The sequence below is a fragment of the Ylistrum balloti genome, unplaced genomic scaffold, assembly GCF_031769215.1.
Source record: "Ylistrum balloti isolate Yb309-2 unplaced genomic scaffold, AGI_CSIRO_Ybal_v1 Utg371640, whole genome shotgun sequence".
Lineage (NCBI taxonomy): Eukaryota > Metazoa > Mollusca > Bivalvia > Pectinida > Pectinidae > Ylistrum > Ylistrum balloti.
Window position 1 is genome coordinate 34,874 of NW_026782834.1, and position 72,089 is coordinate 106,962.

Sequence of the window (72,089 nt, forward strand, 5' to 3'; positions counted from 1 at the left end):
TATGATTCAAGTTTATGTAACAGACCCTCATGCCAGACCCTATCAAATGCCTTACTTATATCACAAAAAATAAATCTTAATTCTTTGTTATTATCTAAGTTACTTATTATTGTGTGATATATGGAAAGCAGTTGATTAACAGTTGAGTCATTAGGCATAAAACCAGATTGGTGTTTTGATATAATTTCTGATTCATAAAGATGATTAAACAGATACTTAAAAATATTTTTTCTATAATTTTACTAAAACATGAGGTTACAGAGATAGGTCTATAGTTAGAAACATTATTTTCAGTACCTTTTCCTTTGTAGATAGCACTAACATTAGCAGATTTCCAAAGAGAGGGGATAGTACCAGTCTCAAGAGTTTTGTTACATAGTATAGTAAGAGGAAGATAAATAGAAGGAGCAAGCATTTTAATGATTTTAGGAGAAAGATTATCTGGGCCTGGTGGTTTCTTATCGCTAAGGGCAAAAAGTTGATCTTTTACATCTTGTTCAGAAATAACAATATTGTCAAGGACGAGATGAGTGTAAGATAAAACTGGAGGTAGAGGCTCAAGATCTACAGAGGAGGTAGAGATAGAAGTAAAATAGGTATTCAAACATTCAGCTTTTGCAAAAGGATGACTAATATATGAACCATTATCATTTAAAGGTGGTAGAGAAACTGATTTATTATTAGTTTTGAATACTGAATTGGCAATCTTCCACCACTTACTTGGGGGAAGGGTTTTATCGCTTAAACTTTTCTCTAGATTTTCATAATAAGTTTTCTTTGCTTTTCTAATTAAGTCAATTACTTCATTTCTTTTTAATCTATAAGTTTCCCAGTGATGTTGAGATGAACTAGATCGAGCTTTTTTATGAATATGGTTACGCTGTCTCATTTTCAATTTAATCTCTCTATTCATCCAGGGTTTATCATTGGGACGGATAGTAATCTATTTAACCGGAACAAAACGACAAATCAAATCCTTTATACAATCAGTAAGATAATGGTTCAGCTCTTCCACAGATAAAGTACTAGATACTGTATTCCAATCAATTGATGCCAACTCAGTATTCATACTCTCAATATCAGCTTCTTGAAAAATATATATTTCACTGATATAAGATTTACACTTAAATGTTGAATAAAGAACATCAAAAGATATGACTGAGTGGTCACTACAAATTGGAGGATAAACAGAAGTGTTTTGGATAATGTTAGTATTATTTGTTAGAACAACATCCAGTAAAGTGGAAGTAGTTGGTGTTATTCTTGTAGGTTCAGTTACCAAATTAGTAAGGTTATGTTTCAATAGTAAATGATTAAGGTGAGGATTTTGTTCAATATTCAACATATTTACATTAATGTCACCAGTAATTATTATGTTCATGTTAGTTTCAATAACAGTTTCAAACATATTGTCAAGTTTGGACCAATAAGCAATATTTGATTCAGGTCTGTATAAGCAGCCAAGCAAGAAAGTGTGACAGTCAATTTTAATTTCAATCCAAATGATTTCTATATCATTATTTTCTAAGTCTATACGTCTTTTGGAAAGAACAGAATTTTTACAATAAATAATGACACCTCCCCCAGGACCAGTCCTACGGTCACGCCTATGAAAATCTTTAGAATATATATCGATTGATTTTGTTTGGTGACGTCATGGAATCAATTGATTTTGTTTGTTGAGGATATGGTATCAATTGATTTTGTTTGGTGACGTCATGGTATCAATCGATTTTGTTTGGTGACGTCATGGTATCAATTGATTTTGTTTGGTGAGGTTATGGTATCAATTGATTTTGTTTGGTGACGTCATGGTATCAATTGATTTTGTTTAGTGACGTCACGGTAATACTTGGCCTTGTTTGGTGACGTCATGGTATTAATTGAATTTGGTGTCGTCATGGTATTACTTGGCCTTGTTTGGTGGCGTCGAGGTATCAACTGATTTTGTTTGGTGACGTCATGGTATCAATTGATTTTGTTTGGTGACGTCATGGTATCAATTGATTTTGTTTGGCGAGGTTATGGTATCAATTGATTTTGCTTAGTGACGTCACGGTAATACTTGGCCTTGTTTGGTGACGTCATCGTATAAATTGAATTTGGTGTCGTCATGGTATTACTTGGCCTTGTTTGGTGGCGTCGAGGTCTCAATTGATTTTTTTTAGTGAAGTTATGGTATCGATTGATTTTGTTTTATGACGTCACGGAATCAATTGATTTTGTTTGATGACGTCACGGTATCAATTGATTTTGTTTGCTGGCGTTGTGGTTTAGTGATCTGTTGAGTCTATGAGTATTTAACCACTAACCACTGTTTTATCACTGTGTTCACATAAATAAAATCGTCAAAAAGAAAAACATCTTGCTGGAAATCACAAGGTTCTTGTTCATCTACAGTATGTCTCATCACACAAGGACAGAACAAACAACAACATTATGATAAGAAGCAAAGCACATTACATCATTAGCAAATATTAACACGTCACATGATACTTACTAGACACTAGATTGGATATAAGGTATTGTCCATTTAGTGACAGTTCATACTACAGCGACTTCGCCCGAACCATCATTCATATATATGTAAAAAAGTGACAATTGTTGTAACTCCCGACAAGGGAAAACTGAAAATATTTTTTCGCAATTATTTTTTTTATTTAGTTATTTATTATTGTCATATTTATATATATTCTAGAGCTCACAGATAAATCATTTATATCTCAAGAGCAAAAAACCCAAATAAATTTCATTTTTTCTTAAAAAAGTTATTTCAATATTTTACAAATATCACACTTCAAATGAATGAAATTACGTTTTCTTATTTGTTTATATCAGGGACGTATATCATACCTATATGTTTACATCGGTGATTCTAATTTTTGAGGGGTTAAAGATTTTAACGTAACACTAAAAAAAGTGATTAGTTTGATTTCTTTTTGTTCTTGAGATATCAATAATTGTTTACTACAATATTTAACTTGGTTTGGGTCCCAGACCGAGACCGCTTACCGCATACGGACTTTCTACAACGTACAACACTCTTCCGCTGAAAGACCGTAAGGTCGTAATAGTGGACGTAAAACCCAGTAATTAATAATGAGAAAAATCGTTCAAGACATGACAACATCAAAGGACATGTGTGGACACGATCATGGGTACTCCATAGCGCCACAAGCGTAGATCTTCCGATTTCAGCATAGCTATTGACAGGGAAATGTCTACCGAGCCATTTCTACCTATATTTCTGAATTCGTTAGGTTAAGTCCTTGTGGTACCAGGTAAAACCTGAGTGATACTCTATACACTTGGTGGCGCCTATTTTGTCGTCCGCGGTTAGTTCGGGAAAAAGATTTATTATTAATTTTCTAAGGCTCACTAAAGCTTCAAGACGAAACAAACAGTCTTCCTTATGATAACAAAGAATGGTACGAAAACATGACAGTTGGGAAACATTTGTGGTTATATAACAATGCAAGGTTGTCCGCTAAATACAGTTGGGAAACATTTGTGGTTATATAACAATGCAAGGTTGTCCGCTAAATACCAAATCATTCATTCGTACTACAACAGTGATGGTTTCAAAAACAGGAATATGATCACCATCTCAAGTCATAGAAACACAGATTCTGTAGCAAATTATGTCGCTAGTACTGTAGTCCTAAAAGACATGTCAGAGTATCCGAGTCAAAAAAAATGTCAACACTGCACAGAAAACAAAGGGTTGCGGAAGTTCAATGATATGGAAGGTGGTTTGGCTGGTAAAAATGAAATGTCAGTTAACGATTACCCTGATCTCAACATTTCACCTTTGGACTTTCTGGTGTGTGATTAGACCAACAAATGTCTGTGTTCCGGATTCCGCCTGAAAAATTTATTATCTTTATTTCCTCCAAATATGAAGATTTGCAAAGACAACTATATAAACAGCAATAAATTACATAAATTTACACGCGTACACACCAACACGCACATACATATATATACAGTTACAATATGTTTTGATAGTTAATTAGAGGTATTTCACTACTTTCAACACATTTTCAATATATAGGGTTTGGTACTTATATGTACCAGAAAAACAGATTACTGATAATAGTTTTTCAACATTTGACATACATATGAGATAGCGCCTAATCTGAAATGTTCCATTTTCTCTGAAGATAAATCATACTTTAATAGACTGCCTAACAGAGCATTAGTTAATTCGAAATCCGATAAGTTATGTATATGGACACTGAATTGAATATATGACATGTTAATAACATAGCACCATAATTCGTCTCTAATGCATGCATTTGCATCACAATTTAGAACAATATGAGTTATAGAATCATTGTAAAATTTTCCACAAACATGACACAATTCCGTATTGGTAGACCTGCGAGAGGTTACACACCATCTTAAAATACAGTGTATAGATCTAGAGTACTGAGGATATTTTGCAGCAAGTTTCCATAAGCAATGTGCTGCAAAATATCCTCAGTACTCTAGATCTATACACTGTATTTTAAGATGGTGTGTAACCTCTCGCAGGTCTACCAATGTTCCGGATTCCGCCTGAAATAATGTCGATATTCAACAGAAAGCAGAAATGCATAAAGCCAGTTAGGATTAGGATTATTATTATTAGGGAATGGTATATATTAAAGTGTCATAGACACACGTGTCGCTTGTGTGCTTTATCAGATGTACCTGTACAACCATGTGCCGACTTTCTTCCGGACAGTTGGACAGACAGACGAGGTGACATACAGCACTCGGTAGACTCACCTGACCAGTCACGTGACATAATTCTATGCTGATTCGTACACGAGTGAAGTTTTCAACATATGCCATGATACAAATTAAGGAACTAAATAGGTTAGTTGGAGTAACAAATATGAAAACGCTTGTTAGATAAGACTAACAGACATATTTTACAATCATATTTTTTTTACAGATTGTCATGCCGTCATGTTGAAAATTCAGAGAGTACAATATCAAACTAATATGACATATTTGGTATCATGATTTCTAATCTAGCATTTATGACTGGCCTATTGATGTAAAACACAATTACTGAGCAAACTCTAACAAATTGAAAAATATTATGAAATGCTTGCAATTATTTCTAAGATTGAAAGTCTAGATAGTACCAAATTGTGCAATTCAGTAATGAAGTCCAGCAAAAACACCTTACAATGTTGCATTGGATCACCAAATTCAAGGTCTGTATTTACATTTTTATGTGATGTCCGTGATATCAGCGAATGACAAAAAGCTAACAAGTTACATTTTCCCTACTCTACCATAAGCAATGATTGGACAGGGCCTGGTATATTACGCACTTACCGTTAATAGTATTTGGTCACCTTGAAATAAAAGGTCACTGCCAGTGCAAGATACGGACAAAAGGTCGAGTTCCGATAACAGACCTGAAAATGTCTACTTGTTTATTTAATTAGTGTCTAGTACGATTTACCGTACAATGTGTACCCATGTCCATTGTTCTGTGACACTGTAATCAAACTGTCGACTAACCCTATCCTGACACGTGATTTATAGCTTGTGTTGTTTAAAACAACTAACCATATAAGCTCCTAGTTACTTATAGATCTTGACATAAATTTTCATCTAAAACACTAAAGAATTATTTACAATTCTCCAAATTGTAGAATATAAAAAGTGAAATAAAACACAATTTTCCACTATGAAAGTAGCTTAAACGCCATATACATAATGACGGACATCGACGGAAATCAGAATCCATACTCAAATATCGAATCAATTTGATTGTGGTGTCGTTCTATGTGATGATATTCTAACTTCTACTAAATTCACACAAGAATAACTTTTAGGTCATCATTGTAGTATATTATACACGAGATGACGTCTTTACTGGTGGGTCCACGGAGCAGCAGGCGTGTCTCTGGGGAAAATATTCACCAATAGTTTTGGTTTGTATAGTATTTTGTAAAATCAAAAAACGTGAAGAAGGCTAAGAAATAGAATGGATTGGGCGTGTAAATGGTTTATGAAGAGAAAATATCTGGTGTATTGTTTATCTTGCAAACAGAATCATTAAAATGGTCTGCATAGAAAGTACATTAAGGATGTTTCTTATCTAACATATAATATCGTTATGATGGCCCACCAACAGAATATTTATCTTACTTGTAATATCGTTATGACGGCCCACCAACAGAATATTTATCTTACTTGTAATATCGTTATGACGGCCCACCAACAGAATATTTATCTTAAATATAATATTGTTATGACGGCCCACCAACAGAATATTTATCTAACATATAATATCGTTATGATGGCCCACCAACAGAATATTTATCTTACTTGTAATATCGTTATGACGGCCCACCAACAGAATATTTATCTTACTTGTAATATCGTTATGACGGTCCACCAACAAAATATTTATCTAACATATAATATCGTTATGATGGTCCACCAACAGAATATTTATCTTACTTGTAATATCGTTATGACTGCCCACCAACAGAATATTTATCTTACTTGTAATATCGTTATGATGGTCCACCAACAGAATATTTATCTTACTTGTAATATCGTTATGACTGCCCACCAACAGAATATTTATCTTACTTGTAATATCGTTATGACGGTCCACCAACAGAATATTTATCTTACTTGTAATATCGTTATGACGGCCCACCAACAGAATATTTATCTTAAATATAATATTGTTATGACGGCCCACCAACAGAATATTTATCTAACATATAATATCGTTATGATGGCCCACGAACAGAATATTTATCTTACATATAATATCGTCGTTTGTTATCTGTCGTTCCAAGAAAACCGTTAGATTATCAAGAATATGTATGAGATATCAAAATCATATTCTTTAGAGAAAATGTATATGTTTATATCAAATGGGCCTGTAATTACATCCATTTATTTGCATTTATTGAAAATTTCTTAATTATACGCGTTAAGTCTTCCATTAATGCTTAGTGAAAATAAAAATCTTATGTTCAGTTATCTGAAAATCTTCAGTTATAATGAAGACATGTTTGGTAATGAAGAATTCAGTTCCAATAAATCATTTAAAAGAAACCAGCGTTAAGTTATTTTCTGTCTGGTGATAGTTCAATCTTTTTTCAAATCGACCAAAACAAGAAGGAAATTAAATTAAATATAAACTTTTTAGAGTCACGCGGGGGAATAAGTAGGCGTTAACCGCAAAAAAAATCGGGTGTTTATTTGATAATGAACATTATTAATTCATTTAGAGCCACGACAGTTAATGAAGTAAAATGTTGGCAAACTTTAATTTAAGAAATACTTCAAATCGTTATAACAAATCTTTCAAGTTATGTAGAAATAATATAATAATACATTCCACATTATTTTTTTTTTATTTCTCTATATCATACGAAATTTAAAATAATAAGTAACTGAACAGTTCCTTCATCTCAGAAATTATATCTATAAGAAACAATACTTACTAAACGATAGACAACCTGTTTTATCTGCGCATGTCAATATACTAACGTAGAAGACAGCTCGCCTCTGTGGGTAAGAGTCTCGTTGATTTCATACACATACTCGCAAATCCGGACTTTGTCGACCATTGTACGACTTTTATTTTATTAGCTGTGTCAATACATTCGTGTGAGCTGCCTATTGATGAACACGTGTTTTGACATCACAGTGAGTACATGTTTGAAAACGGTATATCGGTCGCATAGAGGTCACCTCATGTCAATTTTAAACTATGCTTTAGTGTCGGTACACCTCTATCTACTTAGTGTGTTGTGTGAACTGTGCTAGTATGTGCTCATGTGCTACACATATTTGTACCGTTAGTGTGATCGTTTGCGGCGTGTGTGCTGATCATAGCCACCAGCCTTCTGCTGTATTCACGATCGAAGGACAACAGACTCGTTATTATTACACTGCAACATCGGACGAACGTAACGTAAGTCGTTTAACAAAGAGCGATAGATTAGTTGTCAAGTATGACGGTTCAGAAATACTTTATTCAGAATTAAATCGCAGTATAACACAGATTTAATTGTCAATTTAATAAACTTCGCTCTTGTTAATTCACCATATACTATAACTGATCCATAAAACAACCATAGATATTTTACTGTCGCATCAGGGCCATAACTCTTATTTTATCAGTTTTCTGCGTACACAAAATGTTTTAGCTATCACACGACAGTGTAGTTGTATATGGGTCACTAGGTTTGTCCTCGCGTCCGTACAAAATACCTGCTGTATATATGCATGTGGTGATATCTACTCTAATCCGGATGATAATCAACCAGATATGAAGGTAGTTACGGTAGAATATTCACGCCATGTTGTAAATCTAGTAAAATTACATTTCTTCCTTCTGGAACATCAGTATCATGATATTAAACTGACATTGCAGAAATCTTTAATGTCTAATTTCTGAGTTTTATAAAATGTTTTTCCAACAAACACCTTTAATGTAATACTTATATCCTTTTTGACATTGTAATATTATGCCTACTGTCATGCAACTCATAAATATTATAGTGTCTCCCATTGCGGCAAACATCAGATTAAATCTCCTTTGTCATAGTGAAATTAGGGAAAATCCACGCAGTCGGGTTTTTCACCACATACCTTTTCACATCCGTTTCGGGAATCGAATCACGAACGCCTAGAGGAAAGGTGAATGTGGTATCACTGTGCCACCCAACCCAAAAGTTTCACGCGATGACAGAAATGATATTAATTATATTGATTATTACCATCTGTGTCAACTGTTTGTGATACTATCGTAATAAACACGTCTTTCATTTTAATCCCACAAGCTGATTATGGTAGGCTGGTCAAATTACGCGTTGCTTGTACGTCATCTGTCTGTCATCTGTCCGTCGTCGGTCCTTAAAAATGCTATGCATAGGTTCTCAAATTTCATACGTAGGTTTCTCTAGGTCTCTAGTTGTGCTCTCTATATTTTGGGACTAGTAAGTAAATAATATGGCGGACATGCGGCCATCTAGGATTTTTACCATGAAACTTTGTTATCGCTGTTTCTTTAGAAGTCCTTGATGGATTTTTCCTGAAACAATATTGCCAATAGGCGGCGATGTAGATTTTCAAAAGGAAAAATTGTTATGGCGATTTCTTAGGAAATTGGGGATCGATTTTTCTCGAATTTATCATGTAACTTACTTTCATTCCCTAGGTGTTCCCTTTTCTATTTTCGGAATGATCAGAAAAACGAAATAATCGACATGCGACCATCTAGTATTTGACCGTATCATCAAGAGCAAAAACAGAGGAAACAGGAAAAAGAAGGGAAAATATCCAGCTTGTAAAGCTTGTAAAACAATGATGTGCGCCAAGATCCCCTCTTAGACCGCTTTTTTTTACACCAAACCTAAACCATGTTTTATTTAATACCAAATTACATACCTATACGACTTGTAATTATCTTTACATTGTTCGGAAAACTGAAACCTAAAACATCGTTTACATTTTTTAAGAGGTCATCATATTCCAGGTGCTCTCATGAATTTATTTTTCATGTGTAATAAGTCTGCCATGAATCGTGATTTGTTACTACTGTTAAACGAGTACTGCAGTAAGTACACGAATAATACAGAATTTTTTTCTGAACAGAATTTATGTAAATATGCGGAATTTGACCTAAATTTCACACTTAAGTAAAAATGTGTTTCATCCTAATCTTTATATGCATTAAAAAAAGAGATGACATATTGTACGCTTGCCCATTTTTGTGTTACGTTACTATTGAATTTTAGTTTGTATAGCATACTATGCAAAGATATGTTTAAACAGCACAGCTATTGTAATTATGATGTGTGACGGTATGTGGTGATTACTTTTTCGATCACCATCACAAGACAAAAACCTGATTATGTGTCACAATTCATCGGAAAAAAACTTTGGATGGGGAAGGACAAGAATCCAAGGGTTTACCCCAACACTGCTTCTTTGTTTAAGATGGTATATATATGGTATGTAAGGCACTGAACATCAACCGTGTTACACTAGTTGTGATATGACGAGTCTTGTCTGCAAATAGCAAGATAGATAAGTTAAGATAATTCGCATACAATTCTAACATCTAACTTCATGTATTGTTCCTTTCGCAAAAATAGAAGCAAATACAGAAAGATCATTTTAGAGCTCTGTATAATTGGAGTAATCTGTCTACTTACAGGAGTGAAAATGGTATGAAGTTCGGTCGTATTTACTTGGATTGAAGATGAGAAGAATTAAATCAGAAGAAGATGTGACAAAGAACCCTGATGATGACGTATGTGATGTGGCTTTCCTCCCATACAAAACTGAGGAGGAAGTTAACAAACCTCAACAAAATCGCGCTTTCACGGAAAAAGTCGTTTACACAGTATTTCTGTGTTCGGCATTTTTCGTTTTTGTAAGTAATCTAGTTAATTATACAGAACGTGTGGCCTCCAGTACTTGGATAAGTGTTAGGTGTTTTTAGTATTTCAACTGACATTGATATATATATTTCCTTGTACTGATGTAGAAAATCTCTGATTTTTAATATCTTCGGTTTTGTATGAATGAAGTTAAAATCTAAATGTTAAATACAAATGTACAAACATCGATGTCGATGGTATATCAGACCTATGAGAGGTTGAAGTGTAAGAGTTACCATAATATGTTACAAAGAACTTGCGAATCGTTAACCAATTATACCTTGTTTAGAAACTCAAACGATTCTGAAGATGTTCACAATTGAACGAGACTTTTATATTATTAAGCGTGATAGCTAATCATCGGCATATATTCCATACAAGACCGTAATTTAGTTCCATGGAGTTATTTACTAAAGATATCTATTGTCACATGTCTTGTGTTACAGGGCTGGACCTATGAACAGATGGGCCCGGCGCTATTGGACCTCCAGTATAACACTGGTGTGACCTTCACCTTGGCCTCCGTGTACATGATGGCAGTCAACATCGCTCATATCGCAGGATCTCTGGGTGTCAGCATGTTGTATGGACGTCTGTCTACCTCTCTCATCCTCGGAGTCAGTATTATGGGCGTTGCGGCGGCTATGGCATTCATTCCTTGGTGCACAGAATTCCTTCCAATGCTGATGGGACACATTGTCCAGGGTCTGTTCGGGGGTTGTGTCGACTCCGGTAAGGGTTCAAAGGTTGCGATGTACATTGAGAAAAAGGTTAATTTTAAATACAGAGGTGGAACAGTTCATACTAGTTGAAACTTTGAGAATTGTGTATAAAGTTTTATTGTGTCTAGTAAGGTAAAATAATTTTTGTGCATTTGGGTAATGATTCGTTACAGCGCAAACTTATTTAGTATCAAAGACTACGGTAATTTTTGGGCCCGGGAAAGGTTTGAGGGTTGTGTAGTTTCGACTTTACACGTGAGTTGTTGTAGAAAAGTGTGGAGTCCTTCAATCCTACTCTTTATTATCATTTGATGTTTTCTTACTAAGTAGCTGCCCGAAGTGCAAGTGAGCTTAAGCAGTGTCAACTTTTTTCTTACAATAGCGTCTTCTCAATAACCAAAAGTAGTACTGATAATAGGCATACAGCATGCTTATATCAATGGCTACCAAGTTTGTTTGAATGAATGGCCTAGACCCATCTTCAAGGTCAATGGGTTCAAATTTATGAAATCTTTCAAACAATTTATTTTAATAACCGAAATACTAGGGTACTGATATTGGGGTTGTCACATGCGGGGATGAAGGGCAACGGAATTTGTTCAAAGAAATGACCTTATGTCCCTGGGGTTAAATATGTTTAAGTCTTCAAACGTCTTCTTTCCAATGTCCAAAAGGCATAGAATACTATTATTGAATTTGTAATATGCTGAGATGAACGACGACCATGTTTGTTGAAATGAATGACTTTGACCTACTTTAAAAAGTTTAGGGGTTAAACTTTGTTAAAATCTTTAAGCAACTTCTTCTCAATAACCAAAAGGTCCAGGATACTGATATTTGGAATGCAGCGTGTGTTGGACGAAGTAATTAGTGACCTTGATCCTTTTTCAAGGTCTTTTTAAGGTCTCTGGGTCAGATGAGCCCAGTTATTCTAAACAAATTCACAATAAACAACAGGCCCATAGTACTGATATTGGGCCTGTGGCACCTTGGGATGAAATGCTACCAAGTTTTTTTTCAAATGAATTATCTTGACTCGTTTTCTAGGCCACGGGGATCAAAATTGTCATGGTCTTCAATATACTTTTTCTGATTAACTGAAAGGCCCAGGTTAATAATATTGAGCTTTTCACGTTCAATGACCTTTACCTACTATCAAGGTTATGTAGGTCAATTATGTTAAGCAATAGGTCCTGGGTCATGGTATTTGTGTAACAACACGTTTGGGAATAGGCTTTCAATTTTGTAGAAATCAATTAAGCTAACCGACAAAGTCTCATGCGTAAGCTGCAAAGCAAGTAGGCGTTTCAGGCCTATTGGACATATTGTTAGTGTATAATTGTCTCTCTGTTTCAGTGGTCCTGGCAGAAATGCTGTCTCTTTGGGGATCCGAATCGGAATCTCCCATGCAAGCTCTCTACTTCAGTTTCGCGTTCGGCGCCATAGTGTCACCTCTCGTTGTCACCCCCTTCTTACAAAGCAAAAACGGAAACGCAACTGAGGACTTTGTTCACCATGGCGACACTGCGCTCGAATCGCATATCGACACTCTTGAAACAATATCAAAACATGAAGAAAATGTTTCTAATGAATCGATACACGGACTTACCTCATCGGTGACAAACATAACTGGTGTTACTCATAATGCATTAGATACTGCTACCCACTTAAGTGAAACAAAAATAGTATCATCATATATTAATTCGACTTGTGTACAGTATGCGAACGTGTCATTAACAAATTGTCATTACGAAGTGTTGCCATCTCAGTATTCCTCAGAACTTTACATTCCTTATAGTATCTCCTCAGGACTCTGTCTACTCGTGTCACTGCCATTCCTGGCATTGTTCATCCTTTCTTTAATCAAGAAATTCAAAGTTTCATATGTCGATGATGAAATTCGCACTACAAAAGCGTTAACAAATAAGCTGAAAATAGTAACACTGCTGGTGACAGGAATTATCTCCGGTATCGACACGGCTATGGAGGACGCATATGGTGATTTTCTTATGGCATTCTGTGTATCACAAATGGGATGGACGAAACAAAATGGCGCCATAGCAACATCGCTTTTTCACGGATCGTTTGCAGTTGGTCGATTTGTTGGTATTTTTCTAGCAATATGCTTCAAACCTTTACAGTTAGTACTATCATACAGTGTTCTTTTAATACTTGTCAATGGAATGTTTATCGTTGGCGGGTTACACGGATGGGAGAAAGTTGTATGGATATGTAGTGTACTAGCTGGTATTGGAATGTCAGTAATCTCGCCTTCTATATTTACGCTTACCGAGGAATCGTTTTTCCCCGTGACAGGGAGAGTAGCATCGTATTACGTCATTACCGCGTGCCTGGGTTCGGCATTCAACTCCTTCCTGATAGGATACCTAATGGATACTTGGTCCTATATGTCTATGTTTTACGTTCTGTGTGTAGAAGGATTTATCATCTTTTTCATGGCATTAATGTGTTACGTTTTACTGCGTATGTTCTATAAAGAAGAAATACAATGTCCGACTATTGAAGATATTGATACAGACGATGGTTTGTAATCTCTGTCAGGAGGATGGATTATAGATGGCATGTAAATTTTTTTTTGTTTTTTGTTTGTTTTTTGATAACGCACGGGTTGATAAAAAAGAAAGATAAAAAAACAAAAAAACTTTTTTTTTTGTATTAGTCGCATTTTATAGTCAAATGGTCAAAGTATGTTACATATTTTAGAATAAAAAGCAGAAGATAATTTACATATACACAAACCTAAGGTACATAAAACGCCTGTAATGACTTTTAACCGATTAAAATAAATATGAAACGATTACTTTGTGCTGTCATTTGTAGACTTAAGTTATAAATTTCCATGAGAAAGTTTCGAAAGCCTATTCAAAATCTAGTATTAATAACATCTCTGAAATATCTTTATCTTCAGCACACTGCATAATATCATAAATTTATCTTGTATTTTCACAAATAGATCAGCCTGAAATAAATCCTGTTTGATCTTCAGTTATTTATTTATCTAACACTGTTTTTATTCTACCTGCTATTGACCCGGAAGCTATCTTATAAACTATATTTAAAAATGATTTGGGTCGCCAGTTTTTAAGTATGGTCTTGGTTTATCTCCCTTGGGAAAACATGTAATGATACCTTGTCACTGAATTACTTATAGTTAGCCTTTGTCATACACACGATCAATAGATCGAACCATAAGTATACCTAGCTGTTTCCAAAAATATTCAAAAATTCTACACTAAAACCATCAGAGTCTGGACTTTTATTGTTTATCATGCCTTTTCATGTTTTTGCAGCTTCTAATATCAGCAACCCTTCTAATTTTTCAGACTGTGTATTATTTAATTTGGGAGCATCACATGCAACAAGATATTTGATTAGATCCACATCATAAATTTATCATAGGTATCGTCATATAACTTTTCATAAAGGGAATGAACTTCCTCTAGTATTTCATCTTGATTGATGATAATCATATTCCGTTTCTCTATCTTTGGTATTATTTTAGACGTAAAGTGCCTATTCTCTAAATTATTAAAAAAAAATATGTAGTTGGTTTTTCCCCTTCTTCTTGCCAATTTGCCCTTGATCTTATAATACTGCCAATAACTTTTCTTAACCTGATTTTCTATAATTCCCATTTTTTCCTATCTAATTCTTCTATGTCCATATTTGCCCTCCCCTCAATTACATCTATTTCTGCCTTCAAGGTATGTTCCTTTTTGTCTTGCCTGTTTCTTTCTCTAAGCTGAGTATGATACACTTTTCTCCCTAATTTCCATTTAAAGTGGTTTTTTTTAAAGCAGCTGATCGTCAATAATGAAAGTAAAATCTAAAACTGGAATGTCTGCTATGTTGTTAATTTCATACACAGGTACAGAATATTAAATCTTTACATCTATAATTGTTTGCATTGCCATTTCAAAAATGTTGTATCATATCAAAAACATGAGTTGAATTTCCATAATCATTTCCTTCGTCTAAATTCATTTTATTTCAAAACAATGATAGGAAAGGAGTAATCAGACCTGTGTTGTAATCAACTAGCTCGTATGTTGAAAATGCATTATTAATTTTTACCTCATCAGAAGTATCTGTAAACTACCTCAAGTCAATGTTCGTGCGACACGAAATTCTAGAAACGGTAGTGTCGGACAACGGCTCTGAATACGTCAACCTATCGTCGCTGCAGTTATCTATGTAAGGGTTTTACGAAGGTGCAGACAAAAGGTGCGACTTTCAGGAGACCTAACAGGACAGCCCATCACATTATGGTACTGATATTGTGTACAGTTGTTCAGGAGAATCTATGGCCAGGCTCAGACAAAATTGTTGCTCGGAGTAAATAAGCCAGATGGCCCGGTTACACCTTCAACAATATCAAACTGGATAGCAAACATTATTAAGGAATCATATAGGCAAAATGGCCGTTTCTGCAACGGAAATGGACATTCCACAAGGCTATATAACCAATATGGGCTCATGGACAAGCATTATTTCTTGTCACCAATATGGTGTAATTTAACCAACACAACAGATGAGATAAACCACAACGGACAATATTTTTACATTTATTGCATTTTACAGTGATAGTTATGCAAAATAAACAGAATGATGTACATGCACGTGATTTTCTCTCACGACTGACTCACGCTCTTACTAATAAAGTATCACAGTGGAAAGGCCTTAAATATATAACAATTACTAAACCCTTCTGTATCCCAAAGAGTTCATATGAGCTCCACCAGTAACTGTTACGATAGTGAACACAATAATGTAGATACAGTTCTCCTAACTTCCCTGTGAAGCATTGAGATGAACTCTGTTCTGTTCCGTAGTGACGAATGCATGAAACCAATTTCACCTGACAGATGTTTAGTCGCTTAATGGCACAGTTCCTCAAACAAGCACAATCAGGCATGTTAACCTCACGGAAGCTTCGTCATGAATATGATCGTCTATGACCATAACACACAGCTGGACCTCCATAGTGTTCATGAAAATGGCGTATAATGGACATGGGCAGGGATATGCAGCTACAAGAAACAAATAGTAATCCCTATAAGAGTATGTCCTGAGCATTATAAACAATAAATAATTATAATATAACTCTATTTATTCAATACGAGCATTTTATACACCATAGCAATACTCATCACTGCATTCGAAATCAGATACGCGCACCTGTTAGCTCAAAACTGCCAATACCCCGCTATGTACATGTTTGTACGCCTATACACATTTAATTGTTCATATACACAACATATACTACTCACAATTTGATAGGGATCACTTTCTTATTTAATGTGTAACGGTATCTATTTTAAGAATATATTTTACAGTTCAATTTATACATATTTCGGCATTATAAAATGAAGATTTAACAACACCAAGCGAAGAATAACAGTATTAATTTGCTTCAATGCTCATTGTACACAGATACCCCGAAAATCGCAAATTACGACAAAAGGGGCGAAAAATTAAGTCCTACGAAACAGTGTCGTTCAGCGAAAAATACAGTGTTAGTATCGAGTATAACGTCCTCGAGCATCAATTACGCTCTGGCAGCGGCGGCGTATGCTTCTGATCAAGTCTCGAATCCGGTTTTGGGGAATACTTGTCCATTCAGCGACGAGAGCTGCTTGAAGTTCCTGAAGCGTTCTAGGTTGGATGTTTCTCGCCGAAACAGCGTTCTGAAGCATGTCCCACACGTGTTCTGTAGGACTGAGATCTGGAGATCGGGCTGGCCAGTCCAGCACCAGCATAAGGCCTGACGTACACGTCCAGGACTTCGTCACAGTACCTCTGTGCAGTCAAACTGCCATTAAGGAACACATGATCGGTCTTGCCTTGCATGCTAATGCCACCCCAAACCATAACAGATCCGACACCGTATCGGTCATGTTGGGAAACGTTAGCGGCATGGAACCTCTCATTTGGTAGTCGCAACACCATGGCACGTCGGTCAGTGAAATCTAAGCAAAATCTAGACTCGTCTGTAAAAAGTACGGGGGACCAGTCATGTAGGTTCCAATTTACATGATCACGAACCCAAGCAAGTATAGCTTGAACATGTCGTAACGTCAAAGGAATTCTCACAGCAGGTCTGCGCGACCTTAAACCAGCATCATGAAGTCTATTTCTCACAGTTTGTGTGGAGATACGAGTTCCGATGGCATTCTGGAAGTCATTACGTAGTGACGTAGCGTTGATGACCTACCAGACTGGATCATACCAATGCCCCTGTCCATATCTGAAGTGCTTAGACGTCTTCTAGCCTGCTGTCGGGGCATTTTGAAACCATTAAAATTCAAAATGTTAAGCAAAAAGCGAGATATTCTGCCACAAACGTATTGATGACAATCTGCACGTAGGAGCCTCGTGCGTGTACACGTGAAGTGTAGACGTTACGGGTGACTGACCACATAAACACCCGATACACATAGACCTCGGTACAGATATAAACCAACAAATATAAGGAATACGTATAATTTTATTTTAAAAGAAAATTTTGCTAATTATTAGGTGTGATCGCTATCAAATTGTGAGTAGTATATCACCGAAATAATTCCAACTAAGCGTGACTGTATTCCACGCTCCTGATCGTCTGCTTGATATCATAAATACGTTTACCCATCAATATATCTGCCCGTGTACCTTCTCGTCGTGTATCACACACGCGCGAATACCTTTTAAAAGTTAGGCGCGAGAAATGGGCTTGTAATTGAAATGATGAAATAACATAAATCATACTTACAACAAATCTACATATACGCTTACAACAGGTATGTTACATATGTACATGTAGTATATCATATAAAATTCACCTTCAACCAGTTATGAGGCAAACTTACCTCCTCTGAACCATTGATGAGCTAGAGATGCGTTCCCTTCTCTTTTCTCAAGGAACAGGAGAATGTCCTCGGCTAGGATGTCCTGAAATTCCCTGAGGAATTTTCATACGAGATATTTTCAAGGAGATATTAGCTGAGGAAAATCTGGGCTTGAGGAAATCTGAAATTGAGATATTTCATACAAGTGGGGCCAGGATATACAGGGAGACCATGAGGGCGAAGTGAGTATCTACGGAATGTGTCATTGTAAAGATCTGAAATGTTCACGTGGAAAATTAGGAGGATCGTAATATACAGCAATAATAAACATATTAAGATAATCTTTATGAAGCATTTAAGAGGTAATTTTCACATCAGTACACAGTAAAGATGCGACATTTTGAATCATTGACTGTTGGCTGAAAGAGCATTAAACAAATTATCAAATACAACGACAACTTGCAGGAAATTTTGATAAAGCAGAATCTGAGCAATGGCCTTACCAACATCACAGACACAGTGTTTGAATTCTTCTTTCTTACAGCTAAAACGTTCTAGGAAGTTTGGTAGTAAGGTTTTGATGTTTGTTAAGGAAACACATATGACAACATCTTTTTTCTGAAGTGGAAATAAATCCCTTATAGTCAAAACATTGATACATCAATGTATTGTGTAACATCCTTTGATGTGATGTAAAGAAAGGTCTACATACAGCTGTAGATATCACTACTGCTGTTGTTGAGACTTTTCAGGAAGTTGTAAATTCCTACTGCTGTATCACTGACAAGAATTAGAGAGGGTTGGTAAACTTTGTAGGAAGTATTTGTCAATGTCTATGAAATTGGGTGAGTTAGTACACAATTATCTTGTCTACAGGTATTAAAGACATTCAAGAAATGTGTACAATATGTGAGTAAAACCAAACTCCACCAGCAGCAGTAAGAACATTTCGAGTGATATTGCTGATGGTACTACCTCTGTTATTCTGTAAGTGATCGTTGGCGGCATAGAAACTGTGGAGGTATCCAGGTCCCAGAATCTTGAGCGATATTCTCCAGGGAAGGAGCAGATTGAACTTGCCCAAGGTGTTTGAAGTATAAATGTGTAAACTAACTTCAAAGAAATTTGACTTTTTTGTCTGATTTTATTTGACAGAATTGCATTGAAATAGATTTTATTAACTCACCATCATTACATTATGGACTGTTAAGTTTGTATGTCAATGTATGTGTCCTTAATCAATTCTGTTGGTAACTCTTTCTTCGTAAGCTTCGGATTATAACATATGTAAATTAGGTTCTCCTTGACCCTCACAGTTTTCTAAAGGTGCACCATGAGCAGGGGAAAGTGGAAAGATTTTTCTTTTCCAATTTTATATGTAGGTTTCTCTTATCTTCATTTGCGAACAAATATTATGAATGTAAAACGAAATTAATTTTATATTTCACTCAAGGAACAGATATATATAAGAGCAGTTTGAAATATTAATATATTTGATAGGCAATTAAACTTACCATAATCTTTAATTTTTGACAGATGACGATAAGGAAGTGATTCCTGTTTGGACTTCCTCCCGGCAGCGTTACTTTTTGTGTCGCCTGCAGAGCTGACGGACACTTAGGGATTACTTTGTCCGTCGTCATGCGTCGTCGTCGTCGTCGTCGTCGTCCGTACGAAAGCTTTCCGGACTTTTTTCTGTAATGCTTTGAGTTATCAAAATGAAATTTGGCTTATGGCTTTTTTGTTGCAAGGGTACAGATTAAGTTCGATTCCCGACTGTCTGTGACCTTTTTTGGCAGAGTTATGCCCCTTTAAACTTAGAAAATTTCTCAGGAATATTGCTTTGCGCAGTTTTCCCTTTATGCTTCAAGTTATAGAAATGAAATTTGGTATTACAACTTTATGGTTGATCGATGCGCATCCAGTTCAATTTCTGGGTGGACCGTGACACTTTATGCAGGCGACACATACAGTTCCGGGGAACTTTTTTCTTGCAGCCACAATATATTACCTCATAAATTGCCCGTCATTTTGATACCGCGACAACTGGTCGAAAATAGTCAATCTCTACCAGTTATTGTTTTGTTGGATATTCGCACCATGCATAGCTACTGCTTCCAGCTTATCAGCATTGCAGTAGGGCAACTAATTGGTCTGTGAGGTGAGTCGTCATCTACAGAACAGTATATTCATGGTATGATCTGGTGTAGTCGGATTGGTCCCGAATTTTGGTCTTGACTGGTGCGTTATGATCTAGTCCCGTTGATCTGGTCATTTTTCTTCTTCTTTTTTTATGGATATAATATTGAGCAAAGAATATCAGTATATTTAGTTTCATGCTGGTAAGGAGCTGCGCTAGTCGGGCAATGTAACAATGAAAGTACTCCATCCAGCTGTGCAGTCATTGTCCACATTACTAGTATCAATTAATGAAAAAAATGATATGGTATGTTTACTCTAATGTGGACATGCCGGCAGCAGGGATAAGTAAACATTTTAATGAAGCATGCATCATCTTATTTCTCAAACATTTTGCTTGTAGGTCCTGATAACATTAAGTATAAATTGAATGAAGCTCATTTAGAATACCAGAATAAGAGTCCAAGTGACATAAATATCTTGCAATTGAAGTTAATGGATGTTGAAAAGAATTCTTGCCAACAACACTGACAGTTATATAAAACAAATTCTAGCGTACAGCTGAAAATATCTATTCATCTACCTCTTTTCTATTATTCACTTAATCCTGGTTCAGATGCTTAGCAATTTTATTGGGTATATATTGCTTGAATGTTAAATATAAATGTATATGTATGAATGTGTGTTGGAAGAGTGAGTGTGCACACAAGAAACGTGTGATTTTGTGTTTGTAATCACATGTACCATTTCGCCCATTTGATGTAATTTTGTTATAAATATCAATTAGATTCAAACAGCCATTTAAGTTTACATTAACCAGATACAGATAAACCAGCTTTTTGATAGAATCATGGCTAAGGTAAGCAATATGATTTCATGTTTTATATCTTTTGTTCGCAGGTGTATCAGTTTGTAAGCTAATAATTGAAACAATATATAATAAATGTTTATATTTTCATAATAATAGTTTAAAAATCAGTTATATTTAACTTCTTTACTGAACACACAATTGAAAACGAGAGTCTAATTGATCAATGTTATTCAGATGTCAAATTGCCACATGACCTTATGATTACGCGCAAAATCTTATATCTACCAAAACACTATTTCTTTTTCTGTTCGGATATAAACTCATATATCACCTGCAGTCTTGACATAAATGGTCCATCGATGCTTTCACTGTTGCATTCTTACCTATCGAATTAGAAAATTAGAGACATTGCCTTTCTTTTAAGATCGTTTTGCATTTTACCAGTACCGATTTATTAAGTTTCGCTAAAGTTCAAACACATGGATTTGTTGCATCAGCCGCACTCGTATGTTGGTGTGTGTTAGCATTAACTGCTTGCTTTGCTGCAAAATTCCTGTGATGTACCAGTGTGTAAAGATATCACAGGTGTAATACACGTTATGTAGACGATGACCGCAATGACTCACAACTGAGTTGAGTAAATTCAATGTTCAATATTATATCAAGTAACATGTTTTATCTTATAATTTTATAACAATGATTTTGATTGATTGATATCCACTTCGCAATACTATATCCATTGGATGAAAATGGAAGAAAAATTACAACAATCAATGATACCAAGTAAAGTGAGCGTACTTAAGATATTTATGAATTAATAATAAAAATAATGAAATTATACCAGACAACAAAATTGGGACCAGACCGATCAGAGCAAACTAGACTAGCCCAATATTTGGGACCACAAAAAGTGGGACCAGACCATACAAAAAATTTGGAATCCAAGAATAATGAGATTAATATAATTTATTATACTATACTGTGTCATGTGTGGTTAACATTATATTAAGAAAATAACACAATATTACAATGCATTATATATTTTATATACTATACTACATACTACGATAACATTCTTATCAAATAATATACCACATCTCATCATAACAATGTCAAAATCATGAAAGTGAAAGTGCTAAAATACAAAGCTGCCAATTACACTTTTTAGAAATTCTTAATATGGCGATTATCAATAAGTGCTTAAAAAGTGATAATGCGTCAACATGTCCAAATAATTTCGTTTGTACTGTTATGTCATATCATCCTTATGTTAGCTAATACCACATGCTATGTAAGTTACATCATATCAAGAAGGATATATATTACTAAATATTATTCAGTTCACAAAGTTTTTTCAGTCATTTTAAACATTGTTGGAGTACATTTGGCCCTATGTTATTATATCTCTTTAGATGTTTTTTCTTTACTGGAAAAGCGCTAGATACAACTACCTAGGGGTTTTCTCATGAAACTTGTACACATACACATGCTAGACATATAAAATACAATTATACTCTTTGTTATTCGATTCGATTCAATTAGTAATTACTTGAATACTCATGATCAGAAAGTACTTCATAACTTCCTGATTACGGATGAAGGATCTTTCTACTTGAAGATCGGCAATAGCTAATCTTATTTCGTGGCAAATATAAAATTTAACTGGTTGGATAAAATTACCTCGTAAGGGAATTCAAATTTAAATCGTGTTGCTTTAAACATTTTTTGACGGAAACAAGTTTCAGTTGTGTATAAATAGATGTACTCAATTTGATGTGTTTAAAAAATATATATATGCTTACGATTCATTTTAAGTTACATTTAATGAAAGGATCCCATCAGGGACATATGTGTATTCAGAATTGAAATTTATTTAGCAATCGACAATATATTGCAATAACTGTTTAAATAGATGTATTTTTACAAGTCTTTGTGACTAAGTTATGCATTGAACATGCTATCTTAACATATGAATTATCTCTGTTCTGTGATTAACTTAGTTCCCAGATGAACCCACATTTGAAAACTAACAAGATATTACCGACCAATTAAAGACGTCGCTCTGCTGGAGGTAAGGGGTAGAAAATAGGATAATTTCATTCATTGACTGTAGGACAGAGAAAAGTCTCGTGTTAAACAGTCGAGAATTTTTCCTCCAGTAGAGATTTCTCTGTCTCACCCTCAAACTAGGAAAAAATCTTATTGGTCTCATATGTAAGAAAGAGTATGGTCTTTTTTAACGAATTTATATTAATCGTAAAGGCATCATCGGTTATATAACAAAGCTCCTTTCAGTATTTAAATTTCGAGATTCATCGAAAATGTTTAAAACTCATTCAGCGGATTGTCTTAACCCCGCCATGCCGAAGCAGATGTTTAAAATATTCAGTTTATAGATAAACTTTTATAACTTAAGAATGCCGAGGTCCCTTTCTTAATAAGGTCTTCGAATTAATGAGAAATAATAACTTGTATACATCAATGCCTTTTATAGATTTCTCCGATTAGATTACAAATCTAAATATCCTGAAACAAAAATGAATGTTGACTTCCTCTTTTGTTTGCTTAGTGTCAGCTTAGATCATATAAGAGGACAGAATAATCCCTTGATTGCAAATAAGTGATACTTAATCCTGCTTTTCTTAATCCTTAATTCATGTTTCGTTAGATAGAATAAAAAATACAATATACAAATAAAAGTACAAAAATAATTCGTGTACGATATAATCTTTGCTCTTGACATCGTGAAGTAAAACGTTTAGTTGACACTAAATATTTATAAGAATCTCCAATTCCGTCTTACAAGAAAAAAAGATATCGTATGGGTCTTCATTGTAAATCAAATATAACTATCTACAAATGCGACAAAATTATTAAGAAAACACTTCCCAATTTCTGCTTTGGCTAATGAATTGATATTACCTGCAAAGCGTGTTTTTAACTGCGATATTATAGTATATTACCAAAGAGGCACATTTCGCAGGTGCGCAGATCTGCGGCTACCTCATTTCATGAAAATTTGTGATAGACAAATTGAAAAATAATCATTCACGAACTTAAATGAATCTAAATTAATCAACCTTCGTAAAAAATTGCGCTATACAAACATCAGGAAAATTTCAAAATATCTATACAATCTAAGCTATCCAGTTATAAACTACCTAAATCATTCATTCTATCAACTCTGTGTAAATAATTATGTCAACTCCATGCACATATTCGATCAGATGGAAAAAAGTCTAAAGCCGAATGATTTCCGAAACTATTTCTTCGACTTCCTCCTCTCCACCAATACTGTTGCCAGTACATTCATTTGTTCGCAAGAATGTATAAACATTCCTCCGAAATGTGACTAAGCGCTTTTCCAAACTGTTTGCTTTGGTTTCTGCCTCCCGAAGTCTGTCGCAAGTCAGTTTCCATTTTCCATCTGCTTCTCTTTCTTTTCTGTTAACCTCTTCAATTCTTTTCTCAGTTTCTTTCAATTTCTTTTCTGCCTCTTTTACCTTTGTATCTGCAAAATCAACCACCTTTTTCTCAGCTAACAATGCATTCTGAGTTGCCTCGTTGAATTTTCTTTCAGCGTCAACTGCTCTCTTTTCTTCACGCGCTATTTTCGTACGCAATTCCTCATCCATTTGCATACACTCTCTATTACACATTCGGATAACTTCTTTTGTTTGCGTTTTGGCATCTTCCATCTTTCTCTCAGAAAGACTCCTCTTTCTGTTAGCCTCTTCCATATTCATATTTGACATGACTTCTTTTAGAGACCTTTCGGCATCTGATGCTCTCCTCTTTTCACTCTCTATATTCTTACGCAGTTCCTCCTCTGTCTGCATACATTCTCTACTACATATTCGGGCCATTTCCTTGGTTTGAGTTTCAACATCACAAAAATGATTTAGTGTTGAAGATTGTTCCTTCTGTTGTTCCTCCTCTTGTTCGTCCTGTGATGTAGCCTGATTCGTGATGTTTGATCTCAAACACTTGCTTTTGGAAGACAATCGCTGTCGTTTAGGTAAGGCATTGTCATCGTCGATTTCGTTATTGCTTCCTTCATTGTGGTGAGTGCTAACAAACGAAAGTTACATCAAATTCAAATATCAAATACTAACAAAGAAGTTAGTTCAGTTACATTAGAGAGTATAATTTCTTTGGTGCAACAACTCATACATGCAAAAACTCAATTCTGCGATTACGGATCTATTTCTTTACATAAGCAGATGAGGGTATCGCTGATTCAGATCAAATATAAATACTGCGTGAAAGAAAAGATGATTACTTATGTAAATATAACGGATCAAAATTAGCTAATATACAAGATTCTAAAAAGCAAGTGGAGTTTTCTTATGTTGTGTATGAATGTACACTTCATCAATATAAGCAGAGAAACGATAAACTAAGTTGAAATGTCGTTTAAATACGTGAATACATAGGAATTGATGAGATAGCATATATATATGATCGCATTTATATTGTCTGCAATCTATTTTTTTTCTGAAAATTTCATTATTGCCTTTATATGATACTTAAAAATTAATATAAAAATTATTTTCGTGTAAGAGAATCGAAACTACGTCCATCATCTCCGTGAAAAGTTGTCATACCTAAAATGTGCCTAAAATTCAAACATTTTTCATGTATTAAAATACATATTTTGCGATATTTTGATATATGCTTTATATCATAATTTTGAGCAGTTTCTACATATTCTAAGAAAATATCATTTAATAGTGTTAACTTTTGTTTTTACGAAATAGTAATGCTGTGGTACACCCATGGTTCTTGACACTAATAATGTCATATCACAGGCCCTTGGGACCTAGCATTTTTTAAACGTATTTCATGGGTTGTTCCTAAAAAACGTTCATTCCTAGTTTTCATACATTTGAAAATAATAAATTAATGTCAAGTACATGTGTATATTCTGAACAGTTTCAATATTTGAATGAGTTAAAACGTTGCGTACAGGTTATAGATATTTGGGGTTTAAAAGTCCACTAGTAGTATCTACCAACTGCAATCTCGAAGGTTAAGCCAAAGACACACAGTTAAGAAAAAGAAAATGTTGAGCCAAGTAATGAATTCAACTGTACATCATTTACTAATGCAGAGGGCTTAAATTTTGAAACCTTGGAGACAAAAAATGTTCCTTATTTTATTGATTGTATTTTTCGGCACGTGCACTTCTCGATCTCTTCTTTTAAAATTATTGTGATCGATTCTGATTTTCCTCACCCGCTTTATAGACTCCAGCAATTTCGCCCTTATCGTTACATATACATTTTTAGAGGATAAAACAAATATATGATGTAGTGTATTCATAACCATACCATAAAATGTATTTAATTCCTAATTTGTTTTGAAGGTGCTATGTACTTTTGTGTCTCTTGTACAATTTTCAACAAACGTGCGTGTTACTTAGAAGAGTAACATACCTTGCAGCAGGAAGCAAAATAGATGACCAGTCCAGAAAATACTACGAATAAAAATTCGCATTTTAGTAATGATGCTACCTTCATGGAGACATACTATTAGCATTGATAAACATATTGACGAACCTAAAATTAGAGTTCAATTTTAGCACTGCTATAAACTTCACATCAATGTAACATCCAGCTTAGACTATTTCAAAACTTAAGTCATTGCTAACGTTCAGTCCAACTTTGTTGTGGTATTCACAAGATGAGTTAAAATAAAGTTAAGGTCAGAGTGTTATTCTCTTGCTTATCTTTCCTACAGTATCTGATGAAACGAACAAATACATAGTGCTATTAGACCTTTAAATCTGAATACTTTTGAGATAACATATTAAGATAATTATATTTCTTACCTCTAAATTCATAGACGTCATGTTCTCATTAGCATTCCGTTTTCTATTGACTTTCTTCCCAGGTTTCCCGTTACTTGTTCCTGGTGTCTGTAAACCATGCAATAAATAAAGCAATGCGGAAGAGAAAAGAACACATGCATTTTAAACGGCGGGATTTTTGTTCTAATTTCTTTCCTGATTAAAGGTTACGCTATACGTACAATGGTCGATATTCATTGGGAAACACATTTTTGTTATTCTCTGTCACTAAAGTTAGTACTAAATTGAATATCATCAAACGTTTGTAAGGTTAAGGTAAGGGTGTTATTCTCTTGCTTATCTTTCTAGCAATATCTGATGTAACGAACAGATATGATAATCTCATTCGAAATAACTGTTCTGATTCGAATAAATACATAGTGCATATAGACCCTTAAATCTGAATACTTTTGAGATAAAAAATTAAGATAATTATATTTCTTACCTCTAAATTCATAGACGTCATGTTCTCATTAGCATTCCGTTTTCTATTGACTTTCTTCCCAGGTTTCCTGTTACTTGTTCCTGGTGTCTGTAAACCATGCAATAAATAAAGCAATGCGGAAGAGAAAAGATGCATTTTAAATGGCGGATTTTTGTTCTAATTTCTCTTTCCTGATTAAAGGTGACATAAAATGGTCGATATTTGTTTGGAAACATTTTCGCTTTATTCTCGGTCACTACAGTTCGTGGTAAATTGAATTTCACCAAATCCTTGTACCATGATTTGATATATGATTGAAAGTCAAACATATATAATCGCCCAGAACCACGGAAAATTTCCTGCGAACAATTTTTGATGGGTATGGCCTTTTTTCATATCACAGTTAAATGAATGAATAGTTTAATGCGTATATTCGGGTAGTATGTCAATGGGAAAACACTAAGTTTCTTTTCTTTCTTTTTCCTCTAGCTTTTGTTTCTTCGCTTATCTCTCATATAAAGTGCTTGATAGAACAAGTTATGATATATTATCTTGTCATTTATTTAATTAGATAAATGCTTGTTTCAATCAAATTAATTCTTTTAAATTTTAGTATTTAACTAAGCTTTGAAATCATTGTTCAACAAATGTAAATGTCTAATGAATCGCTGACCGAGTTATATTCAGAAAGAGTATAGTTGTGGCACATGTCTACTTTATGATAATGACATAGATAACTGATTATTAAGTTGATTTTAATTTGCTTTCAAAAAAAATTGTTGAAGAACCCTCAACCTGCAAATGTAGGACGCATTTGACCATTTATATGTACTAATGATGATGTATGTTGACGATTTTTGTTTTCTAAGAAAAAAAATCATCCGAACAAATGGAATCTTCTGCATTCAAATTTCAATTGTGAATTTGCAACTGAGCACAACCTTCGAAAGAACCAAAATAGTCTCGCCTCTACGTAGTAAAATAGACATCTGCATTTGAGCAAGAAAGTGACCGGAAAGATATGTGAGACACTAAATGGAAACCTACGACCAGTCTTTCATCCAATACTGAATTGTTCCGTGTATCAGGCATATGTGGATTGAACACTGGAGTTATGTCGGGATTTTCAGGTAATGATGGCCTACGCTTTGTTTCTGGTGCCTGTAATATTCATTATTTGTATACTATAAGAACCAAGCCAAAATTCGATAAACGATAAATAAATAGAAAGAGAGTGGAAAGTTAATCATTGTCATCAAAGGAAAGATAACGTGATCTAAATTATCCATGCAGTATCATTAAAGAAAAAGAAAATGATATTTGAGAAGAGCAAAGTCAAACTGTCGTTCAGTAAATTGGGTATGAAGTTTCCGATGAACATTGGTGGTGAATAAATGTTAAAATGTAGTTAAATATACAAATAGCTTTAGGGAAGATGTGTTTAAAGCTAATTGCATAATTCAAAAGAAGATATAAATACGGAATATGCACGTAGATTAGTTAAGGTCTGACCAAGAACAAAGATAACTTTTTCTATATGTTAAAGAGCCTTCAAGAAATATCAACTTCATGCAAACTGTCTTCAAGTTCATAGATAAATATCTTCAATTCGCAAATGTCTGCCAGACCCTTTCTACAATGTACTAAACTCCAAAAGACTAGCGCACCATACATATTCTTACCTCAAATTCTAAACTAAAACTAATTAAAGTAGGTACAATCGCTAGTCCACTGTGTTCAATTTGCTACTCAGAAACAGAAACTGTGAATAACTTAATGTAGGATGTCAGGAAACAGGAAACCTAACCTATTATCAAATAAAATAGCCCTCCACATTCAACATCTGCAATTCTTTTCTTCTCGTTTCCTACATGAAACAGACACTCTATTTTATATCTTGATGTCTCTCCAGTAGCGAGTGACGATTCGTCATCTGAAAGGACTGGGGTGAAGAACGGTGCCGATGACGATCAGACCTCTACTGTTGAGGATCACCAATCTTTACCTATGACAGACTTCAACTTTTCAGGAGGGGAAGAAACGGCATCGGACAATGCCGTAACAAGAGGTCCTGTCAGGATTCGGCCAACACCTGTTCCTAGGACTAAAAGAACGTGTCATCAACCAAAATGGCAGACCTCAGGAGATTATGTCATGCGCCAGTCTCCAGTGCCTTCAGAGTATATGGCATGTGCCATATATTTACAGAATTTAATTGCAGAAGGAAATCTAGAGAAAATACTTGACAGAGTTCTGGATTCTTTACTGTCAATTGTCAGTGGTAATACATGATTGTTTTACTGTTTTATTTTGCAGTTGTTTTATTCATAAATATATTTGCTGGGTTTTTTTTTATTTCATTACAGGTGACCTTTAACCCCAGTACGATGACACGGAGGTCATTCATCTGGGAGGGAGAGTGTGTCACAGGACTGTATTTAATTGATATTTTTATAGATTAAGTTGTGTTTCGTATGTTTGCATTTGTTAATCAATTAATACAATCAAATGCAAATATTAGATGCATTAGGCCAATTATTTGGATATATTTCGGACATGGTCCCGACAACTTAGATTATAAAGTGCTTTATTTGTATCTCCGGCTATTTTATAGTTGCTGTATCAAGTATCTATTTGTGATTACAGCCAGAATCATATTGTAACTGCACGGTGTTGTAACTGCACGGTGTCTGTCATTGTTCTTGGAGCCCCTGCACTATTATGTAGGACGAGTGTGTATTCAGGTTATTTGACCTAGTGTTTGATGTATTTTGCTGTTATGTGCATTTAATAACAGTAAGGAAGCGTAATTTCCTATCTTGTAAATATTCTGTAGAAAGTATTGTCACCGTAATGCTCCATAACGTCGGAATTAAATTATGAAGTATTTCATTGTTATATTAGTAAATAACTAGTTAAATTATCTCTAGTTGTCTCAATTGTATAATCTAAAATTATATTTATGACTAGAATAGTTTGATAGGGTTAATCTGACGGATTTGTCATTTTTATTGCTTTTAATGCTAAATTATTATCACGTTAAAATTGTCTCCCTTGAATGTCCAGGCGATCGTTAGATGTGTACGGTTGATGTGGTAAGTGAATGTTGTATTCATTTGTTGTAGGGTTCTTTTAACAATAATAAGCACTGAATGAACCAACAATCAGCGCGGTAACCCCCGGTAACATTATGATAAAGGTTAATGCCTATTATTTTTCTGATATTTTCCTTTACATTTACATTCATGTAAATGAAACATGTCTGTGCGTAGTTGGATATATGGATCTGTCTGTTCTGTGTAAACATGTAACTGTATGTGTTCCTGTCATTACTAAATGTAGATGTGAATTCAAAATTAAGAATAAAAAACACCACTTTTGGCCACTACTCTCGGGTACCTCTGAGCCGTTTGAATCTAAATAACGGTTCACCTTTGGCCAAAGGAGGTTTTTGCTTATTTTTTTCAAACTGGTCCAGGGAACGTTGAGCAGAGTTCAAAGCTGTCAATTATTTACTTATTATTGACGATGGAATCACAATTTATCACTTGACATCGTTTCAGGTGATCTAAAAGGCCTTATCCATTTGATCCGGTACCTTTTTTGACTCAGTGGTGTTTTCTGTACTCTCTTCGTCAACTTGACTTCTGTCCATGTCGTTTACCAAGGATCCCCGGATTTGTGTCCTTAAAGTCTGTAAAAATGTCATTGGTATAATCATGACAATTTCATTAGAATTCTTTCCCTTCTTCGTTTGCTTGCATACTTTAAAGGCGCTCAAACAGTCTAGAAATCATGTTGATCTTGACATATTCTTTTAAAAAGTTTTAAACGATATTTTTGATATTATTTTATGAAAACCGTCTACAACATGCAGATATCTTTTTGGGTCTGATAAGAAAAAAACGTACTTGATCATCTGAATCGAGTCTGTTTTCCGATCTCGATTGAAATCCTGAGCTCTAAAAGAGAAATGAAAGAGATATTAAGACGATGATTTTAGAGAGAAATTCCTCATGACATCAGGATGTACTTACGTGATCATTTGTTTTTTCCATATATATTTTTCTGAGTTCATAATCCATAACTTTGCTTAAAACTACTTACTCCTTGTTTTGATAGTTGCTTGTTCTTCCTGAAATATCAAAACTCTCTATTAGCCATGAAAACTTCGAAATGATACTGACAAATGTACACAGAGTGTATTGTTTATACAAAAAAGAATGAAGATTATTAATGTTGACTACTGAACTATTGTTTTACCTTAAAGCGACTATAATGTTAAAAAAAACTCTACGATAAAACGATATAAAACGTTCTATTTTCCAATAGTATTTTATACAACTAAAACAGTGCGGTCTTGATCTAATTCATACATTACGTAACCATGATGCTGCGCATACGTATAAGTCTAGAAAGAAGCAATATGGCGGACGCAAATACGGAAATGCGACGAGGACCTAAAAGTTACCTTGCAGAAAGTGTAAGAGGAAGGAGTCAGACCAGAAAAGAATTTATATTAACAGGATATCGATAAATGGCGAAAAATGAAGGGGGATCTTGGACTGAATACGGATTCTTAACAGCAGCCCTATAATTATAACGTATCCACTTGTCATTGATTACATTCCAATATCCAGTGTTTGACGCGTGAATATGTTATGAGCAACACTACTAAAAGTGTTATCTGATAAATTTTGAATGAAAATAGTTGTGTTATTCGCTTGAATTTACTATCGACAACGTGCGTTTGTTGTTGACTGCAAAGTGGGACCCAATTGGGGTATTCGTAAAATATGACGGTACTGGTGTTACTGTGATAATAACGACCGTGGTGATAAACATAACCTTCATAATAAACACATAGACACGTGTTAAATGGTAAACAATACTTATTAATGTTTACAGAGAAAGTATCAATTCCTGTGCATTTCTGCAAAATGAGTTTTTTCTTTTCCGATTGTAACTGCCCTCTTTTGGGCCCAACTATTTTTGCGCCCTCGATTGACATAGATAATTCTCGCACGACAAGCCAAACGAAACGAATTACTAAGATTGGTTTTTAAAATTATACAGTATAACATTATAGAATCCTTTACTGCAAACAAGAATTAGCAAAATCAAGTGTCATACATAAGACATGTGTGTTTGTTTACCTCGTAATCCATTTTCCTTTGCGGCGGATGTAAATTATTTCGTCACGTGACAAGCCATGTGACCCACTCGGTTTTCTTTGTAATCAACCGAGCGTGAACATGTTTATAAACAGGAGTCAAGATAAACAATGTTCCGACGCCGAAAATGTGTTTGACATTATAGGCGCATGTATCGCTTTATTATGGATATGTTTTACGATTCATAAGCCGAATTCTTCATTTCCCGATGTTGAAATCTAAGGTAATAGCCGCTTCAAACTATTTGCCAAATCACTGTTGGTTCAAATTTTTTAAGAACTGCAAGTATGATTCACATAATCGATCTCTCCTTGCAACGTTTACTAATAAATTCATTCTCATCATGTAAATACAATGTATTTAAGATACCAGCACGTTCATAATCTACAATGTTTAAAAAGTGAAATTTACAATTACATACCAGATATCATTTTACATCATATATGTAGGAAATACAACGTATACTGATAAACTCAACCCTCACTTTGTTTTACCACTACATTTTTATTTAAGTTCAAGGCATACGGTCAGCTTTTACACACGCTGTATACTCCCACCTATTAAAAACTGATATATTTTTACGCATATTTTATAAATAACTATCGTGAATTAACTTCATACCAAACCTTTTGGTTAGATATGCCGTCAGCGTAGATCTGCTGTTCATACGTGATATATGTAAATTTCAACAACGTGACCTTTACATGTACCATTTGAATAAATGTAGTATAGCATATATGGACATTCATTGTTTTACAAGTTATATTGTTGAACAAGATAGTAAAGTAATTATTGAGTGTCTATTGTTTAATCAGATTTTCGAAAAAGCCTAAATATACTGAATGTATATTTCTCTGTGTTATTACTCATAGCGTTTCTTTTCTTAAAGTTGTTTAACAATCAATATATCTTTTCCAGTTTTCTAACAAAATATCTGTTTTGTATCTATTTATACACTGACGTTTTATCAAATAATAATAAAAAAAAACCTGTTTGGATAATAAGGGATTTGTGCGGTTTTCCTATGTCGAAAAGCATGGGGTGAAAAAAAGTGCCAACATATCAACAGAAAATTAATCCAAATCTCTTATTCAATATAAAAGTACAAGGAGAATAAGAAAAGTTGTTCGAGAAGAGAAAGCATCTCTTGCTTCATCGAACACTCGCCATGTAATCCTTGGTCAATCAGAGTAAGAAATGTCACGTTCTCAAATGAGATCAAGGTATCCAACAACGGAATCCATAGACAAGCCAACGAGAACCAAATGCATCCAGCTTCTAGTCACATTAAGAAGTAGAATATTTCCCAATGAGATTGTCATAACGACTGTAATATTATGTAGAAAAGACTATTGTGTGCTTGATTCTAAATCAGGTGGGTATGCATGTATATGATAAACATAGTCAATCTATTTCTTCTTTGGAATCAATATATCTGAAAAATGTTTCAGAAGAATATGCTCCAGATTTGTAAAAGATAATTTACAAATTCGCATTCTAGTTTCTTAGAAAAATGACAAAGGGTATTTACTTTTCTTCTCCTGTGAGATCCTCTTTTTCCGGTTCCTCCTCTATGTCACAACGACTGGGATGAAATGAAAAAAAAACAAAACACATTAACATAACTATAACGCACATGGCCTAAACGACCGCGGTGAGATTCTGGATATGTTGTGAAAAGATATCTAGCACCTGCTCGACCACATTGAGTTTCCTTCCATATCGAGACCCATCTCCCCTGTACATGTCAAGTGATCAACAATACTTAGCATTATAATAAAGTTTAAATAACAGTTTGGAAATCTCACTACCTACATAAATGCAGATATATGATAAATGTCATGGTTTCATCTTAAATCCATTGTGTCATCTTTCATTTTTCTAAATTGTGAAAGAAAAATATGCTCACTTGTGTGCGGGGTCGTCGTTTAAGCGACAAAACCATTTTTCGGGGATGTCATCTGTTTCTCCTCCATCGATAATACGCCGCCATTTATCGCAGTTATCACACTGGATATAGAAGTACGGTGCGTTTAGCTCCTCAGACCTACAGGACAATGAAGACCAAATCAGTACTATATATTTAAAATGTTTAAAATCAGTTGTTGCAGGTCTTTATAACTGTTTGAAATGCATGTGCTTTTGTGGAAAGGGATTATACCACTCTATGTCTTCTTCTTGAAGAGTCCGATTCTTAGAAATGTCAATCACTGATGAAATGACATCTCTGATGTTACACAAAGAGAAATGTGAAATATTAAAAACATAATTCATTTCCTGCGTTTCACACGTATGTAAGGTTACATAAATAGAACTATATCTGTGTTTGGAGATGCCATTTTCTTTTTTGTTTGTTCCACCTCCTCGTTTGACATATGATTTTTATGGATTTTATGTGTTTCTTGGTTTCATGTATTTAGTTCTACATTTGTAGAAGTCCTTGGTACGTCTTACGTCTTTCGAAAGGTTTAAGAGGAAAACGGCTTACATGTCGTCAGCAGTTTCCTTTTTATATTTCCAATAGTCTCTCAGCTTTTTTGAAATAGCCTGCAGAAATGAACTGAAAAATGTAATATGTGAACAATATTACAACAAGTTACATATCAATCAAAGAGCAAAAGATACAATATAAATAGATATCCTGCATTATTTGTAAAGACTAAATTATTGATAAATTTTACCTGTCATATGAATTCATAAAAAAATATGTTTGACTAAGGAAGAAATCAATTACATAAAGCGTAACAGTCGCAACGCTTAATGTAATAATTATTTCATTAAGAGTTGTTATTACAACATGAATTGCAACTCACCCATTCAAACGCTCTCTCTACAGGGATACAACACAATTCTGGTAATCAACCATGTCTTATTTTACACTCTGTCTAAGAACCAATGCAGTATAAAACAATGCAATATAGTCGAAATCCTTTAAACGTTATGTCAAACATTTTGTTTTACGAAATGAAATTGAATTACTTGTAGCAATAAATTAGCTTCATTTGGCATCTAAAAAAAATTCTTTCATTGCATACTCTTAACAACAGTAACAGTACATCTTATATAATAAAACCACGACTTTGACCAACTATACGTGTTTATTACTGTACTTGTATTTAGCGTCATCCACAAAGCCCTGCTTGGTGTGTTTGGGAGTAAGCTGGTTGGCCTCCACTACAGCAATCACATCGGTACCACAGTCGTTCTGTTGATATTTACAAAATACAATAACAAAGATTATTAACGTCGGTAAACTAAGGCACGCAAATCAAGCAATCAAATACCACTTTGCTTTCCGATATATTTTACAGCTAACCATGAAGGAGAGCTTGCACATGCATAAACTATGGATCTTCCGAGAACACAACAAATACTACTAGTATTAAAATATCTGTAAAAAAAAATCTGTGATACTGAAGTTAACAAATTAAGATATAGTAACACCATGACTATTTTTCTGTAAGTAGAATCATGAGATTGCTTTGGGTATTACACAAGAGCAGTATTGCTTGCTGTGATGTCAGGTTTAGATAATAAATAACGTCACACATTCACATACTGTTTTCATAGAGAGCCGAAATGTTTTTTGAAAGTTGGCGTGAAAGTGTCCGTTTTCTCCAATATTTGCCTGAATAAACAATTATGTGACGAAGAGCGAGTGAAATTCCTTTCCACTTGACATATATTTATCAAGCTCGTCACAATGCTTTTCAACTGATCTCGCAGAAATTAGAAATTCTATAAGTGTCGCAGTCCCAGCCATATTTTGTACCTATTACCAGTATATATCTACTTTATAAGTTTATAACGACTATTTACATCGATTCTATTTTATAATTGCGTCATTTTTTTCTAATTCTTATTGTATTGTTTTTTCTTGAAATAATTTATCCTTATGAAAGATATGGAAACATTGGATCGGAGTGCATAAAGCGAACAAAAGTAGGGTCAAAAGAGGGGGATTGATGCATTTAAGTGAGCGTAGTGGTTGAGTTATTGTTTGAACTTGTTTTAGTTGAAATGGGTACACCAGCGGAAAATACAGTTTGCGGTAAGTTCATACAGGAGAATACAATACACATTTTGCTAATACGTGAAAAGTTTTTTTTATGTAAATAGATTGGTGTATTTAGTAGTTATCAATTGTCAGAATGAACAACGTGGTTATTAAACGTCTACAATAAACATTTTCGATAAGTTGCAAAAGCAATAGTGTTCGTTTATGATATGAAAGTAAATAAGAAACCTTATATAATTAAGCTATATGTATATATATTTGTGTTATAATAGGAAACAATGCTTAGATATAATCATATTTGCGTCGCTCCAATCCTTAACACATGATGGTTTGGGACAGTTGTGACGCGTGCCATAGATGTACCATAGATACACTAAAAAAGACAAATCTTTATGTAGCCCTGAGTGGGCAAGACAGCTATTCATAAAGACCTGTGTGAGCGAGGCAGCTATGTATATATATATATATATATATGTGTGTGTGTGTGTGTGTGTGTGTGTGTGTGTGTGTGTGTGTGTGTGTAAATGTAAATAACGGTATTGTACGCGTGTGATTGTTTATGGAAGTTTATGTGCATTGTATACTTAGGAGTAATAAAGTTTTGCACAAAGTGTATGTTTGGCGTTTGTGTCATTCTTTATATCAGCAATGCTCAGCAATAGTCGAGCTCTTCAAAGTCACAGATTATATAAGATATTAAAAATGACCGATACTGAGTGCATACAAGGGCTGAATGCCCTGCTCTTCGAACAATTTTTTATTCGTGTTAGTTCATCTCCGTATCTCTCTCGTGTCTTTTTCTTGTTTAATTTACGATAATTAGACGATCATTAAACATAAGACACTTTAAATCAAGTACCTACACAACTATTTCAAAATGTGAAACTGACGGAATAAAAATTATCTTCAATTATATAATTTTGTACAGAGAATTCGAAAACCTCTGAAATCACTAAATCATCTTCATCAAGACGAGGAAATTATACTTGAACAAACACGATTTACATTAACTTTCATTTTTGTATCGTAACAAAAAAATTTAAAAATACAAAAGAACAGAACTCTTGTCTGAAAAAGAATATTGACAAAAAGAAGATTTTGTAAGGAAATCCATATTAATGGCATCTTTCGATTTCAACAACCAATGTCATTCTCTTGTTGTCCTGTTAAAAAGAAACATATTCACTGGAAGTCTAATACCTTATATGAGCAGACTGGCATTCCCATACAGATTATTTATTTTACATACTTTCGAATTAGAACGATCGGCATACCAGGTCTACATGATATAAAAAACAATATGTGAACATAATCATAATCAAAACTTCAGGTCAATCATATTAGGTCAAGATATGAACAAGAGAAAGATTCACAAAGAGACTCATGAAAAGGTAGAATAGGAGAAAACGACTAGGTATGCTGATCTTAATAAAGTCATTAGATATTGTAAACTGTTTACCTGTTTTTGACATCCTATCTTCTTGTAAGCTAATATCAGGCGATTTGTGTGATACAATATTAATCCATAATCGTCACCCAGACGTTTTGAAGTAAACCCAAATGTAATTGGGATGGGGCGTTGCTTTGTAGAGATAAGAAAATGTGAAAATAAAGGCATGAAAGGCTCAAATGGATTTTCATACTCGAGTAATAGTTATATATGATAGTATCGTCACCTGAAATATCCTAATCATTATACGTGAGCCAATCCCTGTAGTATAGCATCAATGTCTGAAGTATCTGTAGTACCGTAGTTTTGTCAGCGGAGATGTTTTTCTTGCTTCTAGTCGTCTTATCATTCAATGTCAATTGGTAGAATAATTTTCTTAATATTTATCTTTGCCTTTTTACATCTTGGACGCATCGAAATTCATAAATAGGTCTACTTTTTCTTAAATTCAATATAAGAAATGCTGTTCTTTAGTGTCTTTTATAGAATCATTTGAATGACAAATAATGTCATATAGTAGCTTTACCTGGTAAATAATTTAAGTTATTCCCTCGAGTAACTTTACATTTGACTACCGTAAAGACGTATGTTCATGTAGTAAAATTGGAAGGATACAGCCCAGCTAGGTTTGTACTTGTCCTTCTGTTTTTTGGTAATGCATTTTTCAATGCATAATGGCCTTAATCTTCTTCCTCTAATCCATATCCAGAGTTTTGGCTTAAGGTACAAAATTTTGCAATATTTCTGAAACACAAGCAAAAATGTAATGTTCAATGCATAATGTCCTTAATCTTCTTCCTCTAATCCATATCTTGAGTTTTTGCTTAAGGTACAAAATTTTGTAATATTCCTGAAACACAACATAAATAAAGAGATGAATACAGATCACAAGTATATTTCACAGCCCCTTGAATTATGATAAATAAAATGTCAGCGTTTATACAATAAAATAAAATACATGCAACCGAAATCTGCTTATGCGTTACAAAGGTGGGGTCTACATGTATGGGAATTTAACATTAGCATCGTCCCCTAATTGGAATTTCAAAATTTGATAACCATAAACAGATATGGATATCAGAAGCTTAGATACGGAAAAGTTAGTCTCGGAATTGATTTCTAATAAAATGGGAGGTCCTTGACTAATACCTTGGTGGGTGTTAAAGTAGTTGTTAAGTAATTTCTTCTAGTGCATTACTATGGGGCAATTTCAATAAAATTATGTCATTAATGTGTGCACATTGTACCAACCAACATCTTGATACCACGTATCACAATATTTCAGGAGAAACGTTTCTTTTATGTTGAAAAATGCAGCCAAAAATCACATAAAAAGCCATTACTTTTGAGAAAAGTACTGTTTTGGACGCTTCAATTTGCATACTTACGAAACCAGTCTATTTTTCATATTTGCTTAAAAGTTGGCCATCTTTTGATATCTTTCGAAAGGAGGATTCTTTGAAAAAATGAAAGCCGGTACATTTGTCATTTTACACGTTTGCTAAGAAACCAAGAAACAATTTGCATCAATTTGGTTAACATTGCTGAACTTGACCTCTGTTCAAGGTCACACAAATGAAATTTGTGAAAATAAAGACATTTTTGTGGAAGTTTCACAATTTGAAGATTTAGTCAGCAGCCTTATACAAATCTTTTGATGAAGGTCAATAAAGTGACCTTATTAGATGGGTTATGTACTGTAATAGTCACGGGTTTTGCCTTTGTCAGTTCCGATCCATAATGTGTGACACGTTGAGAAGCTAATAAGAGATAGAACAGTTGCAGTTTGCAGCACATTACAATACGTTTTAGTACAGCAGAACTGCTCAAGTGATTGCTTGTTTGAACTTGAGTGTTGCATGGACTGGTTTAGTTTGCTCTAGATGCTGAACATGGCCCAAGAAATACAAAATGCACTTAACATGTGCACACATTCAAACGGTTTGCTTGCCCGCTGTACAGACACAATAGTAATTTTTAAATGGGTCATCTTGATAATTTCTGTCAAACGCAATCCAAACATTACATTTTGACTGTGATTTGTGCCTTGAATGGATTTGGCCTCAGAGAAGATTTTCATCGTGCTGATAGACCCAAATTCCAAAGTCTCCAGCAGAAGTCAGTTACTCAGCAATATATCTGTGTGCTACTTTCAACTGGTATGATCCGCAGGTTATTGTTTATAAATATTCCATATCCAGTACTGGAAACTCTATTGAACATGCATCATGTTTCACCCAGTTGGCCTTGTTGCGCTTTGAAAGGTCAGGTCCATCTGCAACCTTTGAGGCCAAGATGTTGGCCAGAGCCAAACTGGATTGCAATCGCTCAACAAGGCCACGGTCCCTGGCGGTCATCGTTGGCAGTAATTGTATCATGCTGTGTCTGACCTGACAGAAGTTAGGAAGGCATGTACACAGCCTTGAACCTCACAGCAGCTCCAAAAAATCCCTAAGCCCCCGGTCAACAATCTCATGTCATCTTCACTGAGCCATAAGGTCAGGTTCTCAATGCTCATGAATTTAATATAGTTGTGCTTCTTTTGCCCACAGTATGAGGATCAAAAATTGGTAATGTGTCTTGGACCAAGGAAATGGAGCACAATGGTCTGGCTTTCAAGGTACTATGAATTGTGTGAGACACATACTGTTTTTTGTTAAACCACGCAAGACACCAAGTTGAGACCAAAAAATATTGGTCTTCAGTTTAACCCAGAAAAGAAACAAAGCATGGAATGTGGAGGAACATTATCCTCTATTGATGTGTCAGGAGCAAATGCTATGGGTTTGCTGCATTTGTTCAATTGTGTAGCCAGTCAATGCTTCGAATTCTTCATTTCTGAGATGGCCTACATCTATGCCTGTGCTGGTTGGAGTACCAGCAGAAAGGAAATGGCTTAGTTCCAAAAGGTCATTGATAACCTGATTAGCTCTTTCTTGAAGATGAAGAGCTAACGGTTCTCTTGATTGCAGATCTAGTGGCAAAGAAGGATGCAGAAAGTCACCAAATACATGGTCATTGCAAACACGAGTATTAGGGGAACACCGTAGAAAATGGAAAAATATCAAGTTTTTCCTGGCACGCTGGGGAATAGTGCATAGCCCAGTGCCCTCTTTTCCACATATGACACATCTTTTATGTGAATTACACCATAAAATAATTTCTCAACAGAGATTATTGGTAGTTGGTTGGATGACATGAAATCAGAGATCATCTGCTCATATCAAAAGGTTCATACAATTCAGACTGCAATGGCCTTTGCTTGAGGTACCGCTTATAGCACTTTCCACATAATATGCTTTCATCTGTTATGCTAATGATCTCAGCAGTCAGCAGCTGGTGCAGCCAATTATACTGGGATGAATATACGTCTTACTTGAACTCGGGCTCCTTGAGATAAATATTTCAACCTGGTTTTGCAACCACGACCTATGCACACGTCTGACAGGATTATTAGTAAACTTGATGGGAGATTTGCAGTAATTTGAATTTAATACAGAATGTCTGACATACGTGTAACTTTGTCTGAGTAATTGTCTATAGATACTTAGCAAAATGGTATGAATACTTTATAGTAATACCTTTATGTGTTTAAGGATATGAACATACTTGCACATTCAGGTGGCAGACAAGGTTATCATTTCTGGCCTCATTTATTAATTAGAATATCTAACTAATTTATATCCATTATTGTTATGTTTAATGATAAACGAAGAAAATTGATCATTCATAATTCTCATGTGGCAAGTATTTGTCATTATGTTAGGCTACCTTTGTCACTCAACATGGTGTTTATACAAGGAGGTCCAGTCTGACTATAAGTAGTTATAAAGACAAATCATTTATGCGGTTGTAGGTTATTTTCATGTATCTACATATGGCGAAAAAATAAGAGATATCTATGTGGGGGCCAAATGTTGACCCCAACTTTCAATTTAAAAAGCGATATTTATATCCATCACAATGCCTTAAAATCATTATCATCATCAACGGAGCCACTTTAAGTAAATAACATCAAAATACAGCCAGTTCCAGTAAGAAGACTATTGGGAACAATTCAAATATCACTTTAAAGACAATGAAATTGTTTTCTGTAATTCAGCAAAACGTTTCTGAAAAATTAGAACGTAACCGGCTAACATAATGTCAAATACCGCCAAATTATAAAGATATTCTTTCTTGAATAAACTCATTCTGTACCGTTGTACTTGTTGCAGCCTCAAATAAAAAGACCATGTTTTTCTTACGTTAAATAATCAATTACCGAGTGAAACACTGTGGATGATCTTAATGTTAAATAAAATATCAGGTATCATACACATGTTTTCACTAAGCTGGAAATGTCGGTTCGACATGAACGCATGTCCCCGCACCCCTGTCGCATACTTACAAGTTCAGCAGAAAAGACGACACAGGTTGTTTCCCATCTCAAAATATTTTATTGTCATGATTTGACTGACAATACGAATAGGGCAACAAGCATAACCTATGAAAGCCCTCTCCTTGCTATTATAAACAAACACATCAGTCAGATAATAAATGAAAAAGAGAAAAGGTTTTGTAAATGAAATAGAAATATCTGAGATATGTTAACAGACACATAAAATCCCTACCTGTTGTGGTGCTAATAATTAGTCCGAAAATCTACCTGAATGGAAAAAAACATATAGCCAAAAATGTAATCTGACATCTTTTTTCATTCACAAAAGGTGTGAAACAAACAAAATTGGTAACATAATGTTTTCTAAGAAAATATTAATAGTTATATACCAGTTCTTGCCTGAGGAATATCATAAAGTCTTTCACAACGAGGAGGATATTGATCATTATTATTATTGACATAAGGTTGACCTGAATCATAAACGTTGGCAAGGAATATGTTGTTATTTTTTAATGAAAGAATTCGATGCATCTTACAACGTTTTACAAGCGGAAGTAAACCTGATTATCTCTATAGAATATAACGACTTGTATCTCGTCTCAAGCTTGTAATCATTCGCATTGTCTCAAGTTGTATCATTTAAGATGCTACTCTCCCTTTCTGTACAATAGTGAATTGAATTGGATAAATTAATGTAATATACATTAATTCAAGCGAATGTCTGTCATGTTTCAATAGATTTTTATCATCATTTTTCAATTTACATAATTAGATCAGTTACTATGACAGCTGAAAAATAGACCAAGGTGATGACGCCTACGTAGATAAGTATAACAAATTTCTTGAAATATAAATGTGGATGTAAAATCAATTTCATAAAGTCCATTCGTCTAAAAAAAAGATGGAATTCAGCATAATTAGATTTTTTTCACCAAACGGAATATTTTCTTATATCATCATCTAGAGACTTAGCGACTTCTTGTCTGTTTTCCTCAGTCAGACTATACAGTGACGTATCGTCAGCAAATAATTTCACATAAGAGACTGGTTCATTACCAATATAATTAATTGACCTGGAACTGATCCGTGGTGTCACCCTCAAAGTAAAGTTTTCTAGTTAGATTTAAATTCATCTATGACCACCTACTGCCTCCTTAGTAAGTAAGATGAAATCCACTTCAACGTGGTAAATATTCAGCATTCTTTGCAGTTAAAGATATGGAATTAATCACTTCAAAAAATCAGCTTTATCAATGGAATTTATTTTAAGATCACTATATATTGCCAAAGGAGATTTAGTTTCACATCTACTCGGAAGATTCATAAATGATCATGCAACTCTCCGCCATTTTTTTAGAATTAGGGATAGGGAAAAGTTTTTCAATCACATAGATTTGTATTTTACATAAGTATTTTTTGCTTCGGCCTGTTGGATTAAGGTAATGTCTTAGTTTCGAATGGTTCCAAATCTGTTTCGGGAGGCCGGGGTGTTAGAAAGTTTTGCTACAGAATGCTGACGATTTCTTTGTTTTCTTTACAGTCTAATTTTATTTGTTATTCAAATTTTATCATTAGGTCTTTTTGTCACGGTTTTATAATGGGTAAAGCGATCGAGATTGATATTATGATATTATGAGTAAACTCCACATTCTCAATAACACCTTTTAATTGGAGATTCCAATCAACTGAACCAAGAAAGTAATTTGCCTCATTAAAATTAGTTTACTGGAAATAAAACAGTGTTTTCTTATACCCACGTTGAAGGGGCTTTAAAATTTAAGTCATTGCTAGCAGTGTAGCGTTTTATTTTCAAGTTTGACCAACTTATTGACAAATGGGTTAAGAGGTTTGTAGATTCATCAATATAAATAAATTCAGCGTGCGTGGTTACTTTAACTCATAGACGTTTACGGTGATCAGACTCAAGATCAAGTCTCCGTTTAAAGAAAATAAGAGTATTCTTATTTCTTACCATCATCAACAGCACTACTATCACCAGCGCAGTAAGTTCAATCTTTCCTGAACATTTTCCATAATTTTCAAATTTTATATCATTATCAGTAACAGAAATGTTAAGATGGGCTTCGGATACACATAAATTTTGCCTATCAATATGTGTAGTGGATATTTTTATTTGTGGATATTGATTTCAGAGAATCACTAGCGATTCCAGAAAAATGTATGGAGTCACTTACCGCTCCACACAAACCCGGATAGTTTAGTGTATTATCCATTACCAAAAACGACAAAGAAACGTGGAGGCTGTATCAAAGTAGGTGTAAATAGGACTTTACTAGGTAGTATACGGTAGATGGACGTGTACATTTTTTTTATATATGTATCTTTTTATTTTTTCAAGCATTTTTTACAAATTATTTTACAGTGTCCTGTTATGCACTCGCGCACACATACAGATCCTCACAACACATCCACGCAACCGTCTTCGTCATCATCATCATCATCATCATCATCATCATCATCATCATCATCATCATCATCATCATCATAAACGGGCACTATCATTAACATCATCATAAACATGCACTATCATCATCGTCCTCATCATCCTCATCATCATCATCATCCTCATCATCATAAACATGCACTTTCATCATCATCATCCTCATCATCATCACCATCATCCTCATCATAAACATGCACTATCATCATCATCATCATAAACATGCACTATCATCATCATCATCATCATCACCATCATCCTCATCATAAACATGCACTATCATCATCATCATCATCATCATCATCATCATCATCATCATCATCATCATCATCATTATCATCATCATCATCATCGTCATCATCATAAACATGCACTATCATCATCATCATCATCATCATCATCATCATCATCATCATCATCATCATCATCATCAACAAATCATTCAACATCATTTTCATCATGAGCCATCATCCTCATCATAATCATCATCATTTTCATTGGCCATCATCCTTGATGTCACAATAATCTTTAGGAATTTTTGATCACCTCCATCATTGATAGTGCTCTTTACTCCTTCATCTCCACGGTTATTTGGCATTAACACCATGTCACTCTCATCCTCAAGAAACAAAAACACTTTCCTTGTCATTCATAAACTCCCCCAGTTTCACATTCATCCTTATTTACAGTTAATACCGTCATTGTCATCATCTCATCACTAGCAAACATAATCATGCAGTATCCTCTTCCTATTGAGATAACTATTGACATCTATATACAATAATAGATCCTTACACACACATACACATCCTTACATACAGAGAGAGAGAGAGAGAGAGAGAGAGAGAGAGAGAGAGAGAGAGAGAGAGAGAGAGAGCGAGAAGAGAGAGAGTAGGAGTTGGGTGTTGTCTGTAATCGTTTATCCCATTTTTTCCAACTATTGTGAAATTTTACCATATTTTCAATTCCTTTGTCCATGTAGGTATATTTTTGAATGTTGTAGTTATCTATAATGATAGATTTTAAAGCTTGTACTGATAAAGTTTGTTGTTAACACCTTGTTCTGTAGATATATTGTTTCATGACAAGCAATACAAGATTATCAGTTTTGTAATATATATTTTTATTATTTCTAAAGCCAAATATGAAAGTTTCTTTTTTGAAAGTAAAAGGAATGAACATAGCATCAAGCAAAAATTCAAAGCTCTGAAGAAAAGATTGTACTTCTTTGCACTCCCATAGCAGATGTACTATTGTTTCTGATTCTGTTTTACAGAAAAAGCAGTGTGGACTATTAGTTAAACCAATTTTAAATAAATATGAATTTGTGGTCAATATGTGTTGATTTATTCTATATTGAAGCCAATGAAGTTTAGAACTTAGTAGCTTGGAAAGGGATCATATATATTCTTTTCCACGTTTTTTCATCTAATTCAAATAAGTCATTCCATTTTCTTTTTCCAGTAGATGTACTTTTGTTTAAAGAAAGGATGTTATAAAAGTCTTTCGAGCCCTTATTATTTTTCAAAAAAATCTCCAAATTAGTGGGTATTAATGGGTAAGACAGATGTTCATTTTCTAACTGTGTCTGGGCAATGTAGTCCTTAATAGAATTTATTATGCCATGATAAGTAATGAAGTTAGTATTAACATTATACTTATTTATAAATTCTTGAAAAGTATAAAATGTACTGAAGTTTGGCAATTTTATTAGATCATTGATTATAACTATTCCTTTTTTGTACCACTCTTTATAGAACACCATTTTCACATTTACTGTTAATTTCTTATTAAACCATATTGGAGATTTTAATATTGATACTCACTTACTTATCAAAGTCTGTTCTTTTTCTTTAAGATATTCCCATAATTTGAATACATCTTTCCAAAATTGGTTATTACATTTCATTTCACATTCACCTATGTATCCTGATCCACAGTTAGCTAAAATGTCTATATCAATGCTTCTGCCAAGGATATGATCCATGTTAATTTTAGTGCCCTGATGAAAGAAAGTATATCTATCATTTTCAGACCCCCTTCTCTATAATCTTTTATGATAATGTCTCTTTTCACTTTGTCTACCTTACTGTTCCAAAGAAAGCTATAGAGTTCTGAGTTTAACGTTTTAATAAATGATAAGTCAGGGTTTGGCAGAGCAATAAAAAGGTGGTTAAATTGAGAAATCAACAGTGATTTTATTACATGTATTTTACCAATAGGAGTAAGCATTCTTTTATTCCAATTATTTAAGAGAGATTTAAGTCTGACTAATTTCTTATCAAAGTTTATTTTGATCATTTTGTGTAAGTCTTTATGGAAATCAATACCTAAAATAGTAATTTTTTTTGTTTTCCCAATTTAAGTTCCATTCGGGACAAAATTTTTCCTCACTATATTTCATATTTCCTATCCAAATTACTTCTGTTTTACTTCTATTTATTTTTAATAGATATATCTGCAAATTGTTTTAATTCCTGGATCCATCAAGTATAACTGATGTATCATCAGCATATTGAGATAATAGTATGGGAGTTTCTTCTATACTGATCCCCCTAATATCAGCGTTATTTCTTATTCGAATTGCTAGCAATTCAGCACATAAAATAAATAAATACGGACTGATGAGGTCGCCTTGTCGGCATCCACGTTTAATACTGAAAAATGATGATAATTTTTCCCCCTGAATAGCACATATGATTTGAACCATTTTCAAAAATATGAACCCAGTTCCTTATATCATTTCCAAAGTTAAAAAATTCAAGCGCTTTATCTATAAAATTCCAACTCACCGAATCAAAGGCTTTTTCAAAATCTACATTAAGTAACATACCAGGAATATCATTTTCTTCTGCATATTGCATAATGTCATATATAATTCTCGTATTTTCCCCTATATATCTACCTGAGATAAAACCTGACTGATCTATATTAATGAGTTTGTCTAGGACTTTTCTTACTCTATTTGCAATTGTACCTGAAGCAATTTTATAAGTTGTATTCAGAAGTGAAATGGGTCTCCAGTTTTTCAAATATTGTCTTGGCTTATCTCCCTTTGGTAAACATGTTATGATTCCTTGTTTTTGAGTATAGATGAATTTTGAATAAGAAAACCATATTGAATTGACCTTACGACAAAATGGCCCATCTGTTTCTAAAAACATTTAAAAAATTCAACTGTAAAACCGTCAGAACCTGGACTTTTATTATTTTTTCATGTTTTTTAGAGTATGAGATGCCTCTTTAAAAGTAATATTACCCTCTAATTTGGCTGTTTCTACAGGATTTAATTTTGGTATATTATCATTGTTAAGGTATTCATGTAAGTTGATGTCATGTAGTTCATTGTCTTCTGAATACAACTTTTCATAAAATTGTTTCACTTCATCTATTGGGTTTTAACATCTATAATATGTTTATTTATTAAATTTAGATAATCCAAATCATGAAGTAGAGAATTATTAAACTTCCATAGGCCTTTGCCTTTCTTAAAATCATTGAATTTTATTGTTATATATGGAATGAAATGATCAGATCGATATCCTGGGTCAATATTAGTTTTTTGTATACAAGATAACAGATTCTCAGACACTAGAAAATAGTCTAATCTTGCCTGTTTTACTGGACTAATTCTCCCCCAAGTATATATTTTACTGTCTGGGTGTTGTTCCCTATATATATCGACAATTCCTAGTTCATTTATTATTTCGGTAACTCTATCTCTTTCTTTGGTATTGTTAACCTTTTTATAATTATGACAATCTAAATCGGGGTTCAAGACCAAATTAAAATCTCCACAGATGATAAATGAGTCGTTATTGAAATCGAGAATGGTGTCCAAAACTTTATCATAAAAACTGGGTGTATCTGAGTTTGGTCCATATATAGTAACAAGTGTAAATCTCCTTTCATCTGAAATTATGTCAAGCGCTAAGAAATTTCCATCTAAACCTTTCTTCTCTTTTAATATCTTTGCTTCAAAATTATTATTGAATAATATTGCTACCCCCCTTGAGTTGGAGTTAAAAGAACTAAAGTAACAAGAAAATCCCCATACTGTCCTGATCATATTTTCTATATCTGCAGTAAAATGAGTGTCTTGTATGCAATAAATGTTAAAATTCATATTTCTTAAATAAGTAAATACATCCTTACGTTTACCTCTATCACTCAACCCCTGACAGTTAGCGGTTAGTATTCTGACTCCTTCCATACAGTATAGGGTATGTATACAACATTGCTGACACTGCTTACCTGTCTAATACATGTAGCTATCTGGCACAAAAGTAAAGATGAGATAAAAGAGGAATATGTGGTATTCAAAGAAAGGGGTAGACAGAAGTAAAACATCATTTGAAATGCGTCAATATTGATGGCGACCACCATCCACGGCACGATACCGGAAGTCTTGTGTCAAGTGTAAACTATATGTGTTTATATGAAATAATATGTATGGTTGACTTACCTCTGCACAGAAAACAGACGTATATAAAATATACTCCAGAGGAAGAAAAGCACATTCAAGGAATAAAGAAAAATAGGAGACACTTTCACCCGAGACATCAGCACATAATTTAAAAAGCAAACCACTACGAATACCTTGACACTGGTCGAAATGACATAAAGCCACTAAAAGTCACAACCGACCAGCAAAACAGTATTCTGCATTTCGCTAAAGTTAATTTCTTCGATTAGTTGAAATTAGCGTCGTTCTCGAGATACTGCTTTGTGAGCCTAGTATCATGGAAAAGTCTTCTTCTTCTTCCGTTCTTCAAAACAACAAAAAGTCTTCCGTCGATGCTGTAAGAATTCTGAACACATTCCCTCTTGAAAGCTTCACTAAGTTTCTGTTGGTTGATTTTTGTCAAGTCCTCCCATACAGTGAAACCAGATCCTTTTAGTGTCCTCCGAGCCCTGATGATCTCATGCTTCTTTCGTCGATGTGTGGATTTAACAATGACGGGTCTCTTTCTTCCGGGGTTAAATCTTCCCAGTCTGTGGGCGATGTCAATATCCTCCGGGCTTAGGGGTACTTTCAGCTGTGAGTTAGCAAAGTCTACTGCTTTCTTTACACAGTCTTCCACAGATTCCTTAGGTGAAGGATCTAGAGACCAGCGATCCGAACAGAGTTTTTTCGACCGTGCTGTTCTAGGTCGTTTAACTGGTTTTCCAAGTTGCTTACGAGGACTTCGGATTCCGTTTCTCTCTGTTCTAGTACACTAACTCTCTCCTTCAAATCTTCATTTTCTATCTCTAATGTACTTATCCTCCATTTATAGTCTAAACATATAGTACTTCAGTGGAAATACATGCATTTAACTGAACGGAACTAAGAATTACAAAGTGAAAAAAAAAATTATTTACAAAAAAGATTTACCATAAGATGGGTTTCGAAAGCATCCATGGAGCAAAGTGTTGTTTTGTCTGGAATGTAATTAAGGAGGGAAACTTTTTAGAAAATAAAGAGTCGGGAGGTGGGTTTTATCTTCATTATTATTTCATATGATGTTTGCTAAATTTTGACGCTGACTTCTCAAGTACTACATATTGATTAGGCAATGGTTTTTGCCTATGTGTCAGTCGCGTTCAGTGTCGTGTATTTGTATTATGAGATTGTTTTCTAAAACAGAATGTTTCTGTCTATCTATCCAATAGTCAGAATTTCTCTCTATGTAAAAACATGAAATTATAACAAAGCAATAGTTATGAATGTCACCTCGATGATAGTTAAAATTTCTTCTAACTGCATTTGTCAAAACAGTTAAATGTTGTGAACTAAATATTTCTAATCATTGTTCCCAACAACTTTACTTTGCAGCAGATTGTCTATACACTTATCATTATAAAACTTGCCGTTTCCGACAATCTCGCGTGAGTTTACTTTTGTGATGGGTTTAAAAAAGATAACTTTTGATTTGGAATATCCTACAGCGAAGCCAAAAACCAACATTGACATGCGTACATGCTCACAAAGGTCAGGAAAACGGGTCAGACGGCATCCGTTCGTTAAGCAAAATAGAGCAACTGACGTAAATTAACACAGACGTAAACTACAAACGACGGTATGGAAACACAGTTGAAGCAACACACAGCATGACTATCTCCAAATCACAATCGCAAAATGTTTGGAAAACTGCTATTTTGTACAATATTCTAACTGCTTCGGCATAAAATCCATATAAAAATGGATTTTTGCCAGGATTTGAACTTTATCTGTAACCCATAGGTTGAAACCATACATCAGATTTACTTATTAGGTCCAACACCGTTTATATAAAAGCTATTCACATTTACCCAAGAAAACATCAGACCAACCTTGGACATAATCCTCTTAATCCTACAAAAGAAAGGGATTATACAGGATTCATTTTATTTTCCATAATTTACTTCACTTCACCTAAGGATGATTCAGACCAAATTGTATCTTGGTATTCCTACAGAAGAAAACAATGATTTTAAAGAATTTGTTACAGGAGAAGATTTTTAGAATTTGCTCTGATTGCCCTTTATGGTCCCGTCACTAGCCCCAGGATAGACCTTTTTCTGTTTACACAAAATTGACCTCTTTACACAGATTTGCTTCACATCAAACTTGGACAAAATCAAATCACTGTTATAGAAGGAAACAGATTATGAAGAATTTTCTTTATCGTCCCTATTTAACCCCATATCTCCGCCCTAGAGGCCCAAGACCTATCGTTTAAACCATATCCAATTTTTCAAACAGGAGGAGTTGGGTGTTAAAGAATTTTCCCTTTTCCCCTTTTATGTAAAATTGTGTCACCTCCACATGAATTAGGACATCTCAAATAATTCCTTCTGGAGAAATAGGATTTTAAAGAACGTGTAAAAAATCCCTCTTCTGGACCCCATCATTTATACAAACTTACCTTCCCCACAGATGTTTGTGACGAAATCCGTTCAGTCGTTTATGATTTCTAGTCCTTCCGACCAGGTAAGCTAAAAAGGAAAGAATGGACAGACAGATGTTCCCCATACCCTCTTCCAATTTCCTCCCCTTGTTCAAAATAACATGCAAAGAGAACGGCTTTATAGGCACCGAGAATAAAATAACTGACCAACCTTCAGTGACACCATATGGACAGGTTTCTTATCGATAGCAACAGAGCTGTCTTCGCTGTCTTTCAAAATTGTCTTGGGGTCTCTGATATCGAATGGGTCACTTTGAAAATCCAATTCCAATAGTTTATCCGACCTTTAAATGGAACAATAGGGCCTATATTGTTCAACTGTTCTGTAGGTTGAAAATTTAATTTAAATATCATACAAATTATTTCTAGTATAGATAGGCAAGTGATCGAAATAACATGATAGTCATTCATCCTAGAATACAAGTTGTCTAACATTATGACACTGGATCTCTTCAACACTCTGCCACGGTATGTGCTCGTTTGCCCTTCAGACAGAAAAGTTAGGAAGAACATGCTTATAGCAAAACTGGTGATAAGATAAAAGTATAATAAACATTTAGATTCAAATTTCTATTTCTTATACCACGTAAAATTAATTCGTCTTTCATTTTTTGAGAAGGAGATTCTTATACACATTATGCTTTAATTCCTAAAAAAATAATGCGCTTCATAAAAACACCAATTTTTGACAATACCTCCTGCTCTTACATATATTATCATCATATATGATATTTACCTTGCTTTCAAATTGTATATTATAATCGTAGTTCCCGACTTTTCGATATCAGCCAATTCTCTCAATAAGTCGTCTTCAGTTTTGAATATTGAATGCTCCAGGATGGCTTTTAAGCTTGCGGCCTGATCAGAACGGATTCTATCTGAGATATGTGAAGGACGAATAGCTGTTTAGAATGATTAAATGACGTATGCAATTAAATTTGAGTGGAATATGTCGCTAGGCTTGTCAAACCCTCAAGTTCACATAAATCAATAATCTGTTTTAATTAATGGTTGGTATATCGTCATTTCTCTGTGAGCGACAAATAGCAACAGACGTGTACAAGGAAAAAATGAAATGCCATGAAAGCCAACCTTTCAGTTACTTTAATCCGTTATTCATATATGCAATATGTTTAGAAATAATGACCCTAAATTCTACTTTTTGAAATGTAACACTGCATTGTGTTAACTGGATTATTCAGATATCATCAAACTGTGTAATAACTAACTGCATGGTACCCCATTACCTATTTTACCTAACAAATCTCCTTTACTTCCGATAAACATGTTTACTGATACTTTGTTTTATTCAGAAAAGGATACGGTGTGGTCGGTCCCATGTGACGATTGGCACCAGTACAGTCTGTGCGTTTATGTTGTGGAGGTATGTTTGTGACAGGAGACCCACACTTATAGTATCTTTATGACGGGTAAACACTAAAGCGTCTTTACCAAGTCGCATCGCGCCAGATTTGAAGCCGTTACCATATCGTCCAACAGCCTGGTGACGTGCATTTGCAAACTGCTCCTTATCAGAAAATCCAAAGCTGTGTAAACCGAAGATATATAATCATTAGATACCGAAATGATAAAGAAAAACGTAAAATATTTTGTACTCAATACACATAGCTGTATATAAAGGAAATGTCACCTTACCTATTTGCTAATTTATTTTAGATACCCATCATCCGTGACAATAAATAACCAATATACCGTGACTGTACAAACGCATGCGTTCTTTTCTATTCAAACTTCCATTCAATTTCTGACTTTCACCAAGATACGCGATCGCCAATACATCTTCAATCAATTAATTATTTTACATGACTTTCTTGATAGAATACAAGCTCATGGGAGATAGCACCTAGCAGCAGGTCGCTACTCACTTTGGAGTTAATAAAACGACAATACTTCGATTAGTTTTACGTCTCCACGCCATGGAAAGCTTTGATGACAGACTGAAATTAGGACGTCTACGGGTAACGTCGCAACGTCAATGTCGGTTCATTAGGTTTGTCAATTTGCGTGAGAGCTTTGACGGCAGCCGAAGCAGAACGAAATACCGTTGGTAATGGGAACCGTCGATTCCAGCCAAAAATGGTTAGAAATGGTCGCCAATGCTTGGTTTCCCTCCGGCATCCGAATGCGATGGTTAACAGCACATTTGCCCAAACGTTTACATATGAGATGTTGGAGTCCCATGCTCTGCACGGATGAACCGCGATTCACGTTATTTCGATCAGATGGCCGTCAACGTGTGTACCAGCGTCGAGAATATCATCTTGCAGAAGCTTATGTTTTGGAGCTCGACGGATTTGGGGTAGGATCGGTTATGGTTTGGAGAGGAATTCCCATTGTTTAAATATTGAGATGAGATCCTGAGACCTCATGTTGCGCCTTTCATTATCAGGCAACATTTGACATTTCGGTATGATAACGCTAGGTCACAAAGTTGCAAGAGTTTGTAGCTATGTTCTTGCAACCCAGTACATCTTCCTTGTTGATTGTCCTCCATATAGCTCCGATATTGTCTCCATTCGAACACTTGTGGAATGAATCATACAGAAGAGTTCGGAATCCTGCAAAATCCTAGACAAACTCCGCCAAACAACCGACGCAAGACATTCCACATGTGTCTGGTAACAGTTGACTACGGATGATTAATGGATGGTTTGGTGCAAACATTACAACTAAAAATTAAGTTTCAATTCCTAATTTCAGCTCTTAGTTTCAGTTCCAGTTCCTAGATTCAGTTCAATAGGCATAACCTTCTAATAATAGAACTAGATGTCAAATATACTGGTAACAGTATACATAGATATATGAGATAGATACACTGTACGTGTCACCATGCTTTACTGGTAACAGTATACATACATATATGCGATAGTTACACTGTACATGTCAGCATGCTTTACTGGTAACATATATTGTAACAAAACAGTGCTCGACAAATTGTTTTGAATAATAAAGGAGCACGTATTTAAAGTATATAGATATGTTTAGATATTTAACTTATATATATGATTAGGTAGTAGAATTGTGCAAATTTGTATCTCTAAGTTAATTAAGTTATATTTACACTTCGTGTGTCCAGCGATGTGTATTTCCCGAGTATGTTTACTTACCAAGCTAATATCACCCTTCAAGTATTTATTATGTATATATACTGTTACTAATAAAGTATGGTGACATGTTCAGTGTAACTATGGGATATATATATATATATACTATAACCAGTAAAGTATGCTGACACGTACAGTGTAACTATCGCATATGGGCAAGAATTCTATATGTTTTAATATCATTTCTGACATGCTTTATGATTGATATTTTTTGTGTCCATGTTACATGCAATATATGTGTAACTACTTTATTACTGAAATGGTGAGAAGGTTGCAAAATTATCGATAGAATTTTCTTTATACGACAGTAACACATTGAAAAAAACGACTTTTCTTGTTTTCCAAGAACATAATTCTGATTATATTTATCTCTTAATAATTGCATGTAACATTGACAGAACAATAAGAGGAAACCTGTTTTCATAGAATTTCTGAAATACGTGATAAATTTGAAATATGCAATTTTTCAAGTCGAGAGGATGGACAATGTTTTGAGATATACAAACCTAATACTAAACTTTAAACAGGCCAAATAACCATCAATCTCAGTTTGGGAATAGTGTCTATGTTACATGCTCTAAATTCATTAATTCTGTTTGTTCTTAACTGAAGTAAGTTTCAAAATGATTTTTTGTTACACATAGAAAGACACCATTAACAGTTATACCTCAAACAAAATTTGTAGGCTTATGAATATTTTTATTTTTTTCTAGCAATGTCACACTTGGGGTTACATTAGCTAATTCTTGCCCAGCTTATTCAGCAAAACATGTTACTCTTTGTTCTAACTTTGTTTAATGGGTCTCACGTAAACAAGAACAATTGTGTCTGGTATTCGGTGACTTAATGGTTCATCTGGAAACAACATACTAAAATAGTACCTCATCATATTATGTAAAGTCTCCGGGGTCATGCCGTCTCCGTCATCTTCAAAGGTGAGACAGACTTAGTCCTCAATCAGGCGTTGGTCTATCCGCAGCTTTCTTGCTTTCACGTCAGGGTCATAAGCATTGTCTGAAAATAAAATGGTAAATCTCGAAAAGCTGTGAAAAACAGTACATAGATAATTTTATGGAACTCGAAACATCAACTTTAATAAATGACATGAGAAAGATTACATGAAGCCATCGTCCAATCTGAAACTGTAGCCTTCAGTAATTTACATATATTATGATTAATAATACTGTAATTTGAATAACAATTCAACTCTGATGTAATTGACGCATAATAAAGACATCTTCCCCTAAAGATGTTTCTTACAAAATGTTGTCAAAATCAATTAATATACATATTTGTATTATTATGGCTACAGTGGCAGAGATTTGGATACCTACCGATTAATTCAGCAACCGCACTGAACGCCCAAGTATGGCTAGTTGAATTTGCGTGAAGGAAGGCAGGGTTGACCTGAAACACAATAATTTTGTATTACATATAGATAATTTTTGTTTTAAAAAACTTTGTTAGACTTTATACTAGAAATGTATCCACCACATATCATGATTATAGGCCATTAGATAATAAAATAAGTTGACTGTTTTGACTCCTAAGGCGAGATATTGAATATGGGTCCAAGTCATTTCTTTTTTCCCATTCTATTGGGCTTCATCAAATAAATTTACCTGTCAACGTTCATGATTATAAGCCTTTGATAAATCATTCCTTTTGTTTGTTTATTTGCAGGGTTTTTTGCCAAGTGAACACGAGCCGGGGTCTCCTTGAAGTAGCTGGTGGATACCACACTGAACAACATACGGGATGGCCGTCGCAGGTCATTTACAGCAATTATGGTAAAGTGCCATGCCCGTGGAAACAACTACAACGGTACAGATAGGCCCATTTTCTAGCATCATGAGAAACAGAAACCGAGACGGGTGAGAAATATCGAACCACACACTATTGGTTTTTCAGATGAAGTAATTATAAGCAAAATTGACGTCACACGTCACGTCAAGGCACAAAGTCATCTGTCTCAAGGTTGGGGTAACAAAAACTAAAACTGTCTAAGGTCCTTAGCAGTAGTTCATATCTTTAACGCCAATTTGTCTAATTATTATCTGAACAGAGATAGCAAGTGGTAGTCCCCGAGATCTGCCAGGCCTGCATGCCACGTTTGAATTCGTACGAATACTGGCCCGGTTCAGAGTATACACATGTACTTGACGCTGTTCTAAAACTATCTGAAACATGAAAATCACGCAATACGTTTAATTAAGGAGCTGCTGCACCACTCAGTCTAGATTCTGACTTTTCTTTTGATTTTCCTAAGTCGCCTTCTTTGCTTCAAAATTTTTGCCTTGATCATCACTGACGAGTCCTTGAAGAACGAAACAGTTGTATGATGCAGTTTAAAGCGGCTATTACCTTAGATTTCATGTTGATGTTCAACGTATTTAAATCGTTTCCTGGCTTTAGTGTGTACATACAAGAATAATGTATGAGGAGTGACGAATATACCCCAGGTAGAGATTTATTTTATACTTAATCTGGGTAATAACAGAAAGATTATATACAGTGCCAACATTTTAAATCCCCTACAAGGCAATTTGTGTTGATAAGGATTTAGATAGTTTCAGTGGGGTCTTCCCTGGGGGTCTTCCCCGAACACCAACTCTGGATATGACAACATGTTTACATAGGGGGTCAACTGTGATGGTAGTGGATGATAGGCTGTTTTAGAATTGTAGTACAGGTAACTTGCACAGGTAAATTCTGATAACTGTTCAGAAAACAGGTAAATCAGATGATTAAGTTCTGATTCTGATAACTGTTCAGAAAACTGAAAACTGTTAATAACTGTAAAATAAAGGAATCAAATATCTGTGTTAAATCTGTTTAAATCCCAAGCTATTCAATGGGAAATGTATTAAAGCCAAGTTCATTTTTATCATATTTCAATCTGCACTTTGAAAGATCAATATCTCAATCATTGCTTGATTTATTACTGTACTTTTGTCACATATATATATTGTCAAATCATAACTTTTGTCATATATATATTAGTTAATCTTGTATTTTCTCTCAGTTTTTGTGTAAAAATTGTAACTTTTGACAAATATTAGTTAATCTAGTATTTTCTCTCAGTTTTTGTGTAAATTGTAACTTTTGTCAAATATTAGTTAATCTTGTATTTTCTCTCAGTTTTTGTGTAAATTAGTTAATCTTGTATTTTTTCTCAGTTTTTATGTAAATTGTGTTTAATTTAATCTTGTATTTTCTCTCAGTTTTTATGATTGTGTTGAGTATTATTATCTTTGTTGTTTGATACAAGGACAGTATGGCTAATGCTCAGATCAACGTTAAGTTCATCACCAACAGAAGAGGCGGACAGAACCTTTCACATAATGGATTCGTCTTCAGACAGATTCGAAAGAACGGCAGCAGGACATTCTGGAGATGTTCGACCTCAGGCTGCTCAGCATCACTCTCGACAATCGACAACATACCAGCTAACTTCGGAAGAAATCCACACACCCACGCCTCAGACCCAGCCAGTGTTGTAGCCAAACAGATCATGAACCAGATCATTGATATGTAAGTATCCTATTTACAAGGACAAGTTGACATTCTTAGTTGAAACAGACTATAACTTTAACATCAAAGGATTCCCTTTATAAACACCCTCCTTTCAAGTTGGCAGAGTTGGTGTTCGGGGAATGAGCCCTTCCCTGAACACCAACTCTGCAGGACTGTTGTACAGGTAACTTGTACAGGTAAATCAGGTAATTAAGTTCTGATAACTGTTCAGAAAACTGCAACCGTAAAATAAAGGAATCAACTGTATTCGTTAAGACTCTTCCAATTCCAAGCTGTTCAACGGGAAATGTATAAAAGCCCAGTACATTTGGGGCAATTATCATATTTCAGTCTGTACTTCGAAACATCAATTTCTCATAGCTTGATTTATTACTTAACCTTTGTCACACATATGTTAATTAATCTTGTACTCATTTTCAGTTTAGTGTAAATTATAACTTTTATCATATTCATTAGTTACTCTTGTACTTTTTTTCAGCTTAGTGTAAAGTGTGTTTAATTTGAGTGATATTATTATCTTTGTGGTTTGATACAAGTAAAGTATGGCTAACGCTCAGATCAACGTTAAGTAAAGTGTGTTTAATTTGAGTGATATAATTATCTTTGTGGTTTGATACAAGGACAGTATGGCTAACGCTCAGATCAACGTTAAGTAAAGTGTGTTTAATTTGAGTGATATAATTATCTGTGATTTGATACAAGGACAGTATGGCTAACGCTCAGATCAACGTTAAGTTCATCACCAACAGAAGAGGCGGACATAATGGATTCATCTACAGACAGATTCGAAGGAACAGCAACTGAACATTCTGGAGACTGAAGAAGAAGGTACTGCATGCCCACCCCAACATCTACACCATCATCCAGTCGCTTAAGGACAGACAGAACATGAATGACATCAGCCGGATTCAGAGAGATGAAGGAGGCACCATTCAACCCAGGAAGAAGAAATACGCCAACATTTGCAGACGCCTGGCCACCTTGAAGGACCGTTATCAGACTGGGACGATCGACCTGATGACCTATGCTGATTCAGCATCCGGGCTTCTTCATCTTGGATAGAGTGCTTTGTGTTTTCTAGTAGAGACATATCTATTACTTGACTATCAAAGGTTGCAAAAGGACATAATATCTAGATAAAGTGGATAATGTATCGTCATTAATAAACATAACAGTGCAAATTCAGCTTCATTTAGGGGTTTACTGTAAGTTTATTTTAGTGCTAAAATGTGCATATTGATTCACTATTACATGTATAAATATAAATTCAATTTAATTGCTGACATCAGTATATCATTGTGACTTAATGAATATTGTTTATTAATTAAACATAATCTTACATGATAATCATTAAATAATGAATAATAATATTGAATATTAATATCTAATAACTATTTTATATTACTTTTATATGCTAAAAACTGTTTTACAATTAATTAAGACAAATAGAAACTTTATCTATTTCATTATTGATATGTAAGTATCCTATTTACAAAACAAGCTGACGTTCCGAGTTGAAACAGACTATAATTTTAGCTTCAAAAGATTCCCTATATAAACACCTTCCTTTCAAGTTGGCAGAGTTGGTGTTCTGGGAATGAGCCATTTCAACATGTAAATTTACATGTAAAACGTCATCTATCATTTTACATGCATCTTTATTTTTCAAAAGGTTTATGTTCATGATAGTTCTTTCTAGATATAGATATTTAAAGATATGTTTAAACAATATTCACGTTTTAATTAATTTTTCTTTATAACCTTATTAAGTATGAAGAGAATTATTTCATATATCTTGTGAAATGTTTGAATCTCTTGAACTTTTTTTATTTTCTTTAGTGTAATATTATGGTAATTTTGTTAAAAAAACAAATATTTATCACATTTTAGAATATTGACTATTTTCACATATACATTGTACCTTATATTTGTGTACACATTTACTGATGGGCCCTTAGGCCAATAGTTGATAAAATTGAATGAAACTTTACTGACTATTAATCATTTCTCATTGATAAATTAGTAAATTTGATACAAATTACTAGAAACATGATATTTTTTAACCAATAATGACATTGTTTTCATAACATACAAGCTCATCATCCAATCTTTAGGAGAACTTTTTTATGAAGTAGCAGGTGTATTTAATGTCTTATTGCTTAATTATCATTTTGTTGCTACGATGAGTTTGTGTTCCCCATTAAGAGGGTTGAGGGACCTGACAACTAAATGAGGGGAGTATCCAAGCACATCTGACTGATGCTCAGATTAACTTAAGTTTGTTGAAAACAGACTCGATGTATAGGGCTAAGCTAACTTGAGGTGAAAGATATATCAAATATCATTAACAAGAAGGCCATGGCCCTCAACAGCCATCTAACAATCCACGAATGGATGGACAAACCACAGAATTTGCTGAGGGTGGGCCGACAAAGTTGATGAATTCAAAATTTGAACATTCCTTTAAGTATTAAAAACTCACAAATGGTAGGTTCTCTTCATGAAAAACAGTTGCACAATCATATTACCAAATGGCTACTGTGGTCACTATGTAGAAGTTTTGATCAGATTGAAAAATAACAACAAATCCTCTCTTTCTTTTCTTTAAAGAAAAAATAAAATTTCAAATATTTTTCTGATTTGTGTGATTGACCCATGAGAAGTTCAGACTACTTGTGCGAAGTTGGATTTTGGGACCAAAGTTTAAAAATTAGATTTGGTCAGGACAATTTCAGGATCACTTCATGCATGTTTGATATAACTGCCACTCCCTGAAACTTTCAAGCCAAATTTGGTTGAAATCCACTCTGGCATTAAAAAGGAGTAGTGTTTTGGATCAAAATATTGTCTAACTTTCCCTTTAGGAGCTTGGCTCCCTGGCCAAAAGTTCCTCAAAGTCCAGTTAAGAGTCAAATCAACTTTAAGATTGAAGAAATGATTCTCAACCCACAATGAAGTTTCAGGCTAAATTTAGGTGAAATCCATTCAAGCATTAAAGTCGCTTTTTGAAGCAAAATATTGACCAACTTTTTCCATTTTTGGTCCTGCCCGTCAGTCTCTAGGAGCCAAATCAAGTTTCTGAATTTAAGAATTAATTTCTCACCCCTAGCACTAAGGAAGAGTAATGTTTTGAAACAAAGAAGTGTCTAGGTACCCATTTTGGGTCCGTAAGGGCTGAATCAACTTACTAAATTTAAGAAGTGATTTCCCACCCCTATTGAAGTTTCAGAACAAATTTGGTTGTAATCTGCTGAGGCATTAAGCAGTAGTGCAGGGGGAAATGCGAGACCCCCGGGGTCATGAAATTTACAATTTTGGTAAAGCATTTGCAGCCTTATCATCTATGAAGACTACTTGATTCTACTCTACCTGGAATGTGAGAACAAGAGTTTTGGAAATTTCAGTCAATTCGACCCATTTTTGCCCCAGCCAAACAGTCTGTGAGGGTCAGCTGAGATCAAAATATGCATCTCATTTAACTCTCATTTTAAACTTATAATTCTATCCTGGTTTAAACTATTTCTAATAGAAAATAATCAAATAATATTCAAAAATGTAATTTTCCTATATAGTTTATAGTTAACATTACCCCTCACAAGGGGGAAATCTGGGGTCATGAAATTTACAGGCCACAGGGGGTTTGGGGCTACATAATCTACAATTTTGCTGCATCTTAAGCCATGAAAGATTTTTGCAAAAATTTCCTTGAGACTTTGTCTCAGGTGACCTGAAAACCACTCTTTCTGAGGGCCTATACAGGAAATGAACCTGTGTCTTCAGTGTTATCATTCCACGGCTCTACCTATTGAGCCAGAGAATCATGCTCCATCTGCTGAGTGACTGACAGCATATTTAACACAATGTACATGTCACACAGACTCGTTCCTTTTACATTTATACAAACATATGCAGGACATTTGCTTCAGTAGACCTTTGAATGTGTTCTGGATTCCCAGAAATGATTTGGACTCTTAGCTTTGAAGGAAAATGTTGTTTTCACCTATCATTCGTCTCTTTCGATTTGTGATCTGACTTCTGTAAAGTCCAAATTTCAAGAGTAAACTGAATGTCTTGATATAACTATATAATATAAAACAAGTTTTATTTGTATTTATTTTATTGGTACATAAACAATACATGTATCACTAGATATATTCATATTATCACAACTCATTCAGTGACAATAATTTTAGTCAGTGCTCAAATAACGTTTTTTTTTTTAAAATAAAAGAAAGGTTCGAAAAGCATTTGAATCATAGTAAGTTATAACAATGTCAACACACAAGCAATGTTTAATACCAAGAAAAACACAAATGAATGGAACAGTTAATTTACAGATCACAAACATCCAAAACTGCTTGGGAATTTCGATCCAAATACTTTTTGATATTCTTCGAGATATTTAAGATATCAACTGTATTTGTATGCCTTCAGGATAATTTCTTCAAATTACAATGATGTAAAGAGCTTAACCCTATAACAGCTTACTCTATCATATTAGGGTACTCCTACTTAAACCCTATAACAGCTTACTCTATCATATTAGGGTACTCCTACTTAAACCCTATAACAGCTTACTCTATCATATCATGGTACTCCTACTTAAACCCTATAACAGCTTACTCTATCATATCATGGTACTCCTACTTAAACCCTATAATAGCTTACTCTATCATCTTATGGTACTCCTACTTAAACCCTATAACAGCTTACTCTATCATATCATGGTACTCCTACTTAAACCCTATAACAGCTTACTCTATCATATCATGGTACTCCTACTTAAACCCTATAACAGCTTACTCTATCATATCATGGTACTCCTACTTAAACCCTATAATAGCTTACTCTATCACCTTATGGTACTTCTACTGAAAAAAGAAACTTTCATCACTTGTAATAATATTCCAGGTTTGATGATTGTTGCTTCCCCAGTCCAAACGTGTGGTTTTACAGTTTCTTCTGGGTGTGCTGACAATTGATCACCAGGGTGTGTGCATACAGTTTACTTGTTGGACACTTACAACAACACACAAATGCTTATAGGAAATAATGACAGTTATAAATCACTGATCTACAGATGTTTAGTCTGCTTGATTCCACTCAAACACAAAAGCTATAACTTTTTGACAGTCCCGACTGTTGGTGGTTATGTATGCTGAAGCTTAAGCCTCAACCTTCTCCTTCTTCTGTCTGTAGTTACTGAGGGCTGCCTTGATAGCATCTTCAGCCAACACTGAAACAGAAACCAGCAAGTCATAAGACATGGTACATATAAATTTTTATTTTCAGTTGCAAAAGATTTTTCTAAATTGACATTCTTTTTTCTAATATTCCTAAAAAGAATACTAAAGATGCACACAAATTTCAGTTGCATCTATACTAATGAGAGTAAGAAAATGACATTAAAATATTATGATTATTGTTGATTTTGAATAAGTTATACATGTTCAAACATTTCTTGTCATAACATTAAAATGTATTGAGTTTTGCTTCCATTTTACTTTATGTCTGAAATCTAACTGTTCATTTTTACATTGTTCTTTTGCATGCCAATAATTTAATGCAATGAGTCAATTTCATTCTAACAAAAATATTAGGGGCTAGGTTCACATAAATGAACATGTTTATTATAAAAATATATATGAATTTTAACCATGGAAATATCATTGTATTGAAGATTTCTGAAACTTCATAAGAATCATCATTCTATAACTACTGCCATCTCTCAGCATTGTCCTGTTAATGAAGAAATATCACTTGGTATGTTTAAGTTTCTATTTTTCTTCAATCAACTGTAGCAGATGCAAGAAATATCTCTCATCAATAAATATCATTACACCTGATGTATCATATTTCATGATAATTCTGAGAAACCCATTCCTCAAGGATATTAAGGAAATTAAAACACTAACTTGAACAATGTAACTTGACTGGGGGAAGGCAGAGCTCCTTTGCAATATCTGTATTTTTTATCTTGACGGCCTCATCCACCTGTTTTAACAAAACAGCCAAACAAATATTGAAATTAGTATAACCTGCATTTATGACAATCATACAATAAATTCCTGGGTATTTGTATCAAATTTGACTTTCAATATCATATCTATTTGACAAAAAGTTCATGTCTGTAATAAACTCGCTAGTACGAATTGCTGTTCAGTAAATTCTATAAACCAATGCTATTTCATTGTCCTGTACTAAGCCTATCATCTGACTTTGTGTAAGAAGTTCCATTATGTTGGCTGCCTTGGCTTATTCGAGGATAAATAGGGTATTTATATCAGGGTTGTGTATTGTTTCAACAATTAATTAGTATGTAAAGTATTTGGTATACATAGTACTGATGTCACCTTCATCACATAAAACTATATTAAATCAACCAAATACACATTCCTATATATTCACCATCCTGAAGATACTATTTCTCAACAAGAGGCCCATGGGCCTTAACGGTCATCTGACAAAAAGCAAGCCAAACCTAGAAAGTGGGTTGAGGTCATTCATTTGAACAAACTTGGTAGCCTCTCCTCCAAGCATCTTACAGGCCCAATATCAGCACTCATGGACTTTTGCTTGTTGAGAAGAAGTCGTTTGTATATTTTAACATATTTGACCCCTGTGACCTTGAAAGTGGGTTGAGGTCATTCATTTGAATAAACTTGGTAGCCTTTCCTCCCAGCATGCTACAGACCCAATATCGGCACTCATAGACTTTTGCTTATTGAGATGAAGTCCTTTGTATATTTTAACATATTTGACCCCTGTGACCTTGAAAGTGGGCCAAGGTCATTCATTTGAACAAACTTTGTAGGGCTCCATGCCAGCATGCTATGGGCCAAGTATTAGCCCCCTAGGCCTTCTAGTATTTGAGAAGAAGTTATTTAAAGATTTTGACATATTTGACCCCTGTGACCTTGAAAGTTGTTCAAGGTCATTCATTTAAACAAACTTGGTAGCCCTTCATCCCAGCATGCCACAGGCACAATATCAGCAATCTGAGCCTTTTGGTTATTGAGAAGAAGTTGTTTAAAGATTTTAACATATTTGACCCCTTCCTTTAAAGTGGGTCAAGGTCATTCATTTGAACAAACTTAGTCCTTCATCCCAGCATGTCACTGGCCCAATATCTACACTCTGAGCCTTTTGGTTAATGAGAAGAAGTTGTTTAAAGATTTTAACATATTTGACCCCTGTGACCTTTAAAGTGGGTCAAGGTCATTCATTTGAACAAACTTGGTAGAGCTCCATGCCAGTATCCTCTGTGCCAAGTATTAGCCCCCTAGACCTTCTAGTATTTGAGAAGAAGTCGTTTGAATGAAAAGTTTATGGACGGCGCACGGCGGACAGATGACCTAATAACTTACCGACTTTCCTTTAATCCATTCTGTTGCTAAGGAACTAGATGCAATAGCCGATCCACATCCAAATGTTTTGAATTTAGCATCCACAATTTTCCCATTGTCATCCACCTTTATCTGTGATTGATACAAATACATCAGAAATAATGCTTTCATACATTAAACAAAGTCTGTCATCAAGATAATGCTTTCTGATAAAAGGAATCCTAGCTGTTAATAGTGACGGTCAAATACTGGTGAAAATTGAATAGAATACACTTGTTCCTTTAACTTAGCTTCCTGTAATCCCTTTCACTTAACAAGTAAAGTTTTGCAATTTGATAGGTAAAATTTTCTATGGAGGTTAGGAAGTTATTAGAATGTATCTCTGCATCTATCTGTGACTGTATTTTAAGTCTTGGTCGACTGCAACAAAGACGAAAAATTAAATCGTGATTAGATAGTTAGAACCATTCAAAAGAAGCCATTTAAACAAGTATCTGAAACCATTACACTGCAAAAGTTAAAATACTTGACATCTGATTACAGTAAAAGCTGAGTGTGGTCCTTCAACCAAGTTAGCCCAAAATATGCTGCGAAGGACTCCCATTAACTAGCATAGCCAACAGCACAATGTAAATATGTACCAAATCTGAATCCATGAGTTGAAAATGTGTCAAATCATCAATCCATTCAAAATTGATAGTGCAAGCAACAACATTTAAATGTAGTTTTGGGGTATAGATATTAGATATACTATATGAACAAGTGGCTCAGCTATCTATAATGTATTACTCACCTGAAGTTTCATTACATCCCCACATGCTGGAGCTCCAACAAGACCTGTACCAACATTGGCGTCTTTTTTGTCTAGAGAGCCCACATTCCTGGGATTTTCATAGTGGTCAATCACCTACAGAAGCAAAAGATTTTTATTTCTGTTTCAAATATTACAAATACAAACACATTGTAATACTCTGTGAATTTTTGTAACATATCTTCAATCAGTTAACATCATAAATAAAAACATTACTTGATGCAAAAGCTCTTTCCTGTAAGTGCTTGATTGTTGTTAAACCCAGTGCAGTCCCATTTAGTTCATTGATTCCTTGCATATCCTGAGCAACATATCCAAAATGGTAAGGAGACAAATAACATATTCTATAAAATGTAGTTGCAAGGTAACCACAATACAACTAAGAGCCAAAGAAATAGCATACTGAAATATATATTGCAACTCAATACTTTGTTGTCACTTGTTTCACACTATACCATGTTTCCTTTTTACTTCCCCATTGCTCTGCAACAAAATGTGCTGTCTTGGTGCTGCCAAAACAACATGGCTAATATAACCATTTTTCTGCAGTTTAATATTTGCAAAGCGCACAAGTACAAAAAAAGTTGTTCTCAACACACTATCATGTACATACAGCTCTCTCGTAATGTGTTTTCCACAAGTCAGTCTCTTTGAACACTGCTCAATGGCCACACAGCATTCTGTTCCAACTACACCCTTTATTTTAATTAAAATCATATCTTATATCCTGGTAATTGACTGTCTACCTTAACAGAATCAAAGTCAATTTACTTTCTTTTTAACCATGGCTCTGGAACTTCAAACTAGAAACAGATAACCTCAGTAGACACTTTACTTTAGGTAAATGATCTTCTTTGACACTGCTTAAATACATACTCAATCTCCACATGTCTGTCTACCTGTAATCTGATTCCCTCCCAATTTCACTATGCATATGTAGTGCTCTAAAAATTTGCAAGAAATACAGGTGAGAGTCACTAGGCTGCAGCTCTTCGCAAGGCAGCCCTCTACTTTCTTAAAGGCTGATGTGACACAAACATGGTGCCAATCCACCGATTCTTTCCCTCAAATCTCTTGTGGTAAAATCCAAATGGCCTCTTGCCAGCCGATTTGTTTCTCAGAAAAGTCTCAAAATTTGCGTTTGCACATTTAGGCACTAGGTACTGCAATGTTTGGTAATTTATTTAAGCAACATTTTTATACATATTAAGCGATCTTGAAAACCACAAATTTGCATATCGTAACGTTAACATAGGCCATATTGGGCGAAAATTGCATCTTTTTTCGGCACTTTCTCATGTTCAAATAAATATCATTTTTGCAGTTATGCGATTTTTCATGACTAAATAAATACAACTTAAGAAAAAAAAAGAGAAGAAAAAAATCAATAAGAGCTCGGTTTAAAGTGATTTCGGCTATTTTACGTCAATAGCACAATAGGCTAATTAGCGTTTTATACAGCTGATGTACGCTACTTTGTGGTTTTCCCAGACCTAATTAAACTATATTGCCTATGACGGCAATAATCAGTTCAGAATAATATCTCTAAAGTCACCGTGCATGGTGATACTGTGTGTACACATTAAGTTTATAGCACATGTACATGAAGGTCAGAATATATGCTCAGATTACAATAAAAAAGAAAATTCGAGAGAGAAACTACCACCTTGCATACACTACAGTAAAGTTATTAAACACAAATGCTTACATTTTTATGATACAGAGCCACTGGCGATGCAAACTTGCTATCGAAAAAGGGTTTCAATGCTCGAGATGTAGAACGTAGAAGAGCCATTTCACATGTTTATATTTTTCTATGCCGAATTACCTACTTCCGGTTACATACGTAAAGAGTACGTAATTTAAACTAGTTTTAAAAAGCAAAATACGAACTTTATTTTCATATAATAGTCTTAGGTCTCAATTAAAATACTTTTCGGGCACCAAATATGTTGTATTTAAATGAAGATCACATTTTTCTTTTGCGTAGATATACGTTATGAAACAATCCAGGGGAGATCTCATTGTGCAACTTCCGGATAAATCAAAGTGACCGTCATAGATTATGCTGTGCTAATTATACTCAACAATTGCTTTATTTTTTGTGAGGACTTATACTTAACACAAGAATACACTTGAATATGTTAAATAGAAATAATGTAGTTCCATGTGAACATGTCACTTTAGGTTCTGTCCTATGTAATATCATGGTAAAGTGAAAGTAGATCTACGCCGCTTTCGTGTAACCTTGTTGAAACGGTTCAGATGGTCTGGAGTTATTCCAATAGACACGAACGCATATGTACCGAATGTTGGACCTGATTTGTGTGAAGCTCAAAATGTACAGTTTCGGAATTTTCTATTCAGCATAAAACAATTATCTAAAATCAAGGTACCATTCATTTCACTCATACTTAAAAGACGAGACGACCTAATCCCTTTTTGGGATTCCTCCTTCGGTCTCATTTATATCGGGCGTTTGACAATGTCTCTGATCCCAAAAGGGATTATGGACGACATAGTTTAATATCAGTAAAGATTCTTACCTAATCAGTAACTCCCTAGCAGCAGCTAACATGTAAATAAATGTGTGTGGTTACAAAGATACGCTAGCTTATTGCACATTTTTGGAGATACTTGCACATAAAAAGTCAACTTACTATATTGTTAATCATAGTTCACATAATCAAATTTGTACACAACAGAGTGATCTCTTTTACTAATAAGTCAAACACAATCCTCATCATTCTTTCCAAATATTTGACATGTAAGTATAGTTCAGTGCACAGTACACTATTTTCCCTTTTGTTGACCTCCATGCCATTGGAACATTTTTACAGCTTACTGATGTGTACCTTTGGTCTACACTGGTGTTCCCCTTTCACATTTTTTATGCTCCGACTTTATATTGAAGAAGAGGTGACCATGTTTCCCTTTTTGATAGTCTGACCCTGTTGAAACACACTGCAAAGCTTTTTTAAAAAATTTCAGTCGCATGCTAACTATCGCTTCAGTTTGTTGAATGTCCGGTCTCTCTCACAAATTTATTGATGGCCAGATTTCAATCACAATGGAGAATATTTACTTTGACATTGTGTTGTTCCATTTCTTCATAAAATATCATGGTGCCAAATTTTTCATGTCACTGGGAAACTGGGTCATCTGATTTTGTGCCATGTATATGTCTGAGGACTTTGTGTGAGTGGTGTCCTTTCTCTACAACACTAGTATCTGTGGCATTCTTATGTCAACCATGTCTGGCATCTGTCATTATATCTATGCCATCTAAGTCTTCATAACTGGGAACTTCTTCAATGACAGCAGTTTGAATGCTGTCTTCATGTTCCTCTCTAATGGCATGAACATGTAGATCAAAGAGCTCTTGTCATTTATCCTTTGTGATTCACCCCTTTTGTGCCCCAGCAGAAAGCCTTATAATGTAGTGAATAGGAAGCTTACACTACCGACCATAACGTGGCATATCCTATTGTTTACAAGGTATCTGTTGTTGTGGATATTAGTATCTGATCATAAAGTTTAGAATACTCTACCCATGTATTGTTTACATTAGTAATTGGATAAAGATTACACGTGTGTTGATGTGTGTAAGGAGTCTGATTTATATACATTGCCATCAATGTTGAGAAATTGATGACCAGATTCATATTCCTCATGAAAAAGTCAGTGACTATGATAAGACTTTTGTCTAAAATTTTTTTGTCCAATATGTATTTGAACAAATTCTTCCTAGGCTAAGATTTAGTATTTCTAGTCATTTTCCCAAATTGTCTCCCTTTTATACCCTCACCTCGGTTTTCAATAGCACAATGCTTCCAGAAATATTGAGTGTACTTCATGCTGAAATTCTGAAAACTAATGATATTCAATGCAGAAAAAAACCCTGATGACCAGGAGAAGCAGAAAAAGATGGTAAATGTAATCTACATTCAGATGTCACTCATATGATCATGTTGGATGTTTTCTTTTAGAATTATTAGCGCGAAGACAATGACCAATGTTCACGGCTCTCAGAAATAGAAGTGGGCTCCAGATGTCCACCATACTTCTTACTGTAAAGTTCAGCTCTTCATGTTCCTGTCCTGTTGAAGTGGATATCGATTCAAGTATTCTCGATGTGAAATCAACCTTGTCTAAACAACTCCAGATTCCCACAGATGAAATACAGATCATTCTAGCAGGAAGAGTCTTGGAGGATAAATCTACAATAAAGGTACAATTGAAATATTATATTGAGGTTTTAGAAATTATGAATTAATCTCAGCTTCTCTTGCTACAATCATGTTATTTTAGAATTCCTATAATCTTAACACAAATTGAAGCATCAATATACATTTAGAGGCTTCAGAACAACAAACAAGTTTTGATGATTTGTTTTGTTATTTATATATTACTCATATGACTATCAAATTATTCCTTTTTAGGACCTGTGTATCAGTAACTGTTCAGTTCTACATGCCTTTCAACAGAAACAACCAGAAATTGACATCAAACTGAGAGAAGGTGCAGTAGGTGGTGATACCAGTACAACATTTAGGAAAGGTGAAGTTAGAACTGATATCGACACAATTGTGAGGAAGGATGGTGTTAGAACTGATATCAGATCAGGGTGAGGAAGGATGGTGTTAGAACTGATATCAGATCAGGGTTAGGAAGGATGGTGTTAGAACTGATATCAGATCAGGGTGAGGAAAGATGGTGTTAGAACTGATATCAGATCAGGGTGAGGAAAGATGGTGTTAGAACTGATATCAGTACAAAGGTGAGGAAGGATGGTGTTAGAACTGATATCAGTACAAGGGTGAGGAAGGATGATGTTAGAACTGTTATCAGTACAAGGGTGAGGAAGGATGGTGTTAGAACTGATATCAGTACAAGGGTGAGGAAGGATGATGTTAGAACTGTTATCAGTACAAGGGTGAGGAAGGATGGTGTTAGAACTGATATCAGTACAAGGGTGAGGAAGGATGGTGTTAGAACTGATATCAGTACAAGGGTGAGGAAGGATGGTGTTAGAACTGATATCAGTACAAGGGTGAGGAAATGTGAAGTTCGAACTGATTTCACAAATATTTATGTTTAACATACAAGTCATTTGGTTAATAACTTGCATCACATATTATAGAATGATTGATTGATCACAAAATATACCGTAAATATTCGCGTATAGTGCACACTTTTTTAAGCTGAAACTGTCGTGTCAAAAAGGGGGTGCGCACTATACGCAGGTACATGCCATTCCTGGGGTTATCATTCCCAAGTTCTGCGTCCGCCATATTGGATTACCTCCCTTCACATAGTTATATGTAAAAGTCGTCAGTCTTATATGATAGTTTGGAGATAAAAACAACAAAAAAATAAAATAAAATAAATTTCGAATGTTTTAATCATCTGCCATTCACGCTAGCATTACTGTGAATCTAAGTTTTTTTTCGTTTCCCGTCGGTCTTACTATTGGTCGGGGCTATAGTAGTGTCTGAATTTCTGCCTCTGGTACATGTAGTTAAAAATTATGGACTCACTAAAACAAACTATTCTAGAATTCACTTAAGTGAGGGCAACATATAAAATGGCTTTTGGCAGACATATACTAATCAATGTTGACCTTGTTATATTA

General features: G+C 34.5%; 4 protein-coding genes and 1 pseudogene across 6 annotated transcripts in view; 2 read left to right on the forward strand and 3 right to left on the reverse strand.

The window, feature by feature from the left end:
• Positions 1-7,628: 7,628 nt before the first annotated feature.
• Positions 7,629-14,069, forward strand: LOC132563211 (sodium-dependent glucose transporter 1-like). Its single transcript, XM_060227965.1, has 4 exons — positions 7,629-7,680; positions 10,199-10,417; positions 10,871-11,156; positions 12,503-14,069. Exons 2-4 carry the CDS (start codon positions 10,244-10,246, stop codon positions 13,696-13,698), a joined length of 1,656 nt encoding a protein of 551 aa, XP_060083948.1. The 5' UTR covers positions 7,629-7,680; positions 10,199-10,243; the 3' UTR covers positions 13,699-14,069.
• A 10,114-nt stretch (positions 14,070-24,183) lies between these two features.
• Positions 24,184-57,136, reverse strand: LOC132563205 (MORC family CW-type zinc finger protein 4-like). Its single transcript, XM_060227956.1, is given in 20 exon segments — positions 24,184-25,015; positions 26,383-26,423; positions 26,778-26,864; positions 27,241-27,327; positions 28,267-28,380; positions 30,818-30,913; positions 31,131-31,181; positions 31,327-31,354; positions 33,925-33,978; positions 34,303-34,440; positions 34,882-34,953; positions 35,504-35,598; positions 37,871-37,993; positions 38,477-38,605; positions 51,787-51,919; positions 52,372-52,513; positions 52,959-53,182; positions 55,642-55,774; positions 56,095-56,167; positions 57,125-57,136. Coding segments are annotated over 20 exon segments (2,664 nt in total).
• Positions 49,395-50,659, reverse strand: LOC132563214 (uncharacterized; annotated as a pseudogene).
• A 5,260-nt stretch (positions 57,137-62,396) lies between the features above and the next one.
• On the reverse strand, positions 62,397-68,263 carry LOC132563201 (iron-sulfur cluster assembly scaffold protein IscU-like). The gene is made up of 5 exons (XM_060227953.1): positions 68,163-68,263; positions 66,437-66,550; positions 65,665-65,775; positions 64,213-64,291; positions 62,397-63,533 (listed from the first exon to the last, which is right to left on the reverse strand). The coding sequence occupies exons 1-5, from the start codon at positions 68,247-68,249 to the stop codon at positions 63,463-63,465; spliced, it is 462 nt and encodes a 153-aa protein (XP_060083936.1). The 5' UTR covers positions 68,250-68,263; the 3' UTR covers positions 62,397-63,462.
• Positions 68,264-68,473: 210 nt separating this feature from the next.
• LOC132563209 (E3 ubiquitin-protein ligase parkin-like) overlaps positions 68,474-72,089 on the forward strand; it is a 12,687-nt gene continuing 9,071 nt past the window's right edge. The window contains exons 1-3 of one of the 3 annotated variants that reach the window (XM_060227962.1): positions 68,474-68,558; positions 70,444-70,685; positions 70,897-71,014. In XM_060227962.1, the coding sequence (XP_060083945.1) occupies positions 70,470-70,685; positions 70,897-71,014 (334 nt within the window). In that variant the 5' untranslated portion in view covers positions 68,474-68,558; positions 70,444-70,469. The other 2 variants (XM_060227961.1, XM_060227963.1) reach the window with 2 other exon arrangements.

Coding starts and splice junctions, on each gene's coding strand:
- LOC132563211 (XM_060227965.1), top strand. CDS start 10,244: ATGAGAAGAATTAAATCAGAAGAAGATGTGACAAAGAACCCTGATGAT. Junction 10,418..10,870: donor GTTCGGCATTTTTCGTTTTT/GTAAGTAATCTA, acceptor CTTGTGTTACAG/GGCTGGACCTATGAACAGAT. Junction 11,157..12,502: donor CGGGGGTTGTGTCGACTCCG/GTAAGGGTTCAA, acceptor TCTCTGTTTCAG/TGGTCCTGGCAGAAATGCTG.
- LOC132563201 (XM_060227953.1), bottom strand. CDS start 68,249: ATGGCTCTTCTACGTTCTACATCTCGAGCATTGAAACCCTTTTTCGAT. Junction 65,776..66,436: donor GGGATGTAATGAAACTTCAG/GTGAGTAATACA, acceptor TATCAATCACAG/ATAAAGGTGGATGACAATGG. Junction 63,534..64,212: donor AGTCAAGTTACATTGTTCAA/GTTAGTGTTTTA, acceptor TTTCTGTTTCAG/TGTTGGCTGAAGATGCTATC.